This window comes from Salmo salar, unplaced genomic scaffold, assembly GCF_905237065.1.
Source record: "Salmo salar unplaced genomic scaffold, Ssal_v3.1, whole genome shotgun sequence".
Lineage (NCBI taxonomy): Eukaryota > Metazoa > Chordata > Actinopteri > Salmoniformes > Salmonidae > Salmo > Salmo salar.
Genome location: NW_025547768.1, coordinates 61,086 through 133,174, shown reverse-complemented (window position 1 = coordinate 133,174; position 72,089 = coordinate 61,086). Strand labels below are relative to the sequence as shown.

The 72,089-nt window shown below is 44.5% G+C and overlaps 1 protein-coding gene across 1 annotated transcript; it reads right to left on the bottom strand.

Annotated features, from left to right (window-relative positions):
• Positions 1-18,610: 18,610 nt before the first annotated feature.
• On the bottom strand, positions 18,611-64,846 carry LOC123732430 (kelch-like protein 38). Its single transcript, XM_045711562.1, has 8 exons — positions 64,595-64,846; positions 46,961-47,152; positions 29,410-29,614; positions 28,945-29,145; positions 28,322-28,828; positions 27,859-28,122; positions 23,057-23,162; positions 18,611-22,740 (listed from the first exon to the last, which is right to left on the bottom strand). The coding sequence occupies exons 2-8, from the start codon at positions 47,149-47,151 to the stop codon at positions 22,451-22,453; spliced, it is 1,764 nt and encodes a 587-aa protein (XP_045567518.1). The 5' UTR covers position 47,152; positions 64,595-64,846; the 3' UTR covers positions 18,611-22,450.
• Positions 64,847-72,089: the final 7,243 nt, after the last annotated feature.

Genomic DNA, 72,089 nt, shown 5'->3' with positions numbered 1-72,089 from the left:
GAAGGACAGTATCCTAAACCCATCACTGTTACATTGAACTGGGTGAATATGAAGGACAGTATCCTAATCCCATCACTGTTACATTGAACTGGGTGAAGGACAGTATCCTAAACCCATCACTGTTACATTGAACTGGGTGAATATGAAGGACAGTATCCTAAACCCATCACTGTTACATTGAACTGGGTGAATATGAAGGACAGTATCCTAAACCCATCACTGTTACATTGAACTGGGTGAAGGACAGTATCCTAAACCCATCCCTGTTACATTGAACTGGGTGAATATGAAGGACAGTAACCTAAACCCATCACTGTTACATTGAACTGGGTGAATATGAAGGACCAGTATCCTAAACCCATCACTGTTACATTGAACTGGGTGAATATGAATGACAGTATCCTAAACCCATCACTGTTACATTGAACTGGGTGAATATGAAGGACAGTAACCTAAACCCATCACTGTTACATTGAACTGGGTGAATATGAATGACAGTATCCTAAACCCATCACTGTTACATTGAACTGGGTGAATATGAATGACAGTATCCTAAACCCATCACTGTTACATTGAAGTGGGTGAATATGAAGGACAGTATCCTAAACCCATCACTGTTACATTGAACTGGGTGAAGGACAGTATCCTAAACCCATCACTGTTACATTGAACTGGGTGAATGACAGTATCCTAAACCCATCACTGTTACATTGAACTGGGTGAATATGAAGGACAGTAACCTAAACCCATCACTGTTACATTGAACTGGGTGAATGACAGTAACCTAAACCCATCACTGTTACATTGAACTGGGTGAATATGAAGGACAGTATCCTAAACCCATCACTGTTACATTGAACTGGGTGAATGACAGTAACCTAAACCAATCACTGTTATATTGAACTGGGTGAATATGAAGGACAGTATCCTAATCCCATCACTGTTACATTGAACTGGATGAATGACAGTATCCTAAACCCATCACTGTGACATTGAACTGGGTGAAGGACAGTATCCTAAACCCATCACTGTTACATTGAACTGGGTGAAGGACAGTATCCTAAACCCATCACTGTTACATTGAACTGGGTGAATATGAAGGACAGTATCCTAAACCCATCACTGTTACATTGAACTGGGTGAATATGAAGGACAGTATCCTAAACCCATCACTGTTACATTGAACTGGGTGAATATGAAGGACAGTAACCTAAACCCATCACTGTTACATTGAACTGGGTGAAGGACAGTATCCTAAACCCATCACTGTTACATTGAACTGGGTGAATATGAATGACAGTATCCTAAACCCATCACTGTTACATTGAACTGGGTGAAGGACCAGTATCCTAAACCCATCACTGTTACATTGAACTGGGTGAAGGACAGTATCCTAAACCCATCACTGTTATATTGAACTGGGTGAATATGAAGGACAGTAACCTAAACCCATCACTGTTACATTGAACTGGGTGAAGGACAGTAACCTAAACCCATCACTGTTACATTGAACTGGGAGAATATGAATGACAGTATCCTAAACCCATCACTGTTACATTGAACTGGGTGAAGGACAGTAACCTAAACCCATCACTGTTACATTGAACTGGGTGAAGGACAGTATCCTAAACCCATCACTGTTACATTGAACTGGGTGAATATGAAGGACAGTATCCTAAACCCATCACTGTTACATTGAACTGGGTGAATATGAAGGACAGTATCCTAAACCCATCACTGTTACATTGAACTGGGTGAAGGACAGTATCCTAAACCCATCCCTGTTACATTGAACTGGGTGAATATGAAGGACAGTAACCTAAACCCATCACTGTTACATTGAACTGGGTGAATATGAAGGACCAGTATCCTAAACCCATCACTGTTACATTGAACTGGGTGAATATGAATGACAGTATCCTAAACCCATCACTGTTACATTGAACTGGGTGAATATGAAGGACAGTAACCTAAACCCATCACTGTTACATTGAACTGGGTGAATATGAATGACAGTATCCTAAACCCATCACTGTTACATTGAACTGGGTGAATATGAATGACAGTATCCTAAACCCATCACTGTTACATTGAACTGGGTGAAGGACAGTATCCTAAACCCATCACTGTTACATTGAACTGGGTGAAGGACCAGTATCCTAAACCCATCACTTTTACATTGAACTGGGTGAATATGAAGGACAGTATCCTAAACCCATCACTGTTACATTGAACTGGGTGAATATGAATGACAGTATCCTAAACCCATCACTGTTACATTGAACTGGGTGAAGGACAGTAACCTAAACCCATCACTGTTACATTGAACTGGATGAATGACAGTATCCTAAACCCATCACTGTTACATTGAACTGGGTGAAGGACAGTATCCTAAACCCATCACTGTTACATTGAACTGGGTGAATATGAAAGAGAGTATCCTAAACTCATCACTGTTACATTGCACTGGGTGAAGGATAGTATCCTAAACCCATCACTGTTACATTGAACTGGGTGAATATGAAGGACAGTATCCTAAACCCATCACTGTTACATTGAACTGGGTGAATATGAAGGACAGTATCCTAAACCCATCACTGTTACATTGAACTGGGTGAATATGAAGGACAGTATCCTAATCCCATCACTGTTACATTGAACTGGGTGAAGGACAGTATCCTAAACCCATCACTGTTACATTGAACTGGGTGAATATGAAGGACAGTATCCTAAACCCATCACTGTTACATTGAACTGGGTGAATATGAAGGACAGTATCCTAAACCCATCACTGTTACATTGAACTGGGTGAAGGACAGTATCCTAAACCCATCCCTGTTACATTGAACTGGGTGAATATGAAGGACAGTAACCTAAACCCATCACTGTTACATTGAACTGGGTGAATATGAAGGACCAGTATCCTAAACCCATCACTGTTACATTGAACTGGGTGAATATGAATGACAGTATCCTAAACCCATCACTGTTACATTGAACTGGGTGAATATGAAGGACAGTAACCTAAACCCATCACTGTTACATTGAACTGGGTGAATATGAATGACAGTATCCTAAACCCATCACTGTTACATTGAACTGGGTGAATATGAATGACAGTATCCTAAACCCATCACTGTTACATTGAAGTGGGTGAATATGAAGGACAGTATCCTAAACCCATCACTGTTACATTGAACTGGGTGAAGGACAGTATCCTAAACCCATCACTGTTACATTGAACTGGGTGAATGACAGTATCCTAAACCCATCACTGTTACATTGAACTGGGTGAATATGAAGGACAGTAACCTAAACCCATCACTGTTACATTGAACTGGGTGAATGACAGTAACCTAAACCCATCACTGTTACATTGAACTGGGTGAATATGAAGGACAGTATCCTAAACCCATCACTGTTACATTGAACTGGGTGAATGACAGTAACCTAAACCAATCACTGTTACATTGAACTGGGTGAATATGAAGGACAGTATCCTAATCCCATCACTGTTACATTGAACTGGATGAATGACAGTATCCTAAACCCATCACTGTGACATTGAACTGGGTGAAGGACAGTATCCTAAACCCATCACTGTTACATTGAACTGGGTGAAGGACAGTATCCTAAACCCATCACTGTTACATTGAACTGGGTGAATATGAAGGACAGTATCCTAAACCCATCACTGTTACATTGAACTGGGTGAATATGAAGGACAGTATCCTAAACCCATCACTGTTACATTGAACTGGGTGAATATGAAGGACAGTAACCTAAACCCATCACTGTTACATTGAACTGGGTGAAGGACAGTATCCTAAACCCATCACTGTTACATTGAACTGGGTGAATATGAATGACAGTATCCTAAACCCATCACTGTTACATTGAACTGGGTGAAGGACCAGTATCCTAAACCCATCACTGTTACATTGAACTGGGTGAAGGACAGTATCCTAAACCCATCACTGTTATATTGAACTGGGTGAATATGAAGGACAGTAACCTAAACCCATCACTGTTACATTGAACTGGGTGAAGGACAGTAACCTAAACCCATCACTGTTACATTGAACTGGGAGAATATGAATGACAGTATCCTAAACCCATCACTGTTACATTGAACTGGGTGAAGGACAGTAACCTAAACCCATCACTGTTACATTGAACTGGGTGAAGGACAGTATCCTAAACCCATCACTGTTACATTGAACTGGGTGAATATGAAGGACAGTATCCTAAACCCATCACTGTTACATTGAACTGGGTGAATATGAAGGACAGTATCCTAAACCCATCACTGTTACATTGAACTGGGTGAAGGACAGTATCCTAAACCCATCCCTGTTACATTGAACTGGGTGAATATGAAGGACAGTAACCTAAACCCATCACTGTTACATTGAACTGGGTGAATATGAAGGACCAGTATCCTAAACCCATCACTGTTACATTGAACTGGGTGAATATGAATGACAGTATCCTAAACCCATCACTGTTACATTGAACTGGGTGAATATGAAGGACAGTAACCTAAACCCATCACTGTTACATTGAACTGGGTGAATATGAATGACAGTATCCTAAACCCATCACTGTTACATTGAACTGGGTGAATATGAATGACAGTATCCTAAACCCATCACTGTTACATTGAAGTGGGTGAATATGAAGGACAGTATCCTAAACCCATCACTGTTACATTGAACTGGGTGAAGGACAGTATCCTAAACCCATCACTGTTACATTGAACTGGGTGAATGACAGTATCCTAAACCCATCACTGTTACATTGAACTGGGTGAATATGAAGGACAGTAACCTAAACCCATCACTGTTACATTGAACTGGGTGAATGACAGTAACCTAAACCCATCACTGTTACATTGAACTGGGTGAATATGAAGGACAGTATCCTAAACCCATCACTGTTACATTGAACTGGGTGAATGACAGTAACCTAAACCAATCACTGTTATATTGAACTGGGTGAATATGAAGGACAGTATCCTAATCCCATCACTGTTACATTGAACTGGGTGAATATGAAGGACAGTAACCTAAACCCATCACTGTTACATTGAACTGGGTGAATATGATGGACAGTATCCTAAACCCATCACTGTTACATTGAACTGGGTGAATATGAAGGACAGTATCCTAAACCCATCACTGTTACATTGAACTGGGTGAATGACAGTATCCTAAACCCATCACTGTTACATTGAACTGGGTGAATATGAAGGACAGTATCCTAAACCCATCACTGTTACATTGAACTGGGTGAATGACAGTATCCTAATCCCATCACTGTTACATTGAACTGGGTGAATATTCGAAGGACAGTATCCTAAACCCATCACTGTTACATTGAACTGGGTGAATGGAATATGAATGACAGTATCCTAAACCCATCACTGTTACATTGAACTGGGTGAATATGAAGGACAGTAACCTAAACCCATCACTGTTACATTGAACTGGGTGAATGACAGTATCCTAAACCCATCACTGTTACATTGAACTGGGTGAATATGAAGGACAGTAACCTAAACCCATCACTGTTACGTTGAACTGGGTGAAGGACCAGTATCCTAAACCCATCACTGTTACATTGAACTGGGTGAAGGACAGTAACCTAAACCCATCACTGTTACATTGAACTGGGTGAAGGACAGTAACCTAAACCCATCACTGTTACATTGAACTGGGTGAAGGACAGTAACCTAAACCCATCACTGTTATATTGAACTGGGTGAATATGAAGGACAGTATCCTAAACCCATCACTGTTACATTGAACTGGGTGAATATGAAGGACAGTATCCTAAACCCATCACTGTTACATTGAACTGGGTGAATATGAAGGACAGTATCCTAAACCCATCACTGTTACATTGAACTTGGTGAAGGACAGTATCCTAAACCCATCACTGTTACATTGAACTGGGTGAATATGAATGACAGTATCCTAAACCCATCACTGTTACATTGAACTGGGTGAATATGAAGGACAGTATCCTAAACCCATCACTGTTACATTGAACTGGGTGAATATGAAGGACAGTAACCTAAACCCATCACTGTTACATTGAACTGGGTGAAGGACAGTATCCTAAACCCATCACTGTTACATTGAACTGGGTGAATATGAATGACAGTATCCTAAACCCATCACTGTTACATTGAACTGGGTGAAGGACCAGTATCCTAAACCCATCACTGTTACATTGAACTGGGTGAAGGACAGTAACCTAAACCCATCACTGTTACATTGAACTGGGTGAATATGAATGACAGTATCCTAAACCCATCACTGTTACATTGAACTGGGTGAAGGACAGTAACCTAAACCCATCACTGTTACATTGAACTGGATGAATGACAGTATCCTAAACCCATCACTGTTACATTGAACTGGGTGAAGGACAGTATCCTAAACCCATCACTGTTACATTGAACTGGGTGAAGGACAGTATCCTAAACCCATCACTGTTACATTGAACTGGGTGAATATGAAGGACAGTATCCTAAACCCATCACTGTTACATTGAACTGGGTGAATATGAAGGACAGTAACCTAAACCCATCACTGTTACATTGAACTGGGTGAATATGAAGGACAGTAACCTAAACCCATCACTGTTACATTGAACTGGGTGAATATGAAGGACAGTAACCTAAACCCATCACTGTTACATTGAACTGGGTGAATATGAATGACAGTATCCTAAACCCATCACTGTTACATTGAACTGGGTGAATGACAGTATCCTAAACCCATCACTGTTACATTGAACTGGGTGAATATGAAGGACAGTATCCTAAACCCATCACTGTTACATTGAACTGGGTGAATGACAGTATCCTAAACCCATCACTGTTACATTGAACTGGGTGAATATGAATGACAGTATCCTAAACCCATCACTGTTACATTGAACTGGGTGAATATGAATGACAGTATCCTAAACCCATCACTGTTACATTGAACTGGGTGAATATGAAGGACAGTATCCTAAACCCATCACTGTTACATTGAACTGGGTGAATATGAAGGACAGTATCCTAAACCCATCACTGTTACATTGAACTGGGTGAATATGAAGGACAGTAACCTAAACCCATCACTGTTACATTGAACTGGGTGAAGGACCAGTATCCTAAACCCATCACTGTTACATTGAACTGGGTGAAGGACAGTATCCTAAACCCATCACTGTTATATTGAACTGGGTGAATATGAAGGACAGTAACCTAAACCCATCACTGTTACATTGAACTGGGTGAAGGACAGTAACCTAAACCCATCACTGTTACATTGAACTGGGTGAATATGAATGACAGTATCCTAAACCCATCACTGTTACATTGAACTGGGTGAAGGACAGTAACCTAAACCCATCACTGTTACATTGAACTGGATGAATGACAGTATCCTAAACCCATCACTGTTACATTGAACTGGGTGAATGACAGTATCCTAAACCCATCACTGTTACATTGAACTGGGTGAATATGAAGGACAGTATCCTAAACCCATCACTGTTACATTGAACTGGGTGAATATGAAGGACAGTAACCTAATCCCATCACTGTTACATTGAACTGGGTGAATATGAAGGACAGTATCCTAAACCCATCACTGTTACATTGAACTGGGTGAAGGACAGTAACCTAAACCCATCACTGTTACATTGAACTGGATGAATGACAGTATCCTAAACCCATCACTGTGACATTGAACTGGGTGAAGGACAGTATCCTAAACCCATCACTGTTACATTGAACTGGGTGAAGGACAGTATCCTAAACCCATCACTGTTACATTGAACTGGGTGAATATGAAGGACAGTATCCTAAACCCATCACTGTTACATTGAACTGGGTGAATATGAAGGACAGTAACCTAAACCCATCACTGTTACATTGAACTGGGTGAATATGAAGGACAGTATCCTAAACCCATCACTGTTACATTGAACTGGGTGAATGGAATATGAATGACAGTAGCCTAAACCCATCACTGTTACATTGAACTGGGTGAATGACAGTATCCTAAACCCATCACTGTTACATTGAACTGGGTGAATATGAAGGACAGTATCCTAAACCCATCACTGTTACATTGAACTGGGTGAAGGACAGTATCCTAAACCCATCACTGTTACATTGAACTGGGTGAATATGAAGGACAGTATCCTAAACCCATCACTGTTACATTGAACTGGGTGAATATGAAGGACAGTATCCTAAACCCATCACTGTTACATTGAACTGGGTGAATATGAAGGACAGTAACCTAAACCCATCACTGTTACATTGAACTGGGTGAAGGACAGTATCCTAAACCCATCACTGTTACATTGAACTGGGTGAATATGAATGACAGTATCCTAAACCCATCACTGTTACATTGAACTGGGTGAAGGACCAGTATCCTAAACCCATCACTGTTACATTGAACTGGGTGAAGGACAGTATCCTAAACCCATCACTGTTATATTGAACTGGGTGAATATGAAGGACAGTAACCTAAACCCATCACTGTTACATTGAACTGGGTGAAGGACAGTAACCTAAACCCATCACTGTTACATTGAACTGGTCGAATATGAATGACAGTATCCTAAACCCATCACTGTTACATTGAACTGGGTGAAGGACAGTAACCTAAACCCATCACTGTTACATTGAACTGGATGAATGACAGTATCCTAAACCCATCACTGTTACATTGAACTGGGTGAATGACAGTATCCTAAACCCATCACTGTTACATTGAACTGGGTGAATATGAAGGACAGTATCCTAAACCCATCACTGTTACATTGAACTGGGTGAATATGAAGGACAGTAACCTAATCCCATCACTGTTACATTGAACTGGGTGAATATGAAGGACAGTATCCTAAACCCATCACTGTTACATTGAACTGGGTGAAGGACAGTATCCTAAACCCATCACTGTTACATTGAACTGGGTGAAGGACCAGTATCCTAAACCCATCACTTTTACATTGAACTGGGTGAATATGAAGGACAGTATCCTAAACCCATCACTGTTACATTGAACTGGGTGAATATGAATGACAGTATCCTAAACCCATCACTGTTACATTGAACTGGGTGAAGGACAGTAACCTAAACCCATCACTGTTACATTGAACTGGATGAATGACAGTATCCTAAACCCATCACTGTTACATTGAACTGGGTGAAGGACAGTATCCTAAACCCATCACTGTTACATTGAACTGGGTGAATATGAAAGAGAGTATCCTAAACTCATCACTGTTACATTGCACTGGGTGAAGGATAGTATCCTAAACCCATCACTGTTACATTGAACTGGGTGAATATGAAGGACAGTATCCTAAACCCATCACTGTTACATTGAACTGGGTGAATATGAAGGACAGTATCCTAAACCCATCACTGTTACATTGAACTGGGTGAATATGAAGGACAGTATCCTAATCCCATCACTGTTACATTGAACTGGGTGAAGGACAGTATCCTAAACCCATCACTGTTACATTGAACTGGGTGAATATGAAGGACAGTATCCTAAACCCATCACTGTTACATTGAACTGGGTGAATATGAAGGACAGTATCCTAAACCCATCACTGTTACATTGAACTGGGTGAAGGACAGTATCCTAAACCCATCCCTGTTACATTGAACTGGGTGAATATGAAGGACAGTAACCTAAACCCATCACTGTTACATTGAACTGGGTGAATATGAAGGACCAGTATCCTAAACCCATCACTGTTACATTGAACTGGGTGAATATGAATGACAGTATCCTAAACCCATCACTGTTACATTGAACTGGGTGAATATGAAGGACAGTAACCTAAACCCATCACTGTTACATTGAACTGGGTGAATATGAATGACAGTATCCTAAACCCATCACTGTTACATTGAACTGGGTGAATATGAATGACAGTATCCTAAACCCATCACTGTTACATTGAAGTGGGTGAATATGAAGGACAGTATCCTAAACCCATCACTGTTACATTGAACTGGGTGAAGGACAGTATCCTAAACCCATCACTGTTACATTGAACTGGGTGAATGACAGTATCCTAAACCCATCACTGTTACATTGAACTGGGTGAATATGAAGGACAGTAACCTAAACCCATCACTGTTACATTGAACTGGGTGAATGACAGTAACCTAAACCCATCACTGTTACATTGAACTGGGTGAATATGAAGGACAGTATCCTAAACCCATCACTGTTACATTGAACTGGGTGAATGACAGTAACCTAAACCAATCACTGTTATATTGAACTGGGTGAATATGAAGGACAGTATCCTAATCCCATCACTGTTACATTGAACTGGATGAATGACAGTATCCTAAACCCATCACTGTGACATTGAACTGGGTGAAGGACAGTATCCTAAACCCATCACTGTTACATTGAACTGGGTGAAGGACAGTATCCTAAACCCATCACTGTTACATTGAACTGGGTGAATATGAAGGACAGTATCCTAAACCCATCACTGTTACATTGAACTGGGTGAATATGAAGGACAGTATCCTAAACCCATCACTGTTACATTGAACTGGGTGAATATGAAGGACAGTAACCTAAACCCATCACTGTTACATTGAACTGGGTGAAGGACAGTATCCTAAACCCATCACTGTTACATTGAACTGGGTGAATATGAATGACAGTATCCTAAACCCATCACTGTTACATTGAACTGGGTGAAGGACCAGTATCCTAAACCCATCACTGTTACATTGAACTGGGTGAAGGACAGTATCCTAAACCCATCACTGTTATATTGAACTGGGTGAATATGAAGGACAGTATCCTAAACCCATCCCTGTTATATTGAACTGGGTGAATATGAAGGACAGTATCCTAATCCCATCACTGTTACATTGAACTGGATGAATGACAGTATCCTAAACCCATCACTGTGACATTGAACTGGGTGAAGGACAGTATCCTAAACCCATCACTGTTACATTGAACTGGGTGAAGGACAGTATCCTAAACCCATCACTGTTACATTGAACTGGGTGAATATGAAGGACAGTATCCTAAACCCATCACTGTTACATTGAACTGGGTGAATATGAAGGACAGTATCCTAAACCCATCACTGTTACATTGAACTGGGTGAATATGAAGGACAGTAACCTAAACCCATCACTGTTACATTGAACTGGGTGAAGGACAGTATCCTAAACCCATCACTGTTACATTGAACTGGGTGAATATGAATGACAGTATCCTAAACCCATCACTGTTACATTGAACTGGGTGAAGGACCAGTATCCTAAACCCATCACTGTTACATTGAACTGGGTGAAGGACAGTATCCTAAACCCATCACTGTTATATTGAACTGGGTGAATATGAAGGACAGTAACCTAAACCCATCACTGTTACATTGAACTGGGTGAAGGACAGTAACCTAAACCCATCACTGTTACATTGAACTGGGAGAATATGAATGACAGTATCCTAAACCCATCACTGTTACATTGAACTGGGTGAAGGACAGTAACCTAAACCCATCACTGTTACATTGAACTGGGTGAAGGACAGTATCCTAAACCCATCACTGTTACATTGAACTGGGTGAATATGAAGGACAGTATCCTAAACCCATCACTGTTACATTGAACTGGGTGAATATGAAGGACAGTATCCTAAACCCATCACTGTTACATTGAACTGGGTGAAGGACAGTATCCTAAACCCATCCCTGTTACATTGAACTGGGTGAATATGAAGGACAGTAACCTAAACCCATCACTGTTACATTGAACTGGGTGAATATGAAGGACCAGTATCCTAAACCCATCACTGTTACATTGAACTGGGTGAATATGAATGACAGTATCCTAAACCCATCACTGTTACATTGAACTGGGTGAATATGAAGGACAGTAACCTAAACCCATCACTGTTACATTGAACTGGGTGAATATGAATGACAGTATCCTAAACCCATCACTGTTACATTGAACTGGGTGAATATGAATGACAGTATCCTAAACCCATCACTGTTACATTGAAGTGGGTGAATATGAAGGACAGTATCCTAAACCCATCACTGTTACATTGAACTGGGTGAAGGACAGTATCCTAAACCCATCACTGTTACATTGAACTGGGTGAATGACAGTATCCTAAACCCATCACTGTTACATTGAACTGGGTGAATATGAAGGACAGTAACCTAAACCCATCACTGTTACATTGAACTGGGTGAATGACAGTAACCTAAACCCATCACTGTTACATTGAACTGGGTGAATATGAAGGACAGTATCCTAAACCCATCACTGTTACATTGAACTGGGTGAATGACAGTAACCTAAACCAATCACTGTTATATTGAACTGGGTGAATATGAAGGACAGTATCCTAATCCCATCACTGTTACATTGAACTGGGTGAATATGAAGGACAGTAACCTAAACCCATCACTGTTACATTGAACTGGGTGAATATGATGGACAGTATCCTAAACCCATCACTGTTACATTGAACTGGGTGAATATGAAGGACAGTATCCTAAACCCATCACTGTTACATTGAACTGGGTGAATGACAGTATCCTAAACCCATCACTGTTACATTGAACTGGGTGAATATGAAGGACAGTATCCTAAACCCATCACTGTTACATTGAACTGGGTGAAGGACAGTATCCTAAACCCATCACTGTTACATTGAACTGGGTGAATATGAAGGACAGTATCCTAAACCCATCACTGTTACATTGAACTGGGTGAATATGAAGGACAGTATCCTAAACCCATCACTGTTACATTGAACTGGGTGAATATGAAGGACAGTATCCTAAACCCATCACTGTTACATTGAACTGGGTGAATATGAATGACAGTATCCTAAACCCATCACTGTTACATTGAACTGGGTGAAGGACAGTAACCTAAACCCATCACTGTTACATTGAACTGGGTGAATATGAAGGACCAGTATCCTAAACCCATCACTGTTACATTGAACTGGGTGAATATGAAGGACAGTATCCTAAACCCATCACTGTTATATTGAACTGGGTGAAGGACAGTATCCTAAACCCATCACTGTTACATTGAACTGGGTGAATATGAAGGACCAGTATCCTAAACCCATCACTGTTACATTGAACTGGGTGAAGGACAGTATTCTAAACCCATCACTGTTACATTGAACTGGGTGAATATGAAGGACAGTATCCTAAACCCATCACTGTTACATTGAACTGGGTGAATGACAGTATCCTAAACCCATCACTGTTACATTGAACTGGGTGAATATGAAGGACAGTATCCTAAACCCATCACTGTTACACTGAACTGGGTGAAGGACAGTATCCTAAACCCATCACTGTTACATTGAACTGGGTGAATATGAAGGACAGTATCCTAAACCCATCACTGTTACATTGAACTGGGTGAATATGAAGGACAGTATCCTAAACCCATCACTGTTACATTGAACTGGGTGAATATGAAGGACAGTATCCTAAACCCATCACTGTTACATTGAACTGGGTGAATATGAAGGACAGTATCCTAAACCCATCACTGTTACATTGAACTGGGTGAATATGAATGACAGTATCCTAAACCCATCACTGTTACATTGAACTGGGTGAAGGACAGTAACCTAAACCCATCACTGTTACATTGAACTGGGTGAATATGAAGGACCAGTATCCTAAACCCATCACTGTTACATTGAACTGGGTGAAGGACAGTATCCTAAACCCATCACTGTTACATTGAACTGGGTGAATATGAATGACAGTATCCTAAACCCATCACTGTTACATTGAACTGGGTGAAGGACAGTATCCTAAACCCATCACTGTTACATTGAACTGGGTGAATATGAATGACAGTATCCTAAACCCATCACTGTTACATTGAACTGGGTGAAGGACAGTAACCTAAACCCATCACTGTTACATTGAACTGGGTGAATATGAAGGACAGTATCCTAAACCCATCACTGTTACATTGAACTGGGTGAATATGAATGACAGTATCCTAAACCCATCACTGTTACATTGAACTGGGTGAAGGACAGTAACCTAAACCCATCACTGTTACATTGAACTGGGTGAATATGAAGGACAGTATCCTAAACCCATCACTGTTACATTGAACTGGGTGAAGGACAGTAACCTAAACCCATCACTGTTACATTGAACTGGGGGAATATGAAGGACAGTATCCTAAACCCATCACTGTTACATTGAACTGGGGGAATATGAAGGACAGTATCCTAAACCCATCACTGTTACATTGAACTGGGTGAAGGACAGTAACCTAAACCCATCACTGTTACATTGAACTGGATGAATGACAGTATCCTAAACCCATCACTGTTACATTGAACTGGGTGAATGACAGTATCCTAATCCCATCACTGTTACATTGAACTGGGTGAATATGAATGACAGTATCCTAATCCCATCACTGTTACATTGAACTGGGTGAATATGAAGGACAGTATCCTAAACCCATCACTGTTACATTGAACTGGGTGAAGGACAGTATCCTAAACCCATCACTGTTACATTGAACTGGGTGAATGTGAAGGACAGTATCCTAAACCCATCACTGTTTCATTGAACTGGGTGAATGACAGTATCCTAAACCCATCACTGTTACATTGAACTGGGTGAATATGAAGGACCAGTATCCTAAACCCATCACTGTTATATTGAACTGGGTGAAGGACAGTAACCTAAACCCATCACTGTTACATTGAACTGGGTGAATATGAAGGACAGTATCCTAAACCCATCACTGTTACATTGAACTGGGTGAATATGAAGGACAGTATCCTAAACCCATCACTGTTACATTGAACTGGGTGAATATGAAGGACAGTATCCTAAACCCATCACTGTTATATTGAACTGGGTGAAGGACAGTATCCTAAACCCATCACTGTTACATTGAACTGGGTGAATATGAAGGACAGTATCCTAAACCCATCACTGTTACATTGAACTGGGTGAATGACAGTATCCTAAACCCATCACTGTTACATTGAACTGGGTGAATGACAGTATCCTAAACCCATCACTGTTACATTGAACTGGGTGAATATGAAGGACAGTATCCTAAACCCATCACTGTTACATTGAACTGGGTGAATATGAAGGACAGTATCCTAAACCCATCACTGTTACATTGAACTGGGTGAATGACAGTATCCTAAACCCATCACTGTTACATTGAACTGGGTGAATATGAAGGACAGTATCCTAAACCCATCACTGTTATATTGAACTGGGTGAAGGACAGTATCCTAAACCCATCACTGTTACATTGAACTGGGTGAAGGACAGTATCCTAAACCCATCACTGTTACATTGAACTGGGTGAATATGAAGGACAGTATCCTAAACCCATCACTGTTACATTGAACTGGGTGAATGACAGTATCCTAAACCCATCACTGTTACATTGAACTGGGTGAATATGAAGGACAGTATCCTAAACCCATCACTGTTACATTGAACTGGGTGAAGGACAGTATCCTAATCCCATCACTGTTACATTGAACTGGGTGAATATGAAGGACAGTATCCTAAACCCATCACTGTTACATTGAACTGGGTGAAGGACAGTATCCTAAACCCATCACTGTTACATTGAACTGGGTGAATATGAAGGACAGTATCCTAAACCCATCACTGTTACATTGAACTGGGTGAATATGAAGGACAGTATCCTAAACCCATCACTGTTACATTGAACTGGGTGAATATGAAGGACAGTATCCTAAACCCATCACTGTTACATTGAACTGGGTGAAGGACAGTATCCTAAACCCATCACTGTTACATTGAACTGGGGGAATATGAAGGACAGTCATCCGTCATGCTGTAATAGAAATAAGGCCATGTTCATTAAAAAAAATCTTAAATGGCACAGACCCCCAATGATTCAGTTGTACAACTGACTAGATATCCCCCTTTCACTTTTCCCATAACATGATGCAGCCACCACCATGCTTGGAAATATGGAGAGGGGTACTCAGTAATGTGTTGGATTTGCCCCAAACATAACACCTTGTATTCAGGACAAAAAGTGATTTGCCTTGCCACATTTTTTGCAGTATTACTTTAGTGCCTTTTTGAAAACAGGATGCATCTTTTAAAATATTTGTATTTTTTACAGACTTCCTTCTTTTCACTCTGTCATTTAGGCTAGTATTGTGGAGTAACTACAATGTTGTTGATCCATCCTCAGTTCTCTCCTATCACAGCCATTCAACTCTATAACTGTTCTAAAGTCACCATCGGCCTCATTGTGAAATCCCTGAGCAGTTTCCTTCTTCTCTGGCAACTCAGTTAGGAAGGATGCCTGTATCTTTATAGTGACTGGGTGTATTTATACACCATCCATAGTGTAATTAGTAACTTCACCATGCTCAAAGGGATATTCAATTTGTCTGTTTTTTTTTATATATATATTTTCTAACCTGTATACCAATAGATACCCTTCTTTGTGAGGCATTGGAAAACCTCCCTGGTATTTGTGGTCGAATCTGTGTATGAAATTCACTGCTGGACTGAGGGACCTTACAGATAATTGTATGTGTGGGGTACACAGATAAGGTAGTCATTAAAAAATCATGTTAAACACTATTATTGCACACAGTCCATGCGACTTATTATGTGACTTGTTAAGCACTTTTTTTATCCTGAAATTATTTAGGCTTGGTCTAACAAAGAGGTTGAATCCTTATTGACTGAAAGCATTTCAGCTTTTCATTTAAAAAGCATTTTTTATTTAATTAAAAAAAAAACGATTCACTTTGACATAATGTGGTATTGTGGAAAAGTCAAGGGGTGTGAATACTTTCTGAAGATCTGTTCTCTAATGTTACATTATCTAGTGTTGTAGGGGGTTCTGGACAGAGCTTCTATGTTGAAGTATGTAGCCTTGTGAACATGACACCTGTGACTGGGGGCCTGCCTGCCTGACTCTGTGTTAGTCTAAGGTTGCAGCTGGCAGCGGTCACTTGATCCCTGCAGAAGGTGGGGAGTCAGACCACGTACCCTGATCCCTGCAGAAGGTGGGGAGTCAGACCACGTACCCTGATCCCTCCAGAAGGTGGGGAGTCAGACCACGTACCCTGATCCCTCCAGAAGGTGGGGAATCAGACCACGTACCCTGATCCCTGCAGAAGATGGGAAATCAGACCACGTACCCTGATCCCTGCAGAAGGTGGGGAGTCAGACCACATACCCTGATCCCTGCAGAAGGCAGGGAGTCAGACCACATACCCTGATTACCCTGATCCCTGCAGAAGGCAGGGAGTCAGACCACATACCCTGATCCCTGCAGAAGGCAGGGAGTCAGACCACATACCCTGATCCCTCCAGAAGGTGAGGAATCAGACCACATACCCTGATCCCTGCAGAAGGTGAGGAGTCAGACCACATACCCTGATCCCTGCAGAAGGTGAGGAGTCAGACCACATACCCTGATCCCTGCAGAAGGTGAGGAGTCAGACCACGTACCCTGATTACCCTGATCCCTGCAGAAGGTGAGGAGTCAGACCACATACCCTGATTACCCTGATCCCTGCAGAAGGCAGGGAGTCAGACCACATACCCTGATCCCTGCAGAAGGCAGGTAGTCAGACTACATACCCTGATCCCTGCAGAAGGTGAGGAGTCAGACCACATACCCTGATCCCTGTAGAAGGTGGGAGTCAGACCACATACCCTGATCCCTGTAGAAGGCGAGGAGTCAGACCACGTACCCTCATCCCTGCAGAAGGTGAGGAGTCAGACCACATACCCTGATCCCTGTAGAAGGTGAGGAGTCAGACCACGTACCCTGATCCCTGCAGAAGGTGAGGAGTCAGACCACATACCCTGATCCCTGTAGAAGGTGGGGAGTCAGACCACGTACCCTGATCCCTGTAGAAGGTGGGGAGTCAGACCACGTACCCTGATCCCTCCAGAAGGTGAGGAGTCAGACCACGTACCCTGATTACCCTGATCCCTGCAGAAGGTGAGGAGTCAGACCACGTACCCTGATCCCTGCAGAAGGTGAGGAGTCAGACCACGTACCCTGATCCCTGCAGAAGGTGAGGAGTCAGACCACGTACCCTGATTACCCTGATCCCTGCAGAAGGTGAGGAGTCAGACCACGTACCCTGATCCCTGCAGAAGGTGAGGAGTCAGACCACGTACCCTGATCCCTGCCGAAGGTGAGGAGTCAGACCACATACTAACATACCAGAGAGAAGCACCAGTTAACACTGACTGCAGTCAAAGTACTAAAGATAAAATGTTTTTCTCCACTGTGGTGTATATTACCAACCCAGTCTCAAACATAAGATCATATTTTGGTAAAATCACTTTAATATTATTCATAAAGAAATAAGACATAGTTTTGTTACAAAAACACAAGTTACATAAATTAATAAATATGGACAATGTGAGCATTTACACAAGTAATTCAGGATATAAAATAAATGAGAGAGGAAGAAATACATTATTTTAACAAGTGAGTTTTTTTCTCTCTTTGGTGCAAGCAATAGCTAGCGTATATATATACTCTATGCCTCTATATGCATAGTGCTGCATTCATTGAAATTTGAAACAGATAGAGACCCACAGAGAAGCATGCCACAGGCTCATCTAGTCACATGACGTCTCCTGGTTCTCATGGTAACCATGGTCAGGGCTACAGTCTGTACAATAGGGTCAAGAGCAAAAGGTGGCAATTAGTAAATTAGCACTGTAGTGCTATCAGTGTCTTTTGGCAATAGTTATCCTTCTTGGAAGATCTGACTTAGGCCTAGTAGCTGTCCGCAAGCAAGCAAGATACGAGGGACTGTCCACGGGTCGAGATGGAGGGTTGAGAAAACACTGTTGTCGAGTAGAGCAGTCTCACTAGCAGTAAGATAGGCCTAGATATATGGGTATGCCTTCACACCGATTTTCCTTCTTGGTTTATAAAGCCATTGGCAGTGTAGCCTACTGTTGAATCACCAGCAGACCGGAACACTGCATGGTCTTCGATGTCTAAACCTGACACAGGACCGGCCTCAGCATCTCCGACCGATGCTTCTGGTAGGCAGGCTGCAGTTCTGAGTGGTTATAATAGATATGCCCTCTAGGTCATGGGATGGCTGAGGGACAGATATGTAGTGGACTGATCGTTCCCCAATCACCACTACTAGAAGAACAGCGCAGTCCAGTGACGTGCTGATTTGTAGTGTAATATCGGTAGGATAATGACAGGTAATTAGTCTCACTGCCTGAATACTACATGTCTGTCAAGTCTTCTCCACAACATTCCCATTATATTAGAATCCATATTATAATTCACATTTCCTGTTGCTGCTGCAGGATTAATTTATTTCTGTAGCAAAACTGGCTCAAATTAAGATCCTACAGCTGTAAATGTTGTTGACCATATTCTGCCAGGGTATTAAACATAACCACGTGGTTAAACTGGCCTTCACTTTAATGACTCATTTAGAAAGTGAACAACGACAGATGCTTGGGAGGTAGGAAGGATTTTCTATGAATTGACTATATACATGTATTATGATCTATTTACATCCTGCCCATAAGTCCTCAGACTGGCAGTAGTAGTGTGGTGTATGTCGCTGTGCTTGCTTAGCTGAAGCTGAGTGTGGAAACAGCATCACACCAGTTCAGGTCAGAGAGTGAAGGGAGATCTTACATTCATTGTCCATTCAAGGGTATAGGAGGATATGGTTTGGTAGGGTATATTATGGTATAGGAAGATATGGTTTGGTAGGGTATATTATGGTATAGGAACATATGGTTTGGTAGGGTATATTATGGTATAGGAATATATGGTTTGGTAGGGTATATTATGGTATAGGAAGATATGGTTTGGTAGGGTATATTATGGTATAGGAGGATATGGTTTGGTAGGGTATATTATGGTATAGGAGGATATGGTTTGGTAGGGTATAGGAAGATATGGTTTGGTAGGGTATATTATGGTATAGGAGGATATGGTTCGGTAGGGTATATTATGGTATAGGAGGATATGGTTTGGTAGGGTATATTATGGTATAGGAGGATATGGTTTGGTAGGGTATATTATGGTAGGGTATAGGAGGATATGGTCCGGTAGGGTAGGGTATGGTAGGATATGGTATTGTAGGGTATGGTGTGGTAGGATATGGTATTGTATGGTGTGGTAGTATACGGTAGGGTTTGTTATGGTAGGATAGTGTAGGATAGGATATGGTCAGGTATGGTAGGATATGGTCAGGTATGATAGGATATGGTAAGGTATGGTACGATATAGCAATCCAACTGCAATGGATACCAAGGCTGCTGTGATAAATTATTAACAGGGTAGAGCTGGAAAGACAAACCGAAACAAATGTAGACACCGACCATACCGGTAACATCGCAGGCATTTTACTGATAGCCTTCATTACGATAAATAGCCCATACTAGAGAAATGTGATGTTTTAAATGACATAACTTTGTTAATATGGGTGATTGTTCATGGGACAATTGATGGCTACAACCGTCAATAGTAAATTCATGTTAAACTGTGGTGTACATTCATGTTAAACTGTGGTGTACATTCATGTTAAACTGTGGTGAACATTCATGTTAGAAACTGTGGTGAACGTTCATGTTAAACTGTGGTGAACATTCATGTTAGAAACTGTGGTGAACATTCATGTTAAACTGTGGTGAACATTCATGTTAAACTGTGGTGAACATTCATGTTAAACTGTGCTGAACATTCATGTTAATCTGTGGTGCACATTCATGTTAAACTGTGGTGTACATTCATGTTAAACTGTGGTGTACATTCATGTTAAACTGTGGTGAACGTTCATGTTAAACTGTGGTGAACATTCATGTTAGAAACTGTGGTGAACGTTCATGTTAAACTGTGGTGAACATTCATGTTAGAAACTGTGGTGAACATTCATGTTAAACTGTGGTGAACGTTCATGTTAAACTGTGGTGAACATTCATGTTAAACTGTGGTGTACATTCATGTTAAACTGTGGTGTACATTCATGTTAAACTGTGGTGAACATTCATGTTAAACTGTGGTGAACATTCATGTTAAACTGTGGTGAACATTCATGTTAAACTGTGGTGAACATTCATGTTAAACTGTGGTGTACATTCATGTTAAACTGTGGTGTACATTCATGTTAAACTGTGGTGTACATTCATGTTAAACTGTGGTGAACATTCATGTTAAACTGTGGTGAACATTCATGTTAGAAACTGTGGTGTACATTCATGTTAAACTGTGGTGCACATTCATGTTAAACTGTGGTGAACATTCATGTTAAACTGTGGTGTACATTCATGTTAGAAACTGTGGTGAACATTCATGTTAAACTGTGGTGAACATTCATGTTAAACTGTGGTGAACATTCATGTTAGAAACAAATCCTTATTGTTATCGTTGTTGTACCAGTTCCATTGTCCATATCATCCAGCTCTGTTACAGGGCTTCACTCATTGTTATGTGGACTTAGTTTGGGTAGGGGAGCGTTGGTCTGAAATGGCACCCTATTCCCTTGTCTTGACCAGAGCCTACCCTGTTCCCTATGTAGTGCACTAGTTCTGACCAGTTTGTACCCTATTCCCTATGTAGTGCACTAGTTCTGACCAGTAGTCGTGAACTACATAGGGAATAGGGTGCCATTTCAGATTTACCCTTGGAGGAGTGTGGAGACTGAGAAATCTGTCAGTGGATCCGTCGTCCCTCCCTCCCTCCCTGGGGCCAACGTGACACCTCTGCCTGCCAGCTGAGATCTCATGTTTTGATTTAGAACGCCACAGATGCTAGCATCAAGACCGTGCCTGAGGCGTGTTGACGTCCTGTGACTGTGTGAGAGAAGAGACCAACGTCTGTCTGTTCAGATGGTTTCCGATCCGATCCCAGCTGGGGTGTCCAATTATAACTGCTGTGAAGGAGTAACATGACAGGTAGCTAGGCTAGGAGCCTGCTAGGCTAGGAGCCTGCTAGGCTAGGAGCCTGCTAGGCTAGGCTACTTTAGGAGCCCGCTATGCTAGGTTAGGTTAGGAGTCGTTTAGGCTAGGAGCCCGCTAGGCTAGGAGCCGGTTAGGCTAGGAGCCCGCTAGGCTAGGAGCCCGCTAGGCTAGGAGCCTGCTAGGCTAGGAGCCGGTTAGGCTAGGAGCCTGCTAGGCTAGGAGCCCGCTAGGCTAGGAGTCCAAGGAGTTTTGGGGATGTTGTGGGTCACTCATCAGAGATATCATATACAGTTTGTGGACCAGCTCAAATGTGACAAAGGACTGGAGGACATTGCATCTGCAAATGGAGGACAGAGAGGCAGCTGTAGAAGTCAGCCTTACTGTTCACCTCCAGACGACCAGATGATGTTGATAAGATGTTGTGGGTCACTCAGGGAGGGTTTGGTCTGTTGGAGACACAGACCAGAGGCAGGGAGCCGTGGTCAAACAATTTGTACGGTAGCGTCCCCTTGGAGGTCCAAACGTCCGTCTTGGGGTCGTAACACTCGAAGCAGTCCGAGTCCTCGATGGTGTCGTGCCCGTTCAGGAAGCGGCCCCCCGTCACGTACAGCTTGTTGTTGATTACCGTGGCGCTGTGATGCATCCGCCTCTCCTTTAGGTTCTCACACTTTACAAACTTGTTGGCTTTGGTGTCGTAGGCGATCATCCGTCTAGTGTACCCTACAAATGAAACATTTCCAATACACATTGACTCTTATTAAGGCAGCCGACGTAACCAAATAGCAGCCCTATTCCCTATGTAGTACACTCCTTTTGACCAGAGCTCAGAGGGAATAGGGTGCCATTGGGGACATAACCTACCCACAGATTGTTCAGAATCACAACATCAAAGTAAATAAAGTTGAAAGGAGATTAAGATAGATAGAAAAAGAAGAGAGACATGCTATCAACTCATGTGGATTGTAACAGCTGTGGATATTCTACATGATAGACCAGGTAAACCAGATAAACATGTTGAAAGCGGCAGCCTGTTCACCTCCAATGATGTAGATCTTATCTTCGATGACAGCAGCAGGTGCACAGACGTTCTTCACTGTCCGGGTTTCCAATCTGGACCACAGGTTCCTGGAGATGTGGTACACCTGAGAGACAGAGATAGCAGAGAGAGTTTCAGTCTGGGCCGCCAGAACTCGTGTGGTGAGGCCCACGCCACTTTTGATTTAAGGGCAAAGTGCTGTTTTTTAAGATCAATTTGCCTCATGATATGTCTCTTTTGCGTATCTTGACCAATCAGATTCCTGGAAATCGCAGGTCTTGTGGGCCGGGGCACAAAGCACAAAGCTCAAGGGTCAGTGCTATTGGGATGTCCCTATTCTAAACTCTAACATTAACCCTTAACCTTAACCTAACCCCTACCCTGACCCTTAACCCTGACCTAACCTAGCCTTAACCCTTACATAAACCATTTTACAATGGGATAGGTTCTTCCGAAGGAAACTGAACAGCACGGACTAAAGCTCAAGGCCTCGCGTAGAAAGAAGAGCTCTTCACCTTCCTCCAGTATTGATTTAGCCAGCGTTATAACACATCACTCCCAACAGACACAACCAAAAACGTAGAAAAATGTATCGGCCGATAGACCAGTGGTCGCCAACTGGTCGATCTCAAAGGCATTCCTAGTCCATCACCAAATATTTCTGTAGAAAATCCAACAAACCATAAAGGCTTCCGATCCTTTTATTTAAATGGTGTTGAGCTGTTGTCGGTAGGTGCACTTGATTCAAAAGTCCATGGCACCGGGTGGGTAAAGTGTTCCCATGAGACAAACTCCGGCTACCCGCGGACCGGCAAATCTGTGACTAAATCGAGTGCACCTACTGAGCTGCCCAATCGGATAGCTCAAATCACCGTGACTACAGAGCTTCCATGACCCTGGCCACAGCCAAGTTTAAGATTTAATAACTTTTAAAACCATGACTACAGAGAGACTGTCATCGAATACAGCAAAGAGCTGCTGTTTTTATGAGTGAATTCATGTTTAAGTTTATATTCAGCACTGTCACTGTTTTTAATCAACATTATTACAAAACACACTTCTCCATACTTCTGCTCGGGCTGCAGCTGCAATGAATGATTGGCCAAGTATCGATAGCCCTGCGTTTTGTTATTATTAGCAGCTCGTCGTGTCGATTTTAATATTAAGGAATATTTAACTTTCTCTGGTCACAGGAACCACATGAATTTGTACATGAGGCAGATGCGGTGCGACTCGAGTTTCGCCATCAGGTGGAAGACGGTGTCCTCTCTCTCTGGTCAGTCTCACCGGAGGAAAGGAAGGAGAGAGCAAGGGGCCGTGAGAGGCGTTTGGGAAAAATCGTTTTGAACGGTCATCCGACTCGGAATTCCAAGTCGTAAACTCGGGTATCTTTCTAGAGCTCCGACTTTTCGACCTGAAGATCACTGACGTGGTGATTTGACCTCGTTGACCATCAGGTGCAGGTACCATCAGTCCAGTACAATAAAAAAGCTGATTATTTCAATTCATGCTCCACAGTGCCACACAAATGCTAAACCAACTGATCTATTTTGTTATCAAAGCTCGAGTTTTGAAATATAATATGGTCTGATTAACAATATTGGCAGGCCAATCATATAAGCCAATATGCTGTGATAATGTTTTAGGCCTACTGCCCAAATCTCATTCCTACAAAACTGTTTGTGAGGTTAATGTAAAGGTTAATGTAAAGAAAAACATCTGAGCAGTAGATCTCGGTTTGCTTTTTGACTGGGAAAGTGATCTTGACTCAAAAAAGGTTGGTGACCACTGCTATAGACTTAAAACATTAGCTGTATTGCATGGCAAATATACAAAAAATTTCTGTCTGGTCAACTGTAGCCTACTAGCAGCTTCATAGTCAACAGCCTGGACTCAGAGGTAGATGTAACATAGTAAATGTACTAACAACAGCAGCTTCATAGTCAACAGCCTGGACTCAGAGGTAGATGTAACATAGTAAAGGTAAATCTCAGATGCTCCAGTTAGTATGATATGTTACGTTTCGTATGGTATGTTTTAATTTGTGGATGTCCATCATCCATTTCGTATGATATGTGACGAATTGCATTTTTGTACAATATGTTACAAATTGCAATTTGTACAATATGTTATAAATTTGCAAATCGTATTATATGTAGAAAATCCAATTTGTTGTGGCCAACGTTAGCTAGGTGGCTAACGTTAGCTAGGGGTTAAGGTTAGCGGAAGGGTTAGCTAACATGCAAAGTAGCAGAAAGTAATTGCAAAGTTGTTAATTAGCTAATGTACTCCGTGATGAGATTCGAACGCGTAACCTTTGGGTTAGGGTTATATGCCCACCCATTCACCTCGACAATCCACCCTTATTTTCCACCCTTATTTTGCCTTATTATGTAATGTTCTGTCTTGTGTAACCATAGCAAACGTAACATATCAAACACATTTTAGTGTCCCGGATTTACTTTACTATGTTAGGTTGAGTTCATGAGACCAGGCTTTAGTATAGCCTACTATGCATCCCTGCCCCTCTGGCCAGTGTAAACGAAGTGGTAACGTTGTGTATTTATAGCCCATTTGTTTGTGAGAAAAACTGTGAACGGGATCAAATCTGGTTAATATTCAAACTTGGGCTGATGAGACTACCTATACTTTACTTTAATGATTAACTGGAATGAATGAATTAACACAATAGCTGACAGACTGTTAGTTAATGTGTAATTATGCCCACAGTTGCATAGGGCAGGACAACACAATGAAAAGCTGCATAAAACAAGCCCTGTGAGTTTTATTGTCCAATCATGTTGCATTCTCTGTGTATAGGAAACCCCCCTAGTTCTTCTTTAACCTGTTGGGGATATGGGGCAGTATTTGCACGGCCGGATAAAAAACGTACCCGATTTAATCTGGTTACTACTCCTGCCCAGTAACTAGAATATGCATATAACGTTTCTAAAACTGTTTGAATGGTGTCTGTGAGTATAACAGAACTCATTTGGCAGGCCAAAACCTGAGAAGATTCCAAACAGGAAGCGCTCTCTCTGACTATTTCTTGGCCTTCTTGATCATCTCTAACCAAAACAGGGGATCTCTGGCATAACGTGACATTTTCTAACGCTCCCATAGGCTCTCAGAAGGCGCCAGAACGATGAATGGTGGCTTTGCAGGCCATGGCTGAAAAACATTAGCGCATTTTGATAGTGTTCGATATGAGGACAATGAGACTGGAGGTGCGTGCACGAGCCAACACCATGTTTACTTTCTCTCTCTTTGAACGAAAACAACGACTCCCGGTCCGAATATTATCGCTTATAGCATAAAAATTGATTTTAAACAGCGGTTGACATGCTTCGAAGTACGGTAATGGAATATTTCGAAATTTTTTGTCACGAAACGCATCGGGCGCGTCACCCTTCTTTACCCTTCGGATAGTGTCTTGAACGCACGAACAAAACGCCGCTATTTGGATATAACTATGGATTATTTGGGACCAAACCAACATTTGTTATTGAAGTAGTAGTCCTGGGAGTGCATTCTGACGAAGAACAGCAAAGGTAATCAAACTTTTCTAATAGTAAATCGGAGTTTGGTGAGTACCACACTTGGTGGATGTCAAAATAGCTAGCCTGTGATGGCCGGGCTATCTACTCAGATTATTGCAAAATGTGCTTTCACCGAAAAGCTATTTTAAAATCGGACATAGCGAGTGCATAAAGGAGTTCTGTATCTATAATTCTTAAAATAATTGTTATGTTTTTTGTGGGAATGCTAGTCACATGCTAGTCACATGCTAATGTAAAAAGCTGGTTTTTGATATAAATATGAACTTGATTGAACAAAACATGCATGTATTGTATAACATAATGTCCTAGGATTGTCATCTGATGAAGATCATCAAAGGTTAGTGCTGCATTTAGCTGTGGTTTGGGTTTATGTGACATTATATGCTAGCTTGAAAAATGGGTGTCTGATTATTTCTGGCTGGGTACTCTGCTGACATAATCTAATGTTTTGCTTTCGTTGTAAAGCCTTTTTGAAATCGGACAGTGTGGTTAGATTAACGAGAGTCTTGTCTTTAAAATGGTGTAAAATAGTCATATGTTTGAGAAATTGAAGTAATAGCATTTCTAAGGTATTTGAATATCGCGCCACGGGATTACACTGGCTGTTGAGTAGGTGGGACGTAAGCGTCCCACTGGCCCAGAGAGGTTAAACCACAATTCATATGAACAAGAAAAGGGTTTTCATCCTCCCCAAGGCCAGGAGTTTTTCAAAACCATGTGACATGATTAGAAAAACTCTGGTCCCATCATAGCTCATATCCAATTTTTTTTTTTTTTTTTTTTTAACAAACGGATTAGTCACGTCATACCGTATACGGTCCAGAGTTTTACCTGGTTAGGTTACCAGATCAGGAAAAACTACGGGCCCCATATTGTTTTTACTTTCTTCGCCTCACCACTCTCTCCACCTCCGATCAATGATATCAAAGATTAAGATCCATCGACCATCTGCTATTAGCATAAAACACGCTAAAGGGATTGCCTCCTCCTTTGTTTGTTACCAATGTTTGAGTTCTAAATGGATTGATTGGTTGACTGATTGGTTGATTGGTTGACTGACGGGTTGATTGGTTGACTGACGGGTTGATTGGTTGACTGATGGGTTGATTGGTTGACTGATGGGTTGATTGGTTGATTGATTGGTTGATTGGTTGACTGATGGGTTGATTGGTTGCCTGATTGGTTGATTGGTTGACTGATGGGTTGATGGGATGATTGATGGGTTGATTGACCAATGGTTACCTGTATCTCCCTGACAGGGTTCTGCATGGCATCCTCCCCTCCGAACACATAGACTCTCTGGTCGTTGGCGGCGACGGCTGGGTGCAGCACGGCGCTGGGGAGAGGAGCCATGGCCTCCCATTGGTTAAACATACTGTTATACCTCTCCACGGAGTTGGAGATCTGTTTGTCCCCTCCGATCCCCCCCAGGACAAAGATGAAGTGGAGATAGGAGACACTCTGATGGGCGTAGCGCGGCGCCAACATGGGCTCGGCCGTCCTCCACTGGTTACAGAGACGGGTGGATTTCAGTAATGAAACATTACATGGTATCAATAGCAGCTAAGGTTGAAATGTACCATTTTCATAAATACAACAATACAAAAATAATTATCGATTAGCACAATAAAATCTAATATTTTTTTTTTTAAATCTATTTTCTGGACAAACCGTTAGTGCTGTGGGTATACTAGCCCTTTCATACCTGGTTGGTCTTGAGGGAGAGGGTGTAGACGGTGGCAGATACAGAGCTGTCTCCTGAGGCCATGCTGAGGCTGAGCCCCCCTACCACATACAGGATGCTGTGGATACAGACGTAGGAGGCCTTGTAGAGTCTCAGAGGTAGCTTGGCCAGCCACTGCCAGCGCTGAGTCCTCTCGTCATAGAGCAGGGCTTCCCGGGACGTCTGCTCATTATTCTTGCGCCCGCCGACCACAACGAGCGTCTCTCGGCAGGTGTAACGGCGCGGTGTGGTCCACAGGGGCTTCAGCTCACCACCGCACTTGGCGCTGACCGAGAGCATGAGGCGACGGACGGATTCAATGATCTCAGTGCAGAGCGTGGAGGACTGCACCAGCGGGTCGTTGGCGATGAACTGGAACAAGTAGGTAGGGTGGATGTAACGCAGACGCACCTTCTTGAAGAGGTCGTGGATGGCGCCGCGCCGGGAGAACGGGTCGTGGTGGATCCACGCCAGGAGGGTCTCAAACACCTGCGAAATTTCACTTTTAGTACTAATCCACCCATGTTAAAAACAATCTTATTTTTTTCATCTCTTCATTACTCATCTCTACTCATCTCATCTCTACTCTTCTCATCTCATATCACCTGCTCCTCCTCGGCACACAGTCGGTCGTCCTCCAGGTAACACACGAGCTCCGGCAAGGAGAGCTCACAGAAGTCTTCGGATGCAGCTACGTCTGAGAAGCTCCTCACGGCCATCTCCTTAGCCTTCTCCTTCAGACTGTCACAGTGGAGGATCTCTGACAACCTGATCATACTGAGACAGTTGTCTGGGCTCAGCTGCTCCTGAAAATATATTATAATTTAACAAAGACTGTGTGTGTGTGTGTAGTGTGTGTGTGTGTGTGTGCGCATTATTATAATTTACTATTTAATTGAACCTTTATTTAAGCAGGAAAGTCCCATTTGAGACAAAAGTCTATTTTGCAAGGCAGGCCTGATTTCACAATCAGGAGTTAGTGGCACAATCACAACAATCAATACCGCAGTTTCAAAATCAATCTAACAGCCCCAGAGTTAGCGACAGAGCTGATTTCAATCTGTAGTCACCTGAAGGAAGGTGGAGCAGGCCTCAAACAGACGTCCATAGTGCAGCATCGAGGCCGCCTGCATTAGAGGCAGCACAATGTCCATGCTGATGGTGATGGCTCCTGTATACACATAGTCCACTATGCCACTGAGCACGTCAGGGGAGATGCCCTTCAGATCCACCCGACCCTGGCTGCTCTCCACAAAGTTACTGCAGAACATGGCCCTGAGGAATAGGACATGACAAGTTACTGTAGAACATGGCCCTGAGGAATAGACATGACAAGTTACTGTAGAACATGGCCCTGAGGAATAGGACATGACAAGTTACTGTAGAACATGGCCCTGAGGAATAGGACATGACAAGTTACTGTAGAACATGGCCCTGAGGAATAGGACATGACAAGTTACTGTAGAACATGGCCCTGAGGAATAGGACATGACAAGTTACTGTAGAACATGGCCCTGAGGAATAGGACATGACATGTTACTGTAGAACATGGCCCTGAGGAATAGGACATGACAAGTTACTGTAGAACATGGCCCTGAGGAATAGGACATGACAAGTTACTGTAGAACATGGCCCTGAGGAATAGGACATGACATGTTACTGTAGAACATGGCCCTGAGGAATAGGACATGACAAGTTACTGTAGAACATGGCCCTGAGGAATAGGACATGACAAGTTACTGTAGAACATGGCCCTGAGGAATAGGACATGACAAGTTACTGTAGAACATGGCCCTGAGGAATAGGACATGACAAGTTACTGTAGAACATGGCCCTGAGGAATAGGACATGACAAGTTACTGTAGAACATGGCCCTGAGGAATAGGACATGACAAGTTACTGTAGAACATGGCCCTGAGGAATAGGACATGACAAGTTACTGTAGAACATGGCCCTGAGGAAAAGGACATGACAAGTTACTGTAGAACATGGCCCTGAGGAATAGGACATGACAAGTTACTGTAGAACATGGCCCTGAGGAATAGGACATGACAAGTTACTGTAGAACATGGCCCTGAGGAATAGGACATGACATGTTACTGTAGAACATGGCCCTGAGGAGTAGGACATGACAAGTTACTGTAGAACATGGCCCTGAGGAATAGACATGACAAGTTACTGTAGAACATGGCCCTGAGGAATAGGACATGACATGTTACTGTAGAACATGGCCCTGAGGAATAGGACATGACAAGTTACTGTAGAACATGGCCCTGAGGAATAGGACATGACAAGTTACTGTAGAACATGGCCCTGAGGAATAGGACATGACATGTTACTGTAGAACATGGCCCTGAGGAATAGGACATGACAAGTTACTGTAGAACATGGCCCTGAGGAATAGACATGACATGTTACTGTAGAACATGGCCCTGAGGAATAGGACATGACAAGTTACTGTAGAACATGGCCCTGAGGAATAGGACATGACAAGTTACTGTAGAACATGGCCCTGAGGAATAGGACATGACAAGTTACTGTAGAACATGGCCCTGAGGAATAGGACATGACAAGTTACTGTAGAACATGGCCCTGAGGAATAGGACATGACAAGTTACTGTAGAACATGGCCCTGAGGAATAGGACATGACAAGTTACTGTAGAACATGGCCCTGAGGAATAGACATGACAAGTTACTGTAGAACATGGCCCTGAGGAATAGACATGACAAGTTACTGCAGAACATGGCCCTGAGGAATAGGACATGACATGTTACTGTAGAACATGGCCCTGAGGAATAGGACATGACAAGTTACTGTAGAACATGGCCCTGAGGAATAGGACATGACAAGTTACTGTAGAACATGGCCCTGAGGAATAGGACATGACAAGTTACTGTAGAACATGGCCCTGAGGAATAGGACATGACAAGTTACTGTAGAACATGGCCCTGAGGAATAGGACATGACAAGTTACTGTAGAACATGGCCCTGAGGAATAGACATGACAAGTTACTGTAGAACATGGCCCTGAGGAATAGGACATGACAAGTTACTGTAGAACATGGCCCTGAGGAATAGGACATGACAAGTTACTGTAGAACATGGCCCTGAGGAATAGGACATGACAAGTTACTGTAGAACATGGCCCTGAGGAATAGGACATGACAAGTTACTGTAGAACATGGCCCTGAGGAATAGGACATGACAAGTTACTGTAGAACATGGCCCTGAGGAATAGGACATGACAAGTTACTGTAGAACATGGCCCTGAGGAATAGGACATGACAAGTTACTGCAGAACATGGCCCTGAGGAATAGGACATGACAAGTTACTGCAGAACATGGCCCTGAGGAATAGGACATGACAAGTTACTGTAGAACATGGCCCTGAGGAATAGGACATGACAAGTTACTGTAGAACATGGCCCTGAGGAATAGGACATGACAAGTTACTGCAGAACATGGCCCTGAGGAATAGGACATGACAAGTTACTGTAGAACATGGCCCTGAGGAATAGGACATGACATGTTACTGTAGAACATGGCCCTGAGGAATAGGACATGACAAGTTACTGTAGAACATGGCCCTGAGGAATAGGACATGACAAGTTACTGTAGAACATGGCCCTGAGGAATAGGACATGACATGTTACTGTAGAACATGGCCCTGAGGAATAGGACATGACAAGTTACTGTAGAACATGGCCCTGAGGAATAGGACATGACATGTTACTGTAGAACATGGCCCTGAGGAATAGGACATGACAAGTTACTGTAGAACATGGCCCTGAGGAATAGGACATGACATGTTACTGTAGAACATGGCCCTGAGGAATAGGACATGACAAGTTACTGTAGAACATGGCCCTGAGGAATAGGACATGACAAGTTACTGTAGAACATGGCCCTGAGGAATAGGACATGACCCTCGCAGGGTCAGGGCGGGCAGAAAAGGTCAAAACCAGGAAGAATTAATAGACAGGAACAGAGGGGAAAATGCTGGTAGGCTTGACAAACAAAACAAACAGGCAACAGACAAACAGAGAACACTGGTATAAGTACCCAGGGGATAATGGGTGACACCTGGAGGGGGGTGGAGACAAGCACAAGGACAGGTGAAACAGATCAGGCGTGACAGAGAAAGACCATAATGTATTATTTCAGCCCAGCACAATTTAGATTTTGGCCACTAGATGGAAGCAGTGTATGTGCAAAATTTTAGACTGATCCAATGAACCATTGCATTACTGTTCAACATGTTGTATCAAGACAGCTCAAATGTGCCTAATTGGTTTATTAATACATTTTCAAGTTAATAACTGTGCACTCTCCTCAAACAATAGCATGGTATTATTTCACTTTAATAGCTACTGTAAATTTGACAATGCAGTTATATTAATAACAAGAATTTAGGCTTTCTGCCAATATCAGATATGTCTATGTCCTGGGAAATGTTCTTGTTACTTACAACCTCATGCTAATCGCATTAGCCTACGTTAGCTGAAACGTCCCGAGGGGGACACATCGATCCTGTAGAGGTTTTAAAGGCATCCCAAATTATATCTGGGGTGGGCTTTCCACTGTCCTCTATGTCTAAGTCTGTAACAGTCAAGGTTTTTATTTTGAATTCACGTATATAATACATTTTGGTTCTTGAAGACGCGGCTCTGTTCATTCTCCATATTCCGTTGTGTATTTTCTGTTGGTGTAATTAAACATGAGATAATGATATGATATCATTACATCATTCATTTTTTTTTTATCCAGTAAATTGTTGAGTGAATTTTTTGGAAATAAAAATTATAGTCAATTCTTGAATATCATTTTTTTTTTTTTACTTTGAGGAAGAAAAAGGAGTCATCTTTTGATGTTGGGAATAATAATCTACAGGAAATTATCTGAAGGCTCTTTTGAATTAGCCTTTTGATTGCTATGTCTGTCTAACTTGTCGAATGTTTTCAGGATGCCTGCTGAAGTAATAGTTCCTGTGTGGATGTGATCTAATATAGCTTGTATTCTATCTAAAAACATCAGATCTGCCCCATACAATGAAATCAATGTGTATTTTTCAACATGTAACATATTGCCTTCTTGGTTCATATGCTAGGACATAAGGGATAATGGTGTATTATGGATGTAATGACGGCAGGTAGCCTAGTGGTTAGAGTGTAGAGGAGGCAGGTAGCCTAGCGGTTAGAGTGTAGAGGAGGCAGGTATCCTAGTGGTTAGAGTGTAGAGGAGGCAGGTAGCCTAGTGGTTAGAGTGTAGAGGAGGCAGGTAGCCTAGTGGTTAGAGTGTAGAGGAGGCAGGTGGCCTAGTGGTTAGAGTGTAGAGGAGACAGGTAGCCTAGTGGTTAGAGTGTAGGGGCGGCAGGTAGCCTAGTGGTTAGAGTGTAGAGGTGGCAGGTAGCCTAGCGGTTAGAGTGTAGAGGAGGCAGGTAGCCTAGTGGTTAGAGTGTAGAGGAGGCAGGTAGCCTAGTGGTTAGAGTGTAGAGGTGGCAGGTAGCCTAGCGGTTAGAGTGTAGAGGAGGCAGGTAGCCTAGTGGTTAGAGTGTAGAGGAGGCAGGTAGCCTAGTGGTTAGAGTGTAGAGGAGGCAGGTAGCCTAGCGGTTAGAGTGTAGAGGAGGCAGGTAGCCTAGTGGTTAGAGGGTAGAGGAGGCAGGTAGCCTAGTGGTTAGAGTGTAGAGGAGGCAGGTAGCCTAGTGGTTAGAGTGTTGGGCCAGTAACCGAAGGGTTGCTGGATCGAATCCCAGAGCTGAAAAAGTGAAAATCTGTTGACCAATAACATCTGCTAACCATGTGTATGTTGACCAATAACATCTGCTAACCATGTGTATGTTGACCAATAACATCTGCTAACCATGTGTATGTTGACCAATAACACCTGCTAACCATGTGTATGTTGACCAATAACACCTGCTAACCATGTGTATGTTGACCAATAACACCTGCTAACCATGTGTATGTTGACCAATAACACCTGCTAACCATGTGTATGTTGACCAATAACACCTGCTAACCATGTGTATGTTGACCAATAACACCTGCTAACCATGTGTATGTTGACCAATAACACCTGCTAACCATGTGTACGTTGACCAATAACATCTGCTAACCATGTGTACGTTGACCAATAACACCTGCTAACCATGTGTATGTTGACCAATAACACCTGCTAACCATGTGTATGTTGACCAATAACACCTGCTAACCATGTGTATGGACCAATAACATCTGATTTAATTTGATTTGAACAGCAGGTGGCAGCAGAGCTTCTCCAACTCCTCTTTTAAATATTCAACTTCAATTTTTTTTTTTTTTATGTAACAAAAACCCACATTGGTGTCCAATGTCTTTAGGGTGATGGAGCCCATGCAGTTAGTTAGTTAGACTTCTTTAATTTATTTTTATTTGGATTAAAGTTAACCTTGTCTGTTCCGTCTATCACTGAAGAACCTGATCAAACATTTTAACAGATGAGGGCAGTGGACATCCCATTGAATAGTAGGATTGTAGTATACATACATAGTTATTGTATACATCACATATATAGAGCATGTGGGCATGTGGACTGAGCAGACATTTTAACAGAGAACACACACACACACACACACAAAAGCTAAGTACTTATTTCTTTAATGTGCTGTTTTAGGGCGTTTAAGCTCCAACTCATCTCCTAATGTACCAAAGGCCTGTGGATCATGAATATACATACACATGACAATACATTGGAGAAAGACTGCCAATTACAGCGCTTCAAGAAAGTATTCACACCCCTTCATATTTTCCACATTTGTTGTGCTGCAGCCTGAATTTAACATGGATTAAGTTGTCACTGGTCTACCCACAATACCCCAACTGGCCTACCCACAATACCCCAACTGGCCTACCCACAATACCCCAACTGGCCTCCACACAATACCCCAACTGGCCTACCCACAATACCCCAACTGGCCTCTACACAATACCCCAACTGGCCTACCCACAATACCCCAACTGGCCTACCCACAATACCCCAACTGGCCTCAAAACAATACCCCAACTGGCCTCCACACAATACCCCAACTGGCCTACCCACAATACCCAACTGGCCTACCCACAATACCCCAACTGGCCTACCCACAATACCCCAACTGGCCTACCCACAATACCCCAACTGGCCTACCCACAATACCCCAACTGGCCTCCACACAATACCCCAACTGGCCTACCCACAATACCCCAACTGGCCTCCCCACAATACCCCAACTGGCCTCCACACAATACCCCAACTGGCCTACCCACAATACCCCAACTGGCCTACCCACAATACCCCAACTGGCCTACCCACAATACCCCAACTGGCCTCCACACAATACTCCAACTGGCCTACCCACAATACCCCAACAGGTCTACCCACAATACCCCAACTGGCCCCCACACAATACCCCAACTGGCCTACCCACAATACCCCAACTGGCCTACCCACAATACCCCAACTGGCCTACCCACAATACCCCAACTGGCCTCCACACAATACTCCAACTGGCCTACCCACAATACCCCAACTGGCCTACCCACAATACCCCAACTGGCCTACCCACAATACCCCAACTGGCCTACCCACAATACCCCAACTGGCCCCCACACAATACCCCAACTGGCCTCCCCACAATACCCCAACTGGCCTACCCACAATACCCCAACTGGCCTCCACACAATACCCCAACTGGCCCCCACACAATACCCCAACTGGTCTACCCACAATTCCCAAACTGGCCTCCCCACAATACCCCAACTGGCCTACCCACAATACCCCAACTGGCCTCCACACAATACCCCAACTGGCCTACCCACAATACACCAACTGGCCTACCCACAATACCCCAACTGGTCTACCCACAATACCCCAACTGGCCTACCCACAATACCCGAACTGGTCTACCCACAATACCCCAACTGGCCTACCCACAATACCCCCAAATGGCCTACCCACAATACCCCAACTGGCCTCCACACAATACCCCAACTGGCCCCCCACACAATACCCCAACTGGTCTACCCACAATACCCCAACTGGCCTCCACACAATACCCCAACTGGCCTACCCACAATACCCCAACTGGCCTCCACACAATACCCCAACTGGCCTACCCACAATACCCCAACTGGCCTACCCACAATACCCCAACTGGCCACCACACAATACCCCAACTGGTCTACCCACACTACCCCAACTGGCCTACCCACAATACCCCAACTGGCCTACCCACAATACCCCAACTGGTCTACCCACACTACCCCAACTGGCCTACCCACAATACCCCAACTGGCCTCCCCACACAATACCCCAACTGGCCTACCCACAATACCCCAACTGGCCTCCCACACAATACCCCAACTGGCCTACCCACAATACCACAACTGGTCTACCCACAATACCCCAACTGGCCCCCACACAATACCCCAACTGGTCTCCACACAATACCCCAACTGGCCTCCACACAATACCCCAACTGGCCTACGCACAATACCCCAAATGGCCTACCCACAATACCCCAACTGGCCTACCCACAATACCCCAACTGGCCTCCACACAATACCCCAACTGGCCTACCCACAATACCCCAACTGGCCTACCCACAATACCCCAACTGGCCTACCCACAATACCCCAACTGGCCTACCCACAATACCCCAACTGGCCCCCACACAATACTCCAACTGGCCTACCCACAATACCCCAACTGGCCTACCCACAATACCCCAACTGGCCTACCCACAATACCCCAACTGGCCACCACACAATACCCCAACTGGCCCCACACAATACCCCAACTGGCCTACCCACAATACCCCAACTGGCCACCACACAATACCCCAACTGGCCTCCCCACAATACCCCAACTGGCCCCCACACAATACCCCAACTGGTCTACCCACAATACCCCAACTGGCCTACCCACAATACCCCAACTGGGCTCCCCACAATACCCCAACTGGCCTCCACACAATACCCCAACTGAACTACCCACAATACCCCAACTGGCCTACCCACAATACCCCAACTGGCCTCCACACAATACCCCAACTGGCCTACCCACATTCCCAAACTGGCCTCCCCACAATACCCCAACTGGCCTACCCACAATACCCCAACTGGCCTCCACACAATACCCCAACTGGCCTACCCACAATACTCCAACTGGCCTACCCACAATACCCCAACTGAACTACCCACAATACCCCAACTGGCCAACCCACAATACCCCAACTGGCCACCACACAATACCCCAACTGGCCTTCCCACAATACCCCAACTGGCCTCCACACAATACCCCAACTGGCCTACCCATAATACCCCAACTGGCCTCCCCACAATACCCCAACTGGCCTACCCACAATACCCTACCTGGCCACCACACAATACCCCAACTGGCGTCCCCACAATACCCCAACTGGCCTACCCACAATACCCCAACTGGCCTACCCACAATACCCCAACTGGCCTCCACACAATACCCCAACTGGCCTACCCACAATACCCCAACTGGCCTACCCACAATACCCCAACTGGCCTACCCACAATACCCCAACTGGCCTACCCACAATACCCCAACTGGCCTCCCCACACAATACCCCAACTGGCGTACCACAATACCCCAACTGGCCCCCCACACAATACCCCAACTGGCCTCCCCACAATACCCCAACTGGCCTCCACACAATACCCCAACTGGCCTCCACACAATACCCCAACTGGCCTACCCACAATACCCCAACTGGTCTACCCACAATACCCCAACTGGCCCCCACACAATACCCCAACTGGTCTACCCACAATACCCCAACTGGCCTATCCACAATACCCCAACTGGCCTACCCACAATACCCCAACTGGCCTACCCACAATACCCCAACTGGCCTACCCACAATACCCCAACTGGCCTACTCACAATACCCCAACTGGCCCCCACACAATACTCCAACTGGCCTACCCACAATACCCCAACTGGCCTACCCACAATACCCCAACTGGCCTACCCACAATACTCCAACTGGCCTACCCACAATACCCCAACTGGCCTACCCACAATACCCCAAATGGCCTACCCACAATACCCCAACTGGCCTACCCACAATACCCCAACTGGCCTCCACACAATACTCCAACTGGCCTACCCACAATACCCCAACTGGCCTACCCACCATACCCCAACTGGCCTACCCACAATACCCCAACTGGCCTACCCACAATTCCCCAACTGGCCCCACACAATACTCCAACTGGCCTACCCACAATACCCCAACTGGCCTACCCACAATACCCCAACTGGCCTACCCACAATACCCCAACTGGCCCCCACACAATACCCCAACTGGCCCCCCACACAATACCCCAACTGGCCTACCCACAATACCCCAACTGGCCACCACACAATACCCCAACTGGCCTACCCACAATACCCCAACTGGCCCCCACACAATACCCCAACTGGTCTACCCACAATACCCCAACTGGCCTCTACACAATACCCCAACTGGCCTCCACACAATACCCCAACTGGCCCCCACACAATACCCCAACTGGTCTACCCACAATACACCAACTGGCCTCCCCACAATACCCCAACTGGGCTCCCCACAATACCCCAACTGGCCTCCACACAATACCCCAACTGAACTACCCACAATACCCCAACTGGCCTACCCACAATACCCCAACTGGCCTCCACACAATACCCCAACTGGCCTACCCACAATTCCCAAACTGGCCTCCCCACAATACCCCAACTGGCCTACCCACAATACCCCAACTGGCCTCCACACAATACCCCAACTGGCCTACCCACAATACACCAACTGGCCTACCCACAATACCCCAACTGGTCTACCCACAATACCCCAACTGGCCTACCCACAATACCCCAACTGGTCTACCCACAATACCCCAACTAGCCTACCCACAATACCCCAAATGGCCTACCCACAATACCCCAACTGGCCTACCCACAATACCCCAACTGGCCTACCCACAATACCCCAACTGGACTCCACACAATACCCCAACTGGCCTCCCCACAATACCCCAACTGGCCAACCCACAATACCCCAACTGGCCACCACACAATACCCCAACTGGCCTTCCCACAATACCCCAACTGGCCCCCACACAATACCCCAACTGGCCTACCCATAATACCCCAACTGGCCTCCCCACAATACCCCAACTGGCCTACCCACAATACCCTACCTGGCCACCACACAATACCCCAACTGGCGTCCCCACAATACCCCAACTGGCCTACCCACAATACCCCAACTGGCCTACCCACAATACCCCAACTGGCCTCCACACAATACCCCAACTGGTCTACCCACAATACCCCAACTGGCCCCCACACAATACCCCAACTGGTCTACCCACAATACCCCAACTGGCCTCCACACAATAGCCCAACTGGCCTACCCACAATACCCCAACTGGCCTATCCACAATACCCCAACTGGCCTACCCACAATACCCCAACTGGCCTACCCACAATACCCCAACTGGCCTACCCACAATACCCCAACTGGCCTACTCACAATACCCCAACTGGCCCCCACACAATACTCCAACTGGCCTACCCACAATACCCCAACTGGCCTACCCACAATACCCCAACTGGCCTACCCACAATACTCCAACTGGCCTACCCACAATACCCCAACTGGCCTACCCACAATACCCCAACTGGCCTACCCACAATACCCCAACTAGCCTACCCACAATACCCCAACTGGCCTACTCACAATACCCCAACTGGCCCCCACACAATACTCCAACTGGCCTACCCACAATACCCCAACTGGCCTACCCACAATACCCCAACTGGCCTACCCACAATACTCCAACTGGCCTACCCACAATACCCCAACTGGCCTACCCACAATACCCCAACTTGCCTACCCACAATACCCCAACTGGCCTCCACACAATACCCCAACTGGCCTCCACACAATACCCCAACTGGCATCCACACAATACCCCAACTGGCCTACCCACAATACCCCAACTGGCCTACCCACAATACCCCAACTGGCCTACTCACAATACCCCAACTGGCCCCCACACAATACTCCAACTGGCCTACCCACAATACCCCAACTGGCCTACCCACAATACCCCAACTGGCCTACCCACAATACTCCAACTGGCCTACCCACAATACCCCAACTGGCCTACCCACAATACCCCAACTGGCCTACCCACAATACCCCAACTAGCCTACCCACAATACCCCAACTGGCCTACTCACAATACCCCAACTGGCCCCCACACAATACTCCAACTGCCCTACCCACAATACCCCAACTGGCCTACCCACAATACCCCAACTGGCCTACCCACAATACTCCAACTGGCCTACCCACAATACCCCAACTGGCCTACCCACAATACCCCAACTTGCCTACCCACAATACCCCAACTGGCCTCCACACAATACCCCAACTGGCCTCCACACAATACCCCAACTGGCATCCACACAATACCCCAACTGGCCTACCCACAATACCCCAACTTGCTCCCCACACAATACCCCAACTGGCCTACCCACAATACCCCAACTGGCCCCACACAATACCCCAACTGGCCTACCTACAATACCCCAACTGGCCTCCCCACAATACCCCAACTGGCCTCCACACAATACCCCAACTGGTCTACCCACAATACCCCAACTGGCCTCCACACAATACCCCAACTGGCCTCCCCACAATACCCCAACTGGCCTCCACACAATACCCCAACTGGCCTCCACACAATACCCCAACTTGCCTCCCCACAATACCCCAACTTGCCTCCCCACAATACCCCAACTTGCCTCCACACAATACCCCAACTTGCCTCCCCACACAATACCCCAACTGGCCTCCACACAATACCCCAACTGGCCTCCACACAATACCCCAACTGGCATCCACACAATACCCCAACTGGCCTACCCACAATACCCCAACTTGCCCCCACACAATACCCCAACTGGCCTACCCACAATACCCCAACTGGCCCCACACAATACCCCAACTGGCCTACCCACAATACCCCAACTGGCCTACCCACACAATACCCCAACTGGCCCCCCACACAATACTCCAACTGGCCTACCCACAATACCCCAACTGGCCTCCACACAATACCCCAACTGGCCTACCCACAATACCCCAACTGGTCTACCCACAATACCCCAACTGGCCACCACACAATACCCCAACTGGCCTCCACACAATACCCCAACTGGCCTACCCACAATACTCCATAATGTTAAAGTGGAATTATGTTTATAGAAATGTTTACAAATGAATTAAAAATTAAAAGCTGACATGTCTTCAATCAAAAGGATTTCAACCCCTTTGTTATGGCAAGTAGCCTAAATAAGCTCAAGAGTAAAATGTTGCTTAACAAGTTACATAATAAATTGTATGGAATCACTCTGTCTGCAGTAATAGTATTTAACATGATTGTTGAATGACGAGCTCATCTCTGTACCCCACACATACAATTATCAGGTCGGTTCCTCAATAGAGAAGTACATTTCAACCACAAAGACCAGGGAGGTTTTCCAATGCCTCACAGAGAAGGGCACCTATTGGTAGATGGGTAAAAATAAAAAGCAGACATTGAATATCCCTTTGAACATGATGAAGTTATTAATTACACTTTGGATGGTGTATAAATACACCCAGTCACTACAAAGATACAGGCGTCCTTCCTAACTCAGCTGCCGGAGAGGAAGGAAACCGCTCAGGGATTTCACCATGAGGCCAATGGTGACTTTAAAACAGTTACAGAGTTTAATGGCTATGATAGGAGAAAACAGAGGATGGATCAACAACATTGTATTTACTCCACAATACTAACCTACATGACAGAAGAAAGAAGAAAGCCTGTACAAGACAAAATATTCCAAAACATTAATCCTGTTTGCAAATAAGGCATTAATGTAAATCTGCAAAAACCTTTGCTAAGAAATTAACTTTTTGTCCTGAATACAAAGCGTTATGTTTGAGTCAAATCCAACACAACACATCACTGAGTACCACTCTTCATATTTTCAAGCATGATGGTGGCTGCAACATGTTATGGGTATGCTTGCAATCGTTTAGGACTAGGGAGTTGTTTAGGATAAAAAACAAACGCAGTAGAGCTAAGGACAGACAAAATTTAGAGGAAAACCTGATTCAGTTTGCATTCCAACAGACACTTGTAGACAAATGCACCTTTCAGCAAGACAATAACCTAAAACACAAGGCCAAATAACACTGGAGTTGCCTACCAAGATGACATTGAATGTTCCTGAGTGTCCTAGTTACAGTTGAGTTGAATCAGCTTGAAAATATATGGCAAGACAGGAAAATGGCTGTCTAGCAATGATCAACAACCAACTTGACAAAGATTGAAGACTCTACCCAGAATGACTCACCGCTGTAATCACTGCCAAAGGTGATTCTGACATATATTGACTTAGGATCATGTATACTTATGTAAATTAGATATTAGTGCATTTAAATAAAAAAATATTTGCAAAAATTCTAAAAACATGTTTTCACTTTGCCGTTATGGGGTATTGTGTGTAGATGGGTGAGAAAAAAACATCAATTTATGTCACGACTACTGCTGAGGGCGGATCTTCTCCCTGTTCGGGTGGCGCTCGGCGCTCGTCGTCACCGGCCTACTAGCTGCCATCGATCCCTTTTTCGTTTTTCTGTTAGTCATGTCTTTATGAGTTACACCTGTTTCCCATTAGTAATTCGTTGTATTATTTAAGCCCGCCTCTCCACCTGTTCTGTTACGTGTCGTCACGGTGTATGGTTTTGTGGTACATGTATTTTGGACTTCGGGGTTATTGTTTCGCCCTGTTGTGTTTGGACATATTTCCTCGGTTTTCAGTACTTATTAAATTACATATTGTACCAAACATTTTCCTGCTTCCTGCGCCTGACTCCACACCCACGAAGCCCAAAGTGTTACAATTTAATCCATTTTAAAGTCAGGCTGTAACAACAAAATGTGGAATATGTTAAGGGGTATAAATACTTTCAAAAGGCATGGTAAGTGGTCCGTCTGTAATACCTTGTGAATTAAGTATTACTATAGAGTTCATTCTGAAAGTATTCAGACCCTTTCCCTTTTCCCCCATTTTGTTACATTACAGCCTTATTCTAAAATTGATTAAATTCTAGAAGTTTTTTCTCATCAATCTACACACAATACCCCATAATGACAAAGCGAAAACAGGTTTTTAGAAATGTTTAAAACAAAAAACTGAAATAACTTGTTTACATAAGTATTCAGACCCTTTTGCTATGAGACTCGAAATTGAGCTCATGTGCATCCTGTTTCCTGTTTCCATTGATCATGCTTGAGATGTTTCTACAACTTGATTGGAGTCCACCTGTAGTAAATTCCATTGATTGGACATGATTTGGTAAGGCACACACACAGTCTGGTTTCTACATATAACTCAGTCTGGTTTCTACATATAACTCAGTCTGGTTTCTACATATAACTCAGTCTGGTTTCTACATATAACTCAGTCTGGTTTCTACATATAACTCAGTCTGGTTTCTACATATAACTCAGTCTGGTTTCTACATATAACTCAGTCTGGTTGGTACAAAACAGAGCTACTCCCACCTCTTGCGTCCTATCGGTACAAGCATGCACCTCATGTACATTGTACTGTACCCTCCTACAGTATACCCACTATTCAAAACACCAGCTCTCCTCCCAGCCTGGTGTATTAAGGGTGGGACTCGGTCCTGCTGGTCCTCGAAAATGTGGTTGTCTCTGTATAATGTTGTCTTGTTCTAGGTGAGGTTGTGTTAGGTTCTGTAGTTGTGCTAGGTGAGGTTCTGTAGTTGTGCTAGCTGAGGTTCTGTAGTCGTGCTAGGTGAGGTTCTGTAGTCGTGCTAGGTGAGGTTCTGTAGTTGTGCTAGGTGAGGTTCTGTAGTTGTGCTAGGTGAGGTTCTGTAGTTGTGCTAGGTGAGGTTCTGTAGTTGTGCTAGGTGAGGTTCTGTAGTTGTGCTAGGTGAGGTTCTGTAGTTGTGCTAGGTGAGGTTCTGTAGTCGTGTTGTGCTAGGTGAGGTTCTGTAGTTGTGCTAGGTGAGGTTCTGTAGTCGGGTTGTGTTAGGTGAGCTTCTGTAGTCGGGTTGCGTTAGGTGAGGTTCTGTAGTTGTGCTAGGTGAGGTTCTGTAGTCGTGCTAGGTGAGGTTCTGTAGTTGTGCTAGGTGAGGTTCTGTAGTTGTGCTAGGTGAGGTTCTGTAGTCGTGTTGTGCTAGGTGAGGTTCTGTAGTTGTGCTAGGTGAGGTTCTGTAGTTGTGCTAGGTGAGGTTCTGTAGTTGTGCTAGGTGGGGTTCTGTAGTTGTGCTAGGTGAGGTTCTGTAGTTGTGCTAGGTGAGGTTCTGTAGTCGTGCTAGGTGAGGTTCTGTAGTTGTGCTAGGTGAGGTTCTGTAGTTGTGCTAGGTGAGGTTCTGTAGTCGTGTTGTGCTAGGTGAGGTTCTGTAGTTGTGCTAGGTGAGGTTCTGTAGTCGTGTTGTGCTAGGTGAGGTTCTGTAGTTGTGCTAGGTGAGGTTCTGTAGTCGTGTTGTGCTAGGTGAGGTTCTGTAGTTGTGCTAGGTGAGGTTCTGTAGTCGTGCTAGGTGAGGTTCTGTAGTCGTGCTAGGTGAGGTTCTGTAGTCGGGTTGTGCTAGGTGAGGTTCTGTAGTTGTGCTAGGTGAGGTTCTGTAGTTGTGCTAGGTGAGGTTCTGTAGTTGTGCTAGGTGAGGTTCTGTAGTCGTGTTGTGCTAGGTGAGGTTCTGTAGTTGTGCTAGGTGAGGTTCTGTAGTCGTGCTAGGTGAGGTTCTGTAGTTGTGCTAGGTGAGGTTCTGTAGTCGTGTTGTGCTAGGTGAGGTTCTGTAGTTGTGCTAGGTGAGGTTCTGTAGTCGTGTTGTGCTAGGTGAGGTTCTGTAGTTGTGCTAGGTGAGGTTCTGTAGTTGTGCTAGGTGAGGTTCTGTAGTTGTGCTAGGTGATGTTCTGCAGTTGTGCTAGGTGAGGTTCTGTAGTTGTGCTAGGTGGGGTTCTGTAGTTGTGCTAGGTGAGGTTCTGTAGTCGTGCTAGGTGAGGTTCTGTAGTCGTGCTAGGTGAGGTTCTGTAGTTGTGCTAGGTGAGGTTCTGTAGTTGTGCTAGGTGGGGTTCTGTAGTTGTGCTAGGTGAGGTTCTGTAGTTGTGCTAGGTGGGGTTCTGTAGTTGTGCTAGGTGAGGTTCTGTAGTTGTGCTAGGTGAGGTTCTGTAGTCGTGTTGTGCTAGGTGAGGTTCTGTAGTTGTGCTAGGTGAGGTTCTGTAGTTGTGCTAGGTGAGGTTCTGTAGTTGTGCTAGGTGAGGTTCTGTAGTCGTGCTAGGTGAGGTTCTGTAGTTGTGCTAGGTGAGGTTCTGTAGTTGTGCTAGGTGAGGTTCTGCAGTTGTGCTAGGTGAGGATCTGTAGTTGTGCTAGGTGGGGTTCTGTAGTTGTGCTAGGTGGGGTTCTGTAGTTGTGCTAGGTGGGGTTCTGTAGTTGTGCTAGGTGAGGTTCTGTAGTCGTGTTGTGCTAGGTGAGGTTCTGTAGTTGTGCTAGGTGAGGTTCTGTAGTCGTGTTGTGCTAGGTGAGGTTCTGTAGTTGTGCTAGGTGAGGTTCTGTAGTTGTGCTAGGTGAGGTTCTGTAGTTGTGCTAGGTGAGGTTCTGTAGTTGTGCTAGGTGGGGTTCTGTAGTTGTGCTAGGTGGGGTTCTGTAGTTGTGCTAGGTGAGGTTCTGTAGTTGTGCTAGGTGAGGTTCTGTAGTCGTGTTGTGCTAGGTGAGGTTCTGTAGTTGTGCTAGGTGAGGTTCTGTAGTCGGGTTGTGTTAGGTGAGCTTCTGTAGTCGGGTTGCGTTAGGTGAGGTTCTGTAGTTGTGCTAGGTGAGGTTCTGTAGTTGTGCTAGGTGAGCTTCTGTAGTCGGGTTGCGTTAGGTGAGGTTCTGTAGTCGTGCTAGGTGAGGTTCTGTAGTTGTGCTCGGTGAGGTTCTGTAGTCGTGTTGTGCTCGGTGAGGTTCTGTAGTCGGGTTGTGCTAGGTGAGGTTCTGTAGTTGTGCTAGGTGAGGTTCTGTAGTCGTGTTGTGCTAGGTGAGGTTCTGTAGTTGTGCTAGGTGAGGTTCTGTAGTTGTGCTAGGTGAGGTTCTGTAGTCGTGTTGTGCTCGGTGAGGTTCCGTAGTCGTGTTGTGCTAGGTGAGGTTCTGTAGTTGTGCTAGGTGAGGTTCTGTAGTCGTGTTGTGCTAGGTGAGGTTCTGTAGTTGTGCTAGGTGAGGTTCTGTAGTTGTGCTAGGTGAGGTTCTGTAGTCGTGTTGTGCTAGGTGAGGTTCTGTAGTTGTGCTAGGTGAGGTTCTGTAGTCGTGTTGTGCTCGGTGAGGTTCTGTAGTTGTGCTAGGTGAGGTTCTGTAGTCGTGTTGTGCTAGGTGAGGTTCTGTAGTCGTGTTGTGCTCGGTGAGGTTCTGTAGTCGTGTTGTGCTAGGTGAGGTTCTGTAGTCGTGCTAGGTGAGGTTCTGTAGTTGGGTTGTCCTCTGCTCTCTGTATAATGAATCAATGAGTTTGTACTGTATTGTAGCTTACCTGAAGTACAGGCTGGAGGACACCAGTACGTTTCTATGGCAGGGGATCTCTGTGTTGTCTGAACAGAGCAGCACGTCAGTTAGGATCCTCTCCTGTCTCAGGCTGTTCAGCTGGGACAGCAGGAGGGAAGACAGCTCTGGGTCTCTAAACGGGAACACCTCAAGGGTTTTCAGGGACGCACAGAGAGCCATTCTGTTGGGGGGTGGGGGGAAGGAGAAATGGGGAGGGGAGAGAGTGGCAGAAAAAGAGAGCAGGTGGAAAGTGATTTGAGAAGGAGGGAGAGAGAGAGAGAGAGAGCGGGAGGGAGAGAGAGAATAACTGTATTGAATGGTTTTATGAGCATTTTACCAGAGTTGGTGTCAATTTTTGTTCAATATAAGTCAGATCACACAATGAATAAATATAAATAATGAATAGAAATATTGAGTTCATTCTAAAATGCTGCAGTGTCTTCAGAAAGTATTCTCACCCCTTGACTTATTCCACATTTTGTTGTGTTACAGCCTGAATTCAAAATAGATTAAATTGATGGTTTCTCTCACCCACCTACACACAATACCCCATAATGATAAAGTGAATAAGTTTTTTAGAAAATGTTGGCAAATTTATGGAAAATAAAATACAGAAATATCTTATTTACATAGGTATTCACACCCCCGAGTCAATGCTTTGTAGAATCACCTTTGGCAGCGATTACAGCTATGAGTCTTTTTGAGTCTCTAAGAGTCATTACAGCTTTGAGTCTTTCTGAGTCTCTAAGAGTGATTACAGCTGTGAGTCTTTCTGAGTCTCTAAGAGTCATTACAGCTGTGAGTCTTTTTGAGTCTCTAAGAGTCATTACAGCTGTGAGTCTTTTGAGTCTCTAAGAGTCATTACAGCTATGAGTCTTTCTGGGTCTCTAAGAGCCATTACAGCTGTGAGTCTTTCTGGATGAGTCTCTAAGAGTCATTACAGCTGTGAGTTTTTTGAGTCTCTAAGAGTCATTACAGCTGTGAGTCTTTCTGAGTCTCTAAGAGTCATTAGAGCTGTGAGTCTTTCTGAGTCTCTAAGAACTTTGCACACGTGGATTGTACAATATTGTCACGTTATTATTTTAAAAATTCTTCATGCTCTGTTAGGTTGGTTGTTGATCATTACTAGACAGACATTTTCAAGTGCTGCTATAGATTTTCAAGTCGATTTAAGTCAAAACTGTAACTAGGCCACTCAGGAACATTCAATGTCGTCTTGGTAAGCAACTCCAGTGTATATTTGGCCTTGTGTTTTAGGTTATTGTCCTGCTGAAAGGTGAATATCTCCCAGTGTCTGGTGGAAAGCAGACTGATCCAGGTTTTGTAGGATTTTGCCTGTGCTTAGCTCTATTCCGTTTCTTTTTATCCTAAACAACTCCCTAGTCCTTGTCGATGACAAGCATATCCATAACATGATGCAGCCACCACCATGCTTGAAAATATGAAGAATGGTAATCGATGATGTGTTGTTGGATTTGCCCCAAACACAATGCTTTGTATTCAGGACATAAAGTACATTTTTTGCTATATATTTTGCAATTTAACTTTAGTGCTTTAATACATGTTTTGGAATATTTTTATTCTATACATGCTTCCTTATTTTCAATCTGTCATGTAGGTTAGTATTGTGGAGTAACTACAATGTTTGTCACGTCCTGGCCAGTATAAGGGTTAATTGTTATTGTAGTTTGGTCAGGACGTGGCAGAGGGTATTTGGTTTATGTGGTTCGGGGTGGTGTTTTTTCTAAAAGGGCATTTGATTTAGTATTCCGGGGTTTTGGGCACTGTTCCTTGTTTACGTATTTCTATGTTGATCTAGCTGGTTGTATGTCTATGTTGAGTTAATTGGGGTGGACTTCCAATTGAAGGCAGCTGTGTGGTGTTGCCTTTGATTGGAAGTCCTATATTAGTTGGGTGTGTTTGTCTGTGTATTTGTGGGAGATTGTTTCTTGTTTAGCGTGTATGAGCCTAACAGGACTGTCTAGTAATCGTGAGTTCATTTTTGTTATTTTGTATGTTCATTTTTGAGTTTATTAAATGTTCAAAATGAACTCTCTCAACTCTGCTGCATATTGGTCCTCTTTTTCCGACGATGATTTTCGCCATATCGTCTGACGACGAAGAAATCCCTGACAATGTTGTTGATCCATCCTCTGTTTTCTCCTATCACAGCCATTAAACTCTGTAACTGTTTTAAAGTCACCATTGGCCTCATGGTGAAATCCCTGAGCGGTTTCCTTCCTCTCCGGCAGCTGAGTTAGGAAGGACGCCTGTATCTTTGTAGTGACTGGGAGTATTTATACCCCATCCAAAGTGTAATTAATAACTTCACCATGCTCAAAGGGATATTCAATGTCTGCTTTTTATTTTTACCCATCTACCAATAGGTGCCCTTCTCTGTGAGGTATTGGAAAACCTCCCTGGTCTTTATGGTTGAAATGTACTTCTCTATTGAGGAACCGACCTGATAATTATATGTGTGGGGTACAGAGATGAGGTAGTCATTCAACAATCATATTAAACACTATTATTCCACACAGACTTACATGACTTGTTAAGCAAATTCTTACTCCTGAACTTATTTAGACTTGCTATAACAAAGAGCTTGAATACTTGTTGACTCAAGACATTTCAGCTTTTAATTTATTAATTAGGAACATTTTACAAGTGTAATTGGATGCTCAAAAGGCATATTCAATGTTTGCTTCTTATTTAATTTTTACCCAGACTAAATACATTTGGATGCAAGGCGTTGGGAAACCTCCCTGGTTGTTATGGTTGAATCTGTGTTTTAAATGCACTGCTAGACTGAGGGACCTTACAATTACTGTAATTGTACATTGCATTCAGAAAGTATTCAGACCCTTTGACTTTTTACACATTTTGTTACGTTACAGCCTTATTCTAAAATGGATTAAATTAAAAATGTTCCTCATCAATTTACACACAATACCCCACAATGACAATGTCAAAAACAGACTCAAAAATTGATTTGAACACTTTTTTAGTTACTACATGATTCCATATGTGTTATTTCATAGTTTTGATGTCTTCACTATTATTCTACAATGTAGAAAATAGTAAAAATAAAGAAAAACCCTGGAATTATTAGGTGTCCAAACATTTGACTGGTTCTGTATTATATATATATATATATATTATATTATATTATTATATTATATATATATATATACATACATGTCTTTTATTTCAATATACACTGCTCAAAAAAATAAAGGGAACACATCCTAGATCTGAATGAATGAAATAATCTTATTAAATACTTTTTTCTTTACATAGTTGAATGTGCTGACAACAAAATCACACAAAAATAATCAATGGAAATCCAATTTATCAACCCATGGAGGTCTGGATTTGGAGTCACACTAAAAATTAAAGTGGAAAACCACACTACAGGCTGATCCAACTTTGATGTAATGTCTTTAAAACAAGTCAAAATGAGGCTCAGTAGTGTGTGTGGCCTCCACGTGCCTGTATGACCTCCCCTACAACGCCTGGGCATGCTCCTGATGAGGTGGCGGATGGTCTCCTGAGGGATCTCCTCCCAGACCTGGACTAAAGCATCCGCCAACTCCTGGACAGTCTGTGGTGCAACGTGGCGTTGGTGGATGGAGCGAGACATGATGTCCCAGATGTGCTCAATTGGATTCAGGTCTGGGGAACGGGCGGGCCAGTCCATAGCATCAATGCCTTCCTCTTGCAGGAACTGCTGACACACTCCAGCCACATGAGGTCTAGCATTGTCTTGCATTAGGAGGAACCCAGGGCCAACCGCACCAGCATATGGTCTCACAAGGGGTCTGAGGATCTCATCTCGGTACCTAATGGCAGTCAGGCTACCTCTGGCGAGCACATGGAGGGCTGTGCGGCCCCCAAAGAAATGCCACCCCACATCATGACTGACCCACCGCCAAACCGGTCATGCTGGAGGATGTTGCAGGCAGCAGAACGTTCTCCACGGCGTCTCCAGACTCTGTCACGTCTGTCACATGTGCTCAGTGTGAACCTGCTTTCATCTGTGAAGAGCTCAGGGTGCCAGTGGCGAATTTGCCAATCTTGGTGTTCTCTGGCAAATGCCAAACGTCCTGCACGGTGTTGGGCTGTAAGCACAACCCCCACCTGTGGATGTCGGGCCCTCATACCACCCTCATGGAGTCTGTTTCTGACCGTTTGAGCAGACACATGCACATTTGTGGCCTGCTGGAGGTCATTTTGCAGGGCTCTGGCAGTGCTCCTCCTGCTCCTCCTTGCACAAAGGCGGAGGTAGCGGTCCTGCTGCTGGGTTGTTGCCCTCCTCACGGCCTCCTCCACGTCTCCTGATGTACTGGCCTGTCTCCTGGTAGCGCCTCCATGCTCTGGACACTACGCTGACAGACACAGCAAACCTTCTTGCCACAGCTCGCATTGATGTGCCATCCTGGATGAGCTGCACTACCTGAGCCACTTGTGTGGGTTGTAGACTCCGTCTCATGCTACCACTAGAGTGAAAGCACCGCCAGCATTCAAAAGTGACCAAAACATCAGCCAGGAAGCATAGGAACTGAGAAGTGGTCTGCGGTCACCACCTGCAGAACCACTCCTTTATTGGGGGTGTCTTGCTAATTGCCTATAATTTCCACCTGTTGTCTATTCCATTTGCACAACAGCATGTGAAATTTATTGTCAATCAGTGTTGCTTCCTAAGTGGACAGTTTGATATCACAGAAGTGTGATTGACTTGGAGTTACATTGTGTTGTTTAAGTGTTATTTTTTTGAGCAGTATATTTTCCTTCATTACTTTCTAACCCTTCCATCCCTCCCCTAATTGGAGTAAACTAGTGAACAACAACACTTAGGCTCCTACTTCCATCTTATACTATACACATTTTATGGATGCAGTCTATTTTACAATAGTGCTATTGTGTTTGTTTTGACTCCTGTCCTTCCTCAACCTCTCCCATCTATTACTGATGTCCTTCCTCTACCCTCAACCATCTATTACTGATGTCCTTCCTCTACCCTCAACCATCTATTACTGATGTCCTTCCTCTACCCTCAACCATCTATTACTGATGTCCTTCCTCTACCCTCAACCATCTATTACTGATGTCCTTCCTCTACCCTCAACCATCTATTACTGATGTCCTTCCTCTACCCTCAACCATCTATTACTGATGTCCTTCCTCTACCCTCAACCATCTATTACTGATGTCCTTCCTCTACCCTCAACCATCTATTACTGATGTCCTTCCTCTACCCTCAACCATCTATTACTGATGTCCTTCCTCTACCCTCTACCCTCAACCATCTATTACTGATGTCCTTCCTCTACCCTCAACCATCTATTACTGATGTCCTTCCTCTACCCTCTACCCTCAACCATCTATTACTGATGTCCTTCCTCTACCCTCAACCATCTATTACTGATGTCCTTCCTCTACCCTCAACCATCTATTACTGATGTCCTTCCTCTACCCTCAACCTCTCCCAAAGATGTATGATGAGGCTCTCCTGTTTGATTTCTATTTGCCATTTTCTTTCAAGCTCTTTCACCAAAGTTCCTAACCTATATACGTTTTACGGACACAGTATGTTTTACATTAGTTTTCTTGTTGTTATTAGTCCCAACCTTCAGCTCCATTCAACCCCTCCCATCTATCTCTTAACACAATCCATATTGGATTTCCATTTGCCATATATTTTCAACTGTGCTGTGATACTTCACGAAGTTCTGAACCTTTCTATTCTCATAGCTTCTACAGATTGTAAATTAAAGATAAACATTTTTGCTAAACATATTATTATATTATTGATTGACTGACTATGACTTTTCAAATCACCCAGTAGTGCTATCTGCAGAGTTAGTTCCAGGTAAATACTACAATTCTGAAGACATTCCCGGACCTGTGACCAAAAAACAAGCTACATAAGGGCAGTACCAAAACAAATGATCTAATGATTCTGTCTCTTCGCAGCAGAATCTGCAGAGTTGGAATGGTTATATTCCCCATATAAATAACATTCTATTGGTTGCAAGAAATTTTGTATAATAATTTAAATTGAAAGATTCTAAGATTAAAATCTATCGTTGTTTTGCGTATCAGTTCATAAACCATGTGCCTTGGAATCGATACTTGAAAAATCTCTTCCCAACTAATTTGGAATCTACAGTTGAAGTCGGAAGTTTACATACACCTTAGCCAAATACATTTAAACTCAGTTTTTCACAATTCCTGACATTTAATCCTAGTAAAAATTCCCTGTTTCAGGTCAGTTATGATCAACACTTTATTTTAAGAATGTGAAATGTCAGAATAATAGTAGAGAGAATGATTTATTTCAGCTTTTATTTCTTTCATCACATTCTCAGTGGGTCAGAAGTTTACATACACTCAATTAGTATTTGGTAGCATTGCCTTGAAATTGTTGAACTTGGGTCAAACGTTTCGGGTAGCCTTCCACAAGCTTCCCACAATAAGTTGGGTGAATTTTGGCCCATTCCTCCTGACAGAGCTGGTGTAACTGAGTCAGGATTGTAGGCCTCCTTGCTCGCACACGCTTTTTCAGTTCTGCCCAAAAATCTTCTATTGGATTGAGGTCAGGGCTTTCTGATGGCCACTCCAATACCTTGACCCTGTTGTCCTTAAGCCATTTTGACACAACTTTAGAAATATGCTTGGGGTCAATGTCCATTTGGAAGACCAAGCTTTAACTTCCTGACTGACGTCTTGAGATGTTGCTTCAATATATCCACGTCATTTTCCTGCCTCATGAGGCCATCTATTTTGTGAAGTGCACCAGTCCCTCCTGCAGCAAAGCACCGCCACAACATGATGCTGCCACCCCCGTGCTTCACGGTTGGGATGGTGTTCTTCGGCTTGCAAGCATCCCCCTTTTTCCTCTAAACATAACGATGGTCATTATGGCCAAACAGTTCTATTTTGTTTCATCAGCCCAGAGGACATTTCTCCAAAAAGTACGATCTTTGTCCCCATGTGCAGTTGCAAACCATAGTCTGGCTTTTCTATGGCGGTTTTGGAGCAGTAGCTTCTTCCTTGCTGAGCGGGCTTTCAGGTTATGTCGATATAGGACTCGTTTTACTGTGGATATATATACTTTTGTACCTGTTTCCTCCAGGATCTTCACAAGGTCCTTTGCTGTTGTTCTGGGATTGATTTGCACTTTTCGTACCAAAGTACGTTCATCTCTAGGAGACAGAACGCGTCTCCTTCCTGAGCGGTATGACGGCTGCGTGGTCCCATGGTGTTTATACTTGCGCACTATTGTTTGTACAGATAAACGTGGTACCTTCAGGCATTTGGAAATTGCTCCTAAGGATGAACCAGACTTGTGGAGGTCTACAATTTTTTTTCTGAGGTCTTGGCTCATTTCTTTTGATTTTCCCATGATGTCAAGCAAAAGGCACTGAGTTTGAAGGTAGGCCTTGAAATACATCCACAGGTACACCTCCAATTGACTCAAATGATGTCAATTAGCCTATCAGAAGCTTCTAAAGCCATGGCATCATTTTCTGGAATTTTCCAAGCTGTTTAAAGGCACAGCCAACTTAGTGTATGTAAACTTCTGACACACTGGAATTGTGATACAGTGAATTATAAGTGAAATAATCTGTCTGTAAATAATTGTTGGAAACATGACTTGTGTCATGCACAAAGTAGATGTCCTAACCGACTTGCCAAAACTATAGTTTGTTAACATGAAATGTGTGGAGTGGTTGAAAAACGAGTTTTAATGACTCCAACCTAAGTGTAAGTAAACCTTCGGACTTCAACTCTATATGGCATGTTTGTCCATTTTTTGGTCCTTAAGTGAACTGGTTTATTGATCACAGTTTTCTTTAATAATAATAATTTGATGGTCTTTATTGCCGACAGACAAGTTCTTTCCATTTGCCTCTTCCATTTTTGTGGTGATGCTACAATTATGGGTGTGAATACGTTTTGCAGGGACTGTATATCCATTTTTTGCTTTTTATGAATGACAGACATGTATTTGTTTCATTTCAGATATTGTCACGTCCTGACCAGTATAAGGGGTTATTTGTTATTGTAGTTTGGTCAGGACGTGGCAGAGGGTATTTTGTTTATGTGGTTCGGGGTGGTGATTTATATAGTAGGGTGTTTGATTTATTATTTCCGGGTTTTGGTCTATGTTCTATGTTTTGTATTTCTATGTTCTTTCTGGTTTGTGGTATTTCTATGTGTAGGTTAATGGGGGGGTTGGACTCTCAATTGGAGGCAGGTGCTTTCTCGTTGCCTCTGATTGAGAGTCCTATATATGGGTAATTGTTTGGTGTAGTGATGTCGGATGATTGTTTCTTGTTTTGCCTGTGTGAGCATGACAAGACTGTTTTGTTGTTCGTGCGGTTTTTGTTATTTTGGTGTTCTCTTTATTTAAAATAAATAACAAGATGAGCATCCACATTCCTGCTGCGTTTTGGTCCTCTATTCCCGACGACAACCGTTACAGATATTAAGAAAATTCATACTGTATATCTGCCTCACTTCCAGAGATATCAGTAGTACTGCTTGGTTTTACAGTCAAATGTAACAAATAACTTTACTAAGAACTTTACAAATGATACATTTGTGACATCACTGTAAAAAAAAATTATATAATTAAATACAGTAATATTATATTTTGGGAAATTTAAGTCATTTATCAGATTCTCTAATTCAGAACGATTTACAGTAAGTGCATTCGTTATAAAATAGCTAGGTGAGACAGCCACATATCCCAATCTAATAATACAGTGCACGGACATTCCATTCCAGCTAAACAATGGCTATACTGAATAGCGTATTGCAAAAAAAACAACACATTTTCATGATCTGAGAACTCATCTGAGAACAGTAATATTTTACTCACACATAAAGGAATAATTTCTGTGTTTTGGCAAAATCCTTACAAAAAAAACGACATGACCAATTTTATATGTAGTTAATATCAGGTGGAATTGAACTCTAAATCACCCGCTTTCCTTCCTAATATATATATAAAGACTAATTTTAAGTCTTATTATATATTTAAAGTATTTTCTTGGATTCGACACTTGACCTGACACTGACCTTTCCCTGAGGACTGAGAGTGGCTGTGTACCAAATGCCATATATCAGGGTTGCTATAATTCTAAGAGTTGGCCTAATTTCAGTTGGTGTGACAAAACAAACAATGTGTAATCATTGTATCATCTAAACCAATGTGAAATGAAATATATTTTCAATTACCAAAAATATAGTATTTTCATCTGTTTGAAGCTTGAGTACAAAACCTAAATTAAAAGATGCAAAAATTAAACTTAAGAACGGGAAGCATAGAAATAGAGTACATAGAACAGATCTAACGCTTCTTAGACTGGCTATCAATGAGAATGATAGATCTATAACACATAGAACAGATCTACCACTTCTTAGACTGGCTTTCAATGAGAACGACAGATCTATAACTCACATTTCTATGTGAATTTGGTCAGTTAGCCCTAAAAGTTTGGGATGTTCCTGCATGTGGACATTCCTGCATCTGCAAGAACCCCTCTTTATACTTCTATTGGTCTATTTCTAAGCTAGGACTCCGGTTCGGAGGTGGGAGACAGAGGCACTCCAGTACAGTAGATGGCAGTAATGCACCTTAACATTGGATGCCAACCGCCAATAAACTCCACAGAAGATGAGGCGTGGGTGACAACAGTGGCTAGCTATAGCTGGTACACACTATTGAAAAAGTTACTGCAGCTTTACCACTGACCAGGGTCCTTTACCTCTGACCAGGGTCCTTTCCTCTGACCAGGGTCCTTTACCACTGACCAGGGTCCTTTCCTCTGACCAGGGTCCTTTACCTCTGACCAGGGTCCTTTACCTCTGACCAGGGTCCTTTCCTCTGACCAGGGTCCTTTCCTCTGACCAGGGTCCTTTACCACTGACCAGGGTCCTTTACCACTGACCAGGGTCCTTTCCTCTGACCAGGGTCCTTTACCTCTGACCAGGGTCCTTTCCTCTGACCAGGGTCCTTTCCTCTGACCAGGGTCCTTTACCACTGACCAGGGTCCTTTACCTCTGACCAGGGTCCTTTCCTCTGACCAGGGTCCTTTCCTCTGACCAGGGTCCTTTACCACTGACCAGGGTCCTTTACCTCTGACCAGGGTCCTTTACCACTGACCAGGGTCCTTTCCTCTGACCAGGGTCCTTTACCTCTGACCAGGGTCCTTTCCTCTGACCAGGGTCCTTTCCTCTGACCAGGGTCCTTTCCTCTGACCAGGGTCCTTTCCTCTGACCAGGGTCCTTTACCTCTGACCAGGGTCCTTACTCATATACTACTCTCCATGTTGCTGCTGACTCCCTGCTAGGACCCACCCTGAGTCCAGGGCTGAGGCCTGGGACCCTGCTAGGACCCAGCCTGAGTCCAGGGCTGAGGCCGGGGACCCTGCTAGGACCCACCCTGAGTCCAGGGCTGAGGCCGGGGACCCTGCTAGGACCCACCCTGAGTCCAGGGCTGAGGCCGGGGACCCTGCTAGGACCCACCCTGAGTCCAGGGCTGAGGCCTGGGACCCTGCTAGGACCCACCCTGAGTCCAGGGCTGAGGCCGGGGACCCTGCTAGGACCCACCCTGAGTCCAGGGCTGAGGCCGGGGACCCTGCTAGGACCCACCCTGAGTCCAGGGCTGAGGCCGGGGACCCTGCTAGGACCCACCCTGAGTCCAGGGCTGAGGCCGGGGACCCTGCTAGGACCCACCCTGAGTCCAGGGCTGAGGCCGGGAAGGCAGGCAGATTTCTATTTCCATTCCGCCTCCTAAATCATCCAAATGGATCCATGTAGCAATAGGCCACATCTCCACATCACTGGCTAACTTTATCAGAGCTGTCACATGAAACAGCTGTTTTTCTCTCCCTCCCCACTCCTCTCCCTCCCTCCCCCACTCCTCTCTCTCCCTCCCCCACTCCTCTCTCTCCCTCCCCCACTCCTCTCTCTCTCTCCCCCACTCCTCTCTCTCTCTCCCTCCACCACTCCTCTCTCCCTCCCCACTCCTCTCTCCCTCCCCCTCCTCTCTCTCTCCCCACTCCTCTCTCTCTCTTCTCCCCCACTCCTCTCTCTTTCTCCACCACTCCTCTCTCTCCCCCACTCCTCTCTCCCTCCCCACTCCTCTCTCCCTCCCCACTCCTCTCTCTCTCTCCCCACTCCTCTCTCCCCCACTCCTCTCTCTCTCTCCCCCACTCCTCTCTCTCTCTCCCTCCCCACTCCTCTCTCCCTCCCCCACTCCTCTCTCCCCCACTCCTCTCTCTCCCTCCCCACTCCTCTCTCTCTCTCCCCCACTCCTCTCTCTCCCTCCCCACTCCTCTCTCTCCCTCCCCACTCCTCTCTCCCTCCCCCACTCCTCTCTCTCTCTCCCTCCCCCACTCCTCTCTCTCTCTCCCTCCCCTCTCTCTCTCTCCCCACTCCTCTCTCTCTCTCCCCACTCCTCTCTCTCTCTCCCCACTCCTCTCCCCCACTCCCTCCCTCCCCCACTCCTCTCTCTCTCTCTCTCACTCCTCTCTCTCTCTCCCCACTCCTCTCTCTCTCCTCTCTCTCTCCCCACTCCTCTCCCTCTCTCCCCACTCCTGTCTCTCTCTCCCTCACTCTCTCTCTCCCCACTCCTCTCCCTCTCTCCCCACTCCTCTCTCTCTCTCCCTCACTCTCTCTCCCCACTCCTCTCCCTCTCTCCCCACTCCTCTCTCTCTCTCTCTCCCCCACTCCTCTCTCTCCCTTCCCCACTCCTCTCTCCCTCCCCCACTCCTCTCTCTAACTCCCCACCTCTCTCTGTGTCCCCCACTACCTCCCTCGGGGTTTTGCCCTTGACGATGGTCTATCTGTGGTGTGTAGACGAGAGCGTTTCATAGGGCTAGTATCAGCACTACGTCAGCTAATCACCAGAGACAGCTACTCATGTCATTTATTCCCGGATCGCTGGGCCACCTTGTCTGGTATATTCGGAAACTCTAATTATTATTATGTATTACTAAGTACTGCCGTGGCTCACGAGGAGTGACGCCTTTCACGACACGGTATTCCCCAGACTTTGTGAAGCCTAAATTGGATTGTAACATAAATACCTTTGTTGATATTGGAAGTTTAGGGGCTTGTACCGTAGCTACGTAAATAGTATTTACTATGGAAAGTTGGATGACATATTTGTGTATTTATAAATAAATTTAAAAAATCCCAATGAACGGCAGATACTAGGCGTTAGTAAAGTATTTGTGAAATCAACGGAAATACCCTCTATAGATCTATAGATGAACGATAGGAGAATCAACAGAAATACCCTCTATAGATCTACATTAGACACAGGGATGACCCTGACCCCCAATAAATTAGGGTTAGTTGTCATAAATAAGGAGCATGAGAGAAGTGATGCACGGCACGACCAGGCTATCTTTCACCCAACTAATCTGTTAAATTAGCTTCATCAAATGTCCCGACAAAAACAGACTTATAACTATAGCCAGCTGTATACACTACCGTTCAAAAGTTTGGGGTCACTTAGAAAATGTCCTTGTTTTTGAAAATAGTACCCGCAAAACACCAGTCTCAACGTCAACAGTGAAGAGGCGACTCCGGGATGCCGGCCTTCTATGCAGAGTTCCTCTGTCCAGTGTCTGTGTTCTTTTGCCCATTTTAATATTTTATTTTTATTGGCCAGTCTGAGATATGGCTTTTTCTTTGCAACTCTGCCTAGAAGGTCAGCATCCCGGAGTCGCCTCTTCACTGTTGACGTTGAGACTGGTGTTTTGCGGGTACTATTTAATGAAGCTGCCAGTTGAGGACTTGTGAGGTGTCTGTTTCTCAAACTAGACACTCTAATGTACTGGTCCTCTTGCTCAGTTGTGCACCGGGGCCTCCCACTACTCTTTCTATTCTGGTTAGGGCCAGTTTGTGCTGTTCTGTGAAGGGAGTAGTACACAGCGTTGTACGAGATCTTCAGTTTCTTGGCAATTTCTCACATGGAATAGCCTTAATTTCTCAGAACAAGAATAGACTGACTAGCTTCAGAAAAGTTATTTTGTTTCTGGCCATTTTGAGCCTGTAATCAAATCCACAAATGCTGATGCTCCAGATACTCAACTAGTCTAAAGAAGGCCAGTTTTATTGCTTCTTTAATCAGAACAACAGTTTTCAGCTGTGCAAACATAATTGCAAAAGGGGTTTCTAATGATCAATTAGCCTTTTAAAATGATAAACTTGGATTAGCTAACACAACGTGCCATTGGAACACAGGAGTGATGGTTGCTGATAATGGGCCTCTGTACGCCTATGTAGATATTCCATTAAAAATCAGCCATTTCCAGCTACAATAGTCATTTACAACATTAACAATGTCTACACTGCATTTCTGATCAATTTGATGTTATTTTAATGGACAGGAAATGTGCTTTTCTTTCAACAACAAGGACATTTCTAAGTGACCCCAAACTTTTGAACGGTGCTGTAACTACAGTCAGATCAGATCTATAACTACAGTCAGATCAGATGTATAACTACAGTCAGATCAGATGTATAACTACAGTCAGATCAGATCTATAACTACAGTCAGATCAGATCAGATCTATAACTACAGTCAGATCAGATCTATAACTACAGTCAGATCAGATCTAAAACTACAGTCAGATCAGATGTATAACTACAGTCAGATCAGATGTATAACTACAGTCAGATCAGATGTATAACTACAGTCAGATCAGATCTATAACTACAGTCAGATCAGATGTATAACTACAGTCAGATCAGATGTATAACTACAGTCAGATCAGATCTATAACTACAGTCAGATCAGATCTATAACTACAGTCAGATCAGATCTATAACTACAGTCAGATCAGATGTATAACTACAGTCAGATCAGATGTATAACTACAGTCAGATCAGATCTATAACTACAGTCAGATCAGATCTATAACTACAGTCAGATCAGATCTATAACTACAGTCAGATCAGATCAGATCTATAACTACAGTCAGATCAGATCTATAACTACAGTCAGATCAGATCAGATCTATAACTACAGTCAGATCAGATGTATAACTACAGTCAGATCAGATCTATAACTACAGTCAGATCAGATCAGATCTATAACTACAGTCAGATCAGATCTATAACTACAGTCAGATCAGATGTATAACTACAGTCAGATCAGATGTATAACTACAGTCAGATCAGATGTATAACTACAGTCAGATCAGATCTATAACTACAGTCAGATCAGATGTATAACTACAGTCAGATCAGATCTATAACTACAGTCAGATCAGATCTATAACTACAGTCAGATCAGATGTATAACTACAGTCAGATCAGATCTATAACTACAGTCAGATCAGATGTATAACTACAGTCAGATCAGATCAGATGTATAACTACAGTCAGATCAGATCTATAACTACAGTCAGATCAGATGTATAACTACAGTCAGATCAGATCAGATGTATAACTACAGTCAGATCAGATCTATAACTACAGTCAGATCAGATCTATAACTACAGTCAGATCAGATCTATAACTACAGTCAGATCAGATCTATAACTACAGTCAGATCAGATGTATAACTACAGTCAGATCAGATGTATAACTACAGTCAGATCAGATGTATAACTACAGTCAGATCAGATGTATAACTACAGTCAGATCAGATCTATAACTACAGTCAGATCAGATCTATAACTACAGTCAGATCAGATGTATAACTACAGTCAGATCAGATGTATAACTACAGTCAGATCAGATGTATAACTACAGTCAGATCAGATGTATAACTACAGTCAGATCAGATCAGATGTATAACTACAGTCAGATCAGATGTATAACTACAGTCAGATCAGATCTATAACTACAGTCAGATCAGATCTATAACTACAGTCAGATCAGATGTATAACTACAGTCAGATCAGATGTATAACTACAGTCAGATCAGATCTATAACTACAGTCAGATCAGATCTATAACTACAGTCAGATCAGATGTATAACTACAGTCAGATCAGATCTATAACTACAGTCAGATCAGATCTATAACTACAGTCAGATCAGATGTATAACTACAGTCAGATCAGATCTATAACTACAGTCAGATCAGATCTATAACTACAGTCAGATCAGATCTATAGCTACAGTCAGATCAGATCTATAACTACAGTCAGATCAGATCAGATGTATAACTACAGTCAGATCAGATCTATAACTACAGTCAGATCAGATCTATAACTACAGTCAGATCAGATGTATAACTACAGTCAGATCAGATCTATAACTACAGTCAGATCAGATGTATAACTACAGTCAGATCAGATCTATAACTACAGTCAGATCAGATCTATAACTACAGTCAGATCAGATCTATAACTACAGTCAGATCAGATCTATAACTACAGTCAGATCAGATCTATAACTACAGTCAGATCAGATGTATAACTACAGTCAGATCAGATCTATAACTACAGTCAGATCAGATCTATAACTACAGTCAGATCAGATCTATAACTACAGTCAGATCAGATCTATAACTACAGTCAGATCAGATCTATAACTACAGTCAGATCAGATCTATAACTACAGTCAGATCAGATCTATAACTACAGTCAGATCAGATCTATAACTACAGTCAGATCAGATCTATAACTACAGTCAGATCAGATCTATAACCACAGTCAGATCAGATGTATAACTACAGTCAGATCAGATCTATAACTACAGTCAGATCAGATCTATAACTACAGTCAGATCAGATGTATAACTACAGTCAGATCAGATGTATAACTACAGTCAGATCAGATGTATAACTACAGTCAGATCAGATGTATAACTACAGTCAGATCAGATGTATAACTACAGTCAGATCAGATCTATAACTACAGTCAGATCAGATCTATAACTACAGTCAGATCAGATGTATAACTACAGTCAGATCAGATCTATAACTACAGTCAGATCAGATCTATAACTACAGTCAGATCAGATGTATAACTACAGTCAGATCAGATGTATAACTACAGTCAGATCAGATGTATAACTACAGTCAGATCAGATGTATAACTACAGTCAGATCAGATCTATAACTACAGTCAGATCAGATCTATAACCACAGTCAGATCAGATGTATAACTACAGTCAGATCAGATCTATAACTACAGTCAGATCAGATCTATAACTACAGTCAGATCAGATGTATAACCACAGTCAGATCAGATGTATAACTACAGTCAGATCAGATCTATAACTACAGTCAGATCAGATCTATAACTACAGTCAGATCAGATCTATAACTACAGTCAGATCAGATCTATAACTACAGTCAGATCAGATCTATAACTACAGTCAGATCAGATCTATAACTACAGTCAGATCAGATGTATAACTACAGTCAGATCAGATCTATAACTACAGTCAGATCAGATCTATAACTACAGTCAGATCAGATCTATAACTACAGTCAGATCAGATGTATAACTACAGATCAGATCAGATGTATAACTACAGTCAGATCAGATCTATAACTACAGTCAGATCAGATGTATAACTACAGTCAGATCAGATCTATAACTACAGTCAGATCAGATCTATAACTACAGTCAGATCAGATCTATAACTACGGTCAGATCAGATGTATAACTACAGTCAGATCAGATCAGATGTATAACTACAGTCAGATCAGATCTATAACTACAGTCAGATCAGATGTATAACTACAGTCAGATCAGATGTATAACTACAGTCAGATCAGATGTATAACTACAGTCAGATCAGATGTATAACTACAGTCAGATCAGATGTATAACTACAGTCAGATCAGATCTATAACTACAGTCAGATCAGATCTATAACTACAGTCAGATCAGATCAGATGTATAACTACAGTCAGATCAGATCTATAACTACAGTCAGATCAGATCTATAACTACGGTCAGATCAGATGTATAACTACAGTCAGATCAGATCTATAACTACAGTCAGATCAGATCTATAACTACAGTCAGATCAGATGTATAACTACAGTCAGATCAGATCAGATGTATAACTACAGTCAGATCAGATCTATAACTACAGTCAGATCAGATGTATAACTACGGTCAGATCAGATGTATAACTACAGTCAGATCAGATGTATAACTACAGTCAGATCAGATCAGATGTATAACTACAGTCAGATCAGATCTATAACTACAGTCAGATCAGATCTATAACTACAGTCAGATCAGATGTATAACTACAGTCAGATCAGATCTATAACTACAGTCAGATCAGATGTATAACTACAGTCAGATCAGATGTATAACTACAGTCAGATCAGATCAGATGTATAACTACAGTCAGATCAGATCAGATCTATAACTACGGTCAGATCAGATCTATAACTACAGTCAGATCAGATCAGATGTATAACTACGGTCAGATCAGATGTATAACTACAGTCAGATCAGATCAGATCTATAACTACAGTCAGATCAGATCAGATCTATAACTACGGTCAGATCAGATGTATAACCAGACATCAATGACTTTTGCCACATTATTATTTCTTTGAAGATGATTTATCTATAGTTATCTCACTGGCCTCATGGTGGAGGGGTCCTCCAGCTTACCTCTCCTCAGTCTGGAACTTCGATCCACAGCCTCGTGGCAGAGAGTCTGAATCTTGGGGAATCGGAAAAAGCTCAGTCACAAAAAAAAACAAAACCCTGAAAACAATTTCCTCCTCACGTTCACAAATGTCACTTCAGCAAACGTGTTAAAGTTTCCGAGTGGAGAAGAGGTTCTGTGAGGTTTCAGACCTGTGCCTGCCTACGTTAGTTGGCCTTGCCATGAGGCCACTGTGTACATTCTTGCTGCTAATAATATCTCCGCGGTCCTCCCTGTCTTCTCATGTGACAGACAGTCCGCCGTGTGTTTACTATGGCAGCAAAATGGCTCCTCTCTCAGCCCAGAGACCTGGGGGGGGGGCTCCTCTCTCAGCCCAGAGACCTGGGGGGGGGCTCCTCTCTCAGCCCAGAGACTAGAGACCTGGGGGGGCTCCTCTCTCAGCCCAGAGACTAGAGACCTGGGGGGGGTCCTCTCTCAGCCCAGAGACTAGAGACCTGGGGGGGGGGTCCTCTCTCAGCCCAGAGACTAGAGACCTGGGGGGGGTCCTCTCTCAGCCCAGAGACAAGAGACCTGGGAGGGGGGGGCTCCTCTCTCAGCCCAGAGACTAGAGACCTGGGGGGGCTCCTCTCTCAGCCCAGAGACCTGGGGGGGCTCCTCTCTCAGCCCAGAGACCTGGGGGGGCTCCTCTCTCAGCCCAGAGACCTGGGGGGGGCTCCTCTCTCAGCCCAGAGACTAGAGACCTGGGGGGGCTCCTCTCTCAGCCCAGAGACTAGAGACCTGGGGGGGGGTCCTCTCTCAGCCCAGAGACTAGAGACCTGGGGGGGGGTCCTCTCTCAGCCCAGAGACTAGAGACCTGGGGGGTCCTCTCTCAGCCCAGAGACAAGAGACCTGGGAGGGGGGGGCTCCTCTCTCAGCCCAGAGACTAGAGACCTGGGGGGGCTCCTCTCTCAGCCCAGAGACCTGGGGGGGGCTCCTCTCTCAGCCCAGAGACCTGGGGGGGGTCCTCTCTCAGCCCAGAGACCTGGGGGGGGGGGTCCTCTCTCAGCCCAGAGACTAGAGACCTGGGGGGGGGTCCTCTCTCAGCCCAGAGACTAGAGACCTGGGGGGGTCCTCTCTCAGCCCAGAGACTAGAGACCTGGGGGGGGCTCCTCTCTCAGCCCAGAGACCTGGGGGGGGCTCCTCTCTCAGCCCAGAGACCTGGGGGGGGGTCCTCTCTCAGCCCAGAGACTAGAGACCTGGGGGGGTCCTCTCTCAGCCCAGAGACTAGAGACCTGGGGGGGCTCCTCTCTCAGCCCAGAGACTAGAGACCTGGGAGGGGGGGTCCTCTCTCAGCCCAGAGACTAGAGACCTGGGAGGGGGGGGTCCTCTCTCAGCCCAGAGACTAGAGACCTGGGGGGGGTCCTCTCTCAGCCCAGAGACTAGAGACCTGGGGGGGCTCCTCTCTCAGCCCAGAGACTAGAGACCTAGGGGGGGGTCCTCTCTCAGCCCAGAGACTAGAGACCTGGGGGGGGGTCCTCTCTCAGCCCAGAGACTAGAGACCTGGGAGGGGGGGTCCTCTCTCAGCCCAGAGACTAGAGACCTGGGGGGGGGGTCCTCTCTCAGCCCAGAGACTAGAGACCTGGGGGGGGGTCCTCTCTCAGCCCAGAGACTAGAGACCTGGGGGGGTCCTCTCTCAGCCCAGAGACTAGAGACCTGGGGGGGGTCCTCTCTCAGCCCAGAGACTAGAGACCTGGGGGGGCCTCTCTCAGCCCAGAGACTAGAGACCTGGGGGGGTCCTCTCTCAGCCCAGAGACTAGAGACCTGGGGGGGGGTCCTCTCTCAGCCCAGAGACTAGAGACCTGGGGGGGGTCCTCTCTCAGCCCAGAGACTAGAGACCTGGGGGGGTCCTCTCTCAGCCCAGAGACTAGAGACCTGGGGGGGGTCCTCTCTCAGCCCAGAGACTAGAGACCTGGGGGGGGGGGCTCCTCTCTCAGCCCAGAGACTAGAGACCTGGGGGGGTCCTCTCTCAGCCCAGAGACTAGAGACCTGGGGGGGGTCCTCTCTCAGCCCAGAGACTAGAGACCTGGGTGGGGGGTCCTCTCTCAGCCCAGAGACTAGAGACCTGGGGGGGGTCCTCTCTCAGCCCAGAGACTAGAGACCTGGGGGGGCTCCTCTCTCAGCCCAGAGACTAGAGACCTGGGGGGGGGGGGCTCCTCTCTCAGCCCAGAGACTAGAGACCTGGGGGGTCCTCTCTCAGCCCAGAGACCTGGGGGGGGGCTCCTCTCTCAGCCCAGAGACTAGAGACCTGGGGGGGGTCCTCTCTCAGCCCAGAGACCTGGGGGGGGGTCCTCTCTCAGCCCAGAGACTAGAGACCTGGGAGGGGGGGGTCCTCTCTCAGCCCAGAGACTAGAGACCTGGGAGGGGGGGGGTCCTCTCTCAGCCCAGAGACTAGAGACCTGGGGGGGGTCCTCTCTCAGCCCAGAGACTAGAGACCTGGGGGGGTCCTCTCTCAGCCCAGAGACTAGAGACCTTGGGGGGGGGCCTCTCTCAGCCCAGAGACTAGAGACCTGGGGGGGGTCCTCTCTCAGCCCAGAGACTAGAGACCTGGGGGGGGTCCTCTCTCAGCCCAGATACCTGGGGGGGGGTCCTCTCTCAGCCCAGAGACTAGAGACCTGGGGGGGCTCCTCTCTCAGCCCAGAGACTAGAGACCTGGGGGGGCTCCTCTCTCAGCCCAGAGACTAGAGACCTGGGGGGGGGGGTCCTCTCTCAGCCCAGAGACTAGAGACCTGGGGGGCTCCTCTCTCAGCCCAGAGACTAGAGACCTGGGGGGTTGGTGGTTATATAACAGGGCAGGCAGGGTGCTGCGGTGGGCTGGCTGACTGGTGTAACCCAGGAAGCTGGTAAATATAGTCCAGTGCTGATGGCTGGGGACCTGGGGCTGAGCAGGGCAAACAGCTGAAACTCTAAGGCCTGGGGAACTGGGGACCTGGGGACCTGGGGACCTGGGGGCTGAGCAGGGCAAACAGCTGAAACTATAAGGCCTGGGGAACTGGGGACCTGGGGCTGAGCAGGGCAAACAGCTTAAACTCTAAGGCCTGGGGACCTGGGGACCTGGGGACCTGGGGACCTGGGGACCTGGGGCTGAGCAGGGCAAACAGCTGAAACTCTAAGGCCTGGGGACCTGGGGACCTGGGGACCTGGGGACCTGGGGACCTGGGGCTGAGCAGGGCAAACAGCTGAAACTCTAAGGCCTGGGGACCTGGGGACCTGGGGACCTGGGGACCTGGGGATGAGCAGGGCAAACAGCTGAAACTATAAGGCCTGGTTACCTTGGGGCTGAGCAGGGCAAACAGCTGAAACTCTAAGGCCTGGGGACCTGGGGACCTGGGGACCTGGGGACCTGGGGCTGAGCAGGGCAAACAGCTGAAACTCTAAGGCCTGGGGACCTGGGGACCTGGGGACCTGGGGCTAAGCAGGGCAAACAGCTGAAACTCTAAGGCCTGGGGACCTGGGGACCTGGGGCTGAGCAGGGCATACAGCTGAAACTCTAAGGCCTGGTTACCTGGGGCTGAGCAGGGCATACAGCTGAAACTCTAAGGCCTGGTTACCTGGGGCTAAGCAGGGCAAACAGCTGAAACTCTAAGGCCTGGGAACCTGGGGACCTGGGGATGAGCAGGGTAAACAGCTGAAACTCTAAGGCCTGGTTACCTGGTTACCTGGGGCTGAGCAGGGCATACAGCTGAAACTCTAAGGCCTGGGGACCTGGGGCTGAGCAGGGCAAACGGCTGAAACTCTAAGGCCTGGTTACCTTGGGGCTGAGCAGGGTAAACAGCTGAAACTCGAAGGCCTGGTTACCTGGGGCTGTTCAGGGCAAACAGCTGAAACTCTAAGGCCTGGGGACCTGGGGACCTGGGGCTGAGCATGGCAAACAGCTGAAACTCTAACGCCTGGGGACCTGGGGACCTGGGGCTGAGCAGGGCAAACAGCTGAAACTCTAAGGCCTGGTTACCTGGGGCTGTTCAGGGCAAACAGCTGAAACTCTAAGGCCTGGGGACCTGGGGACCTGGGGCTGAGCAGGGCAAACAGCTGAAACTCTAAGGCCTGGGGACCTGGGGACCTGGGGACCTGGGGACCTGGGGCTGAGCAGGGAAAACAGCTGAAACTCTAAGGCCTGGTTACCTGGTTACCTTGGGGCTGAGCAGGGCAAACAGCTGAAACTCTAAGGCCTGGGGACCTGGCAGTGTTCATTTTGGCACCCTTTTTGGGGGGGATTTAGGGCTCTATTCAGTCAGATCCGCTTTAGCTGACATCTGCATTTTGGTTGTTTTGGCGGCGTTGGGGTGGAACTTGAATCTAGGCCTTAGTTTAGTCATGTCGACTAAAATATCATTAAGTTTTTGTCACATTTTTGTCATTTGAATAGTGATTTAGTCTAATTATTGTAAAAATGACAGAAACAATGGGCTACATTAGTCAACTAAATGCTCTTTCAAATTAGTCAAATTTTAATCACATCAGATTTGTATTGCCTCGTATAGTCAACATAAATCACTGACATCCATGTGCACAAACATACATACAGTTAAGGTCGGAAGTTTACATACACCTTAGCCAAATACATTTCAACTTAGTTTCCACAATTCCTGACATTTAATCCTAGTAAAAATTCCCTGTTTTAGGTCAGTTAGGATCACCACTTTATTTTAAGAATGTGAAATGTCAGAATAATCGTAGAGAGAATTATTTATTTCTGTATTTATTTCTTTCATCACATTCCCAGTGGGTCAGAAGTTTACATACACTCAATTAGTATTTGGTAGCATTGCCTGTAAATTGTTTAACTTGAGTCAAACGTTTCGGGTAGCCTTCCACAAGCTTCCCACAATACATTGGGTGAATTCTGCGTCACGACTTCCGCCAAAGTCGGTCCCTCTCCGGCGTCGGGCGGCTTTCGGCGGTCGACGTCACCGGCTTTCTAGCCACCGCCGATCCACTTTTCATTTTCCATTTGTTCTGTCTTTGTCTTATCACACCTGGCTTCACTCAACCAATTACTTGTTTATTATTTAACCCCCTTTTTTCGTCCAAACATAACGATGGTCATTATGGCCAAAAAGTTCTATATTTGTTTCATCAGACCAGAGGACATTTCTCCAAATAGTATGATCTTTGTCCCCATGTGCAGTTGCAGTTTATGTCGATATAGGACTCGTTTTACTGTGGATATAGATACTTTTGTACCAGTTTCCTCCAGCATCTTCACAAGGTCCTTTGCTGTTGTTCTGGGATTGATTTGCACTTTTCGCACCAAAGTACGTTCATCTCTAGGAGACAGAACGCGTCTCCTTCCTGAGCGGTATGACGGCTGCGTGGTCCCATGGTGTTTATACTTGCGTACTATTTTTTTTACAGATGAACGTGGTACCTTCAGGCGTTTGGAAATTGCTCCCAAGGATGAACCAGACTTGTGGAGGTCTACAATTTTTTTTTCTGAGGTCTTGGCTGATTTCTTTTGATTTTCCCATGATGTCAAGCAAAGAGGCACTGAGTTTGAAGGTAGGCCTTGAAATGCATCCACAGGTACACCTCCAATTGACTAAAATGTTGTCAATTAGCCTATCAGAAGCTTCTAAAGCCATGACATCATTTTCTGGAATTTTCTAAGCTGTTTAAAGGCACAGTCAACTTAGTGTATTTAAACTTCTGACCCACTGGAATTGTGATACAGTGAATTATAAGTGAAATAATTGTTGGAAAAATTACTTGTGTCATGCACAAAATAGGTGTCCTAACAAACTTGCCAAAACTATAGTTTGTTAATTAACAAAAAATGTGTGGAGTGGTTGAAAAACGAGTTTTAATGACTCCAACCTAAGTGTATGTAAACTTCTGACTTCAACTGTACATATGTAGGATCTTAAATTGAACCAGCTTGCTACAGCAGGAAAAAAATCCTGCAGAAGCAGGAAATGTGAATTATTGCGTGGATTATAATTAATGGATATTTTTTGTAGGGGTGGACACATTTTTTCTTTAGGAAAATCAAGTCTGACATTTTAAACTTTCAAAGCCTTTTTAAAATGTTCAGCAACGAAAGAGTGATCAAATTAACATCCTATAAGCTGTAGTCTTGTCCTAACAACATATTTTTCTGCAACACATCCTATTCTCTTCCCAACCGCAGAAATATGACAAACATATAGAAGAAGAATATTATATAGGAATTATCTGGCCATGTCAATTCCTAATTCCTCCTCCATAGATATTGCACATTAGTTACAAAACAAACTGACACACACAAGTTGAGTGAGAGAGAAAGAGTAGCACAAACGCCAGATAGCTCCGTACACTAGCATGAGTTACACCTGTATCATTCAGTCACGTCATTTCCACACTTATCAACGTTCTAGATGCCACAGCCACACTGATGTCCTAAAGTAGAACGGAGGCTAATGACTGTTTCACCCAGTCATGTAGTGGAGTCACTAAACCTCCAGATAAGGACTGTTTCACCCAGTCATGTAGTGGACTACTAAACCTCAAATCCGTATCGAGTCCCAAGTCCCCTGTGCTCGAGTCCAATTGCTCAAGTCTGAGTCACTCGGTCCATACTAACTCAAAATAAAGTTATTTAGCTAGTCACATGTAGTTTAGAGGCAAGAGGGATTATCTACCCAGTCAGATATAGTCTAGAAACAATAGGGATTATCTACCCAGTCAGATATAGTCTATATAGTAACAAGAGGGATTATCTACCCAGTCAGATATAGTCTATAAAGTAACAAGAGGGAATATCTACCCAGTCAGATATAGTCTAGAAACAAGAGGGATTATCTACCCAGTCAGATATTGTCTAGTAACAAGAGGGATTATCTACCCAGTCAGATATAGTCTAGTAACAAGAGGGATTATCTACCCAGTCAGATATAGTCTATATAGTAACAAGAGGGATTATCTACCCAGTCAGATATAGTCTAGAAACAAGAGGGATTATCTACCCTGTCAGATATAGTCTAGAAACAAGAGGGATTATCTACCCAGTCAGATATAGTCTATATAGTAACAAGAGGGATTATCTACCCAGTCAGATATAGTCTAGTAACAAGAGGGATTATCTACCCAGTCAGATATAGTCTATATAGTAACAAGAGGGATTATCTACCCAGTCAGATATAGTCTATATAGTAACAAGAGGGATTATCTACACAGTCAGATATAGTCTAGTAACAAGAGGGATTATCTACCCAGTCAGATATAGTCTAGAAACAAGAGGGATTATCTACCCAGTCAGATATAGTCTAGTAACAAGAGGGATTATCTACCCAGTCAGATATAGTCTAGAAACAAGAGGGATTATCTACCCAGTCAGATATAGTCTAGTAACAAGAGGGATTATCTACCCAGTCAGATATAGTCTATATAGTAACAAGAGGGATTATCTACCCAGTCAGATATAGTCTAGTAACAAGAGGGATTATCTACCCAGTCAGATATAGTCTATATAGTAACAAGAGGGAT

What these genes read in the sequence shown, in the direction of transcription:
- LOC123732430 (XM_045711562.1), bottom strand. Translation starts at nt 47,151, where the DNA reads ATGGCTCTCTGTGCGTCCCTGAAAACCCTTGAGGTGTTCCCGTTTAGA. An exon ending in TGTGTGCCGAGGAGGAGCAG is followed by an intron (nt 28,829 to 28,944) that starts GTGATATGAGAT and finishes GAAATTTCGCAG; the next exon opens with GTGTTTGAGACCCTCCTGGC. An exon ending in ACCCTGTCAGGGAGATACAG is followed by an intron (nt 23,163 to 27,858) that starts GTAACCATTGGT and finishes TCTGTCTCTCAG; the next exon opens with GTGTACCACATCTCCAGGAA.